We start from the raw sequence: 68,930 nt of genomic DNA, 5'->3' as shown, positions 1-68,930 counted from the left end.
AATTTCTTATTCACAATTAAGCACCACTTTGTGTTGTCCTGCAAGATGAAAACCCGTTAAAGCCCAGTGAAATGTGTGTGATGTGTGTGACATTGTAAGCAACAAACTGTGGAAAGGCTTAAAGAGCAAGAGTGCTTTCCAAGGCACTGGAACAGTAGGAGATGCTTTCCCTACTGCCGATGTGTCGTCTACTTGGAGAATTTAATCTCCCACGCAGGGAAGTTGGAAATGAATTGTGTGCCCAGGCTTTGGGATACTTTTCTGAAGAAAATTGCAGGTGCGACCCAGAAACTGGCGTTTCCTCCAACTAAGGAACCGTCGGGTTTCAGATGCACCGGATTCTGCCCATACCACGACACTTCCTCCACCGTGCTTCAACCCATTGACCAACGTTACTGAGACGGATTACAAAGATCTACTTTCTACAACCATAACCTGACATAAAAACTATATTTTAGGTCATATTTATTTAACACTTTCAACCGCTGCGGTAAAACTGAGTGGGTTAACAGCGAGCGAACGGTTCAGTGACACGGTGTGACTGCGCTAGTTGAAGGTGAAACCATTTGCGCGTTTGTAATTTATCGTTTCCCGTCACTTGGTTTTTTCCGTTTTCCTCCGGCTCACCTCAGTAGCCACGGAACCCACAGTGGCCCCCACCGTGCCCCCGATCGGCCCCCCTACAAACAGGCCCACCAGGGCCCCGAGCAGAGCCTCCCTTCTCACGAGAGTGGGCAGCCAGCTGATCCAGCCCATCAGCTTCTCCCATAAGCCCCAGAGAAGCGACGGAGCGGCGGAGGAAGGAGCGACCCTCGCACCAGAAGGGAAAATGCTATCTACATCAAAGTCTAAACCGCCGACGCTCCTCTCTGCCTCTTCCCTGACTGCCTCCATTTCTTCCTCCGTCACCTCTGGTTCTGCGGTGGAAGACGATGGGTCGTCGCTCAGCTCTTCGCTCCTCCTCCGCCTTACGATCTCCACCTGCCGCCGCCTCACCCTGTCCTCGGCCTCCTGGTAGAGAGGGCAGCTGAAGTGCTCGGCTCTGCTCTCCCTCACCACCTGCTCGACCTTCTCCAGCAGCGCCTCCACAGCTTTCCCCTCCTCCGCTCCTCCGCCGCAGCCCTCCAGCGTATGGTAGCGGTCGCCGCACCTCTCCACCATCTCCTGGAGGTCTTTGCGCCACGTGAGGATGTACTGCTCCAGGGTCTCGTCCTCTCCCAGGTCGTCGGTGCGGGTGAAGAGGACGACGGTGTTCCCGCTGAGCGCGGCGGGGCCAAACAGTTTGGCGAGGGCATCGAGCGCCTTGGCCACATCGTCAGCGGGCTCGTTCAGCGGGACGCAGAGCAGGAAGGCATGCGGTCCGGGGCTGGATAAGGCGACCAAGGAGGAAATAAGGGTCCTCCTCTCCTCTGGGCAGCAGGCCGAGCTGTACCAGGCTGGACTGGAGACCACCGCTACCTACAAGGAGACACAGGCAGACTTACATTTTATCAGGGTTTTAGGAGATTTGCCAACAAAGTAGTTCATCATTGAAAGGTGGAAGGACAAAGATAAAGAGTTAAAATTATTTTACCCAATAAAATTCTGAAATGTGTGGCGTGTATTTATATTTACCCCCTTTGAGTTAATATTTATATATAAAAACACAATTTGCTTTAACTAAAGCTGCAAGTCTTTTGAGGTGTGTCTCTATGGATTTGGACATTTATAAGCTGGAATTTTTGCAACATTTTCTTTGTCAAACAGCTCAAACTAAGTCAGATTGGATGGAGGCATCTGTGAAGATCAGTTTAGCTTTTTCTAAAGCCAGCCCCGGCAGCTGGAGAGGGCATTAGGGGGCCGTGTCCACCTGCAGAGCAAGCTGTGCCCAGCCTGGACTGGAAGCTGTTTTTGTTTTTTTACCTCAGATTGGCTAACTTTCTATTATTCCTATCCTGATTTGTCAATCATACAATTCAACCAATCAAACCAAAGACTGAAGCCAACATGCTAGCTAATTACAACTAGAGAGGGGCGGGTCACTGAGTCGCTGTGGGTAGTGCAGCATGGATATTCTGACTTATTTCCAAACACACACAAGAAATGACAACTGAGCAAACGAGAGCGAGCAGGAAGCATCGCAAATAATTTCTGTTGGAAACGTCAGCAGTAAAGTCAATGCTGGAGTAAACATTCATGCTAGGAGGGTTAGCTACGGCAGCTAGGAGCACCAGGAGCAGAACCGAGCTGAGAAACTCGGTCAAATGAGAGAAACCTGCAGGAAGAAGGGAACACTGCTCTGTTCTGATCCTTCTGTTCCTTAGCTGCTGTAGCTAAACCCTCAGGATGAATGTTTACTTCAATCAGTGTTCAGCCTGACGTCAGTGCTTATGTTCATCACAAGGCTTATGCTTCACTTTTGAGTTAATTGAAAGGACACAGCACTACACTCCGGGGTGACAGATCTGACTGATAGATTCCAGCTCAAATACAATGGAAAACCCGCCCAACTAAAAAACAAAAAACAGCACAAATCTCAGCCTCTCTTTGAACACATAATAAAGAACACGCCATTAGCGCACAACTGCACTGAAGCAAAGCAAAACGTCAAACATACAGGCCCCCCACAAAATGTGCAACTAGGCAACCAAATAAGACACAAACAATACCACTTTAACAATCATGTTATATCAACCAATTTCTTTTTTTTTTTTAATCAATAGCCTTCCAACATGAGTTGTAAATCTAACTTAATGCAAAACTCGTCTATCTCTGTCATCTAACATTTCTCTTTCACACACAGCCATGAAACATCTTTAAGTTGGTCAGTAGAACTCAACCCAACTTGGGGCATTTAAAACACTGACTAATAGTGACACTTGATTAACAAGAGATTATTATTTAGTGATGATGTCAGGTTTGACAGATTCCAAACATTTCAAAAGTAAATTAATAAAATGAGAGAAAATGCAAAGAAATGCATTTTATTAACATGTTGACGTTTTTAGTTTTTGGCCACAAATTGTGGACACAATTACAACTACTTTTATATATTTAGCCAATAATTCTTTCTAAAAACCCGTCAAATGATGTGAAAAGCTTCCCAAATATCTTACAACCCACCCATAAGCTATTTTTTCAGCTCTATGTGTTCAAAAGAAGCCCAACTGGGTGTAAACCTGCCCGATCTGGCAACACTGACTACACTACAGGTGCTGGTCATATAATATAGAATATCATGAAAAAGGTTGGGTTTTTCTCAGTAAGTACATTCAAAATGCTTAATTCATTCATTACACACAGACTGATATATTTCAAGTGTTTATTTCCTTTCATTTCTATGATAACTGAGAACTAATGAAAACCTTAATTTCTGTATCTCAGAAAGTTAGATTACTCAATACCAATACAACAAAAGGATTTCCAGAAATGTTGGCCAGCTGAAAAATATAAACATGAAAAATATTAACATGTACAGCACTCAATACTTAATAGGGCAGTACGATTTTGCCAAAAATCTAAATTGCGATAAATTTCAACCATAATTGCGATTTAATTTTGCATTAACCACATGCAACAAAAATGGCCTGTAGATAAAGACGCTAGTAAACAAGAACTATTTAAGACAAGAAATGTAACTGTTTTTATTAATCAGAATCAAGACAATAGCTTTGTGAGTTGGACATCAATCCTTGTGGAACATAAAGTGCAACCAACAAACAAATCTATGTATTAAACAGTTTGACCGCTACTTAATGCTGTGGTGAGATTCCTAAAAGTTTGTGATAGAAAGTATTGATTATATAAACTCTAAAACGAGTAATAAAACCACATTATTTCACTGCTGTAACTCTCTTCCCCTCCATGTGGAGGCAAACACACTTTAAACATATTACCGACACCTAAAGGACGCGTCTTATCCATTATTGTTACAAAGCCAAACATTGCAGACCTCTGCAATCTAGAAATTCCGTTTTTTTTTTTTTAATTGTGATTTTACTGCAAATGTGATGAATTGTCCAGCCCTACTACTTAGCTGGGGCTCCTTTTCCCTGGATTACTGCAGCAATGCGGCGTGGCATGGAGTCCATCAGTCTGTGGCGCTGCTAAGGTTGCTCTGATAGTGGCCTTCAGCTCTTCTGCATTGTTAAGTCTGGTGTATCACATCTTCCTCTTCACAATGACCCATAGATATTTTCTATGTGGTTAAGGTCAGGCGAGTTTGCTGGCCAACTAAGAACAGCGACACCGTGGTCCTTAAACCAGGTACTGGTAGCTTTGGCTCTGTGTGCAGGTACCAAGTCCTGCTGGAGAATGAAATCTGCATCTCCATAAAGTTGGTCAGCAGCAGGGAGCATGAAGAGCTCTAGAACTTCCTGGTAGACGGCTGTGTTGACCTTTGACCTCAGAAAACACAGTGGACCAACAGCAGCAGATGACATGGCTCCCCAAACCATCACTGACTGGAAACTTTCCACTGGACCTCATGCAGCGTGGATTCTGTGCCTCTCCTCTCTTCCTCCAGACTCTGGGACCTTGATGTCCAAATCAGAGAACAGAACCGTGGAGCACTCAGCAGCTTCCAGTCCTTTTGGTCTTTAGTTTCTGACGCTGTCTCTGGTTCCAGAGTGGCTGGACACCAGGAATGCAGCAGCTGGAACCATGTCTTATACGTCTGACCGTGGTGGTTCTGAAGCTCTGACTGCAGCTGCAGTCCACTCTTTGTGACTCTCCCCACATTTCTGAACAGGTTCTGTTTCACAATCCTCTCCAGGGTGCGGTCATCCCTGTTGCTTGTTCACTTTTTCTACCCCATCTTCTCCTTCCCTTCTCTACTGATGTGCTTGGACACAGAGCTCAGTGAACAGCCAGCCTCTTTAGCAATGACCTTCTGTGTCAATGGTCGTCTTGGACAACTGTCCAGTCAGCAGACTTCCCCATGAGAACTGGACTGAGAGATCATTTAAAGGCCTTTGCAGGTGTTTTGACTTAATGAGCAGATTAGAGTGCAGCACCAGGTGTCTTCAATAATGGACCTTTTCATAATATTCAAATTTTCTGAGATACTGAATTTGAGGCTTTCATTAGTTCAGTTATAATCGTCAAAATTAAAAGAACACGTGAAATATATCAGTCTGTGTAATGAATGAATATAACATACAAGTTTCACTTTTTGAATGAAATTACTGAAAAAAATTAACTCTTTCATGATATTCTATTTATATGACCATCATTTATATTGCTTTGTTCTTTAGATTAGGGGATTTTATTGAGATTAATTTGTTTCTCAGCACTGTAGGAGGGGTCACAGAGTCACTGCTCAGCCTGGAGCATATCGAATGTTTTTTGAAAATGTGTGACCCCCTGAAAAAATTGGAATTTGTTTCTGTAGCCATGTCAGTCCAAACCTTTCCATTGCAACTCAGACAGCATATTTATTGCCACTGCTCTGTTGGAAGGGAAACATCCACCCCAGTCTAACTCTTTTGTTTTTTTTTAACCCCAGGACTGACCCGTGTTTAGCTCCATAGGTTTTCCCATCCCCACAGCACGGTGCTGCCCTCACCAAGTTTCACCATTAAAACTACAAGCTCAGGGTTATGAGCAGTGTTCGTTTTCTGCCAGACATAACGCTTTAAATGTAGGGCAGGCCAAAGATGTTAACCCTGGTCTTATCCGACCAGAGTCCAGACCCGATCCCTGGTCTTTATTATGTTGTTTGTTCTCCAACAAACCAGAGGCCTCCAGCTGGATTTTTCCTGAAGTTAAAATTAGCCTACACACCGATTGACTCTTTACTCATTTCTGGACTGGATTTTATCAAGAGGTAACGGTATAAAAAGGGGTGGAGAAAAGAATCCATAGCTCATTTTTCCTTTGTGTGTCGGTCAGCAACATACTGTTTGTGTTTGTAACGTGGCAAAATGTGAAATTATTTCTGCAAGGCCCAGATCAGCCAGGCAGCACTAAAAGCAAAAGAATAAAGCTCGCCATGATACAAGTTGCTATCTATAAGTTATGAAAACATTCTGAAATACACTTTTAGTGACCTGAGGACTGAGGAGATAGGTCCCCATGCATCCCTACCTGCCTGCCGGCAGCCTCTCCTCTGTGCTTGGTGCACTCCTGAGCATCTGCGCCCCGCTGGCCGCCTTCCAAGCCCAGGATGGAGCAGACTGCGCTTCTATCCTCGGCCTTGGTCGGGCCCAGAACCACCAGCCTCAGCTCTGCGACAACAACAACAAAAGATAATACCTGTGCTTTTATCTTACATTATGTTTTATCTGAAACAGTTCATTGACTGAGTAATGTTTGCCTGACACACTTTCACTGAACATGCGGGCAGATAAAAACGACACCGGGTTGTTTACTGCTCGCTACAGACAGAGCAGCAGGTCTGCGTGTCAACAGCTCCTCTGCTCAGAATCACGTTGAACTTTCCGAGAAGCGGCAGCGCCCCGCACAGCTGCTGCTGCTGCCGCCGTCCTCCTCCCTCGTCGGGAACCGCAAAGACGCCGGAGACGCGCAGCAGAGCGAGCCGCGCCCATGCAGCCGCTCTTCCGCCATGTTCATTACCCTCACTGTTACCTCCACTGCGCCTCGCTGCTGCTGCTCCAGAGTCTGGAACAACGGGGCGCTGCGTCTCCCCGGACCGTGACGCGGATGCTGCCATCTCTGCTCCTGGTCGGCTGTGGTCGGAGCAGACTTCCTAATTCCTGCAGGCTGACTCAGGCTGGTAGGCTGGACTCCAGAGGGGAACACAGACAGCTCCATCTGCTGATGACGCCAGAGCGCTGCTGGAGGCGCATCACAACCTTTTCGGTCCAGGTGGCATCGGGATATTTATGTCATGTTTTAATTTAAGCATTTCTCCTGGCACCGTTCCCCAAGTCTGCAAGACAGCTGCCCCCCGTATACAAATATATTAATAATTAATTGAATCACTTGTAGATGAGTTAAATTTGCAACTTTTTTTTACGTATCAGCATGAACGCCGCTACCACCTTTAGTCAATACGCGACCCGGTTGCTGGTCTATTGGTAGATCTAAATAAATAAATAAAATTAAACTTTTCAAAACATTCACCATTTGCTCTCTATTGGTCTGGAAAAAGTAATTGACCCGAAAGACCACAGTGTGGGACATTTTCTTCTAATTTCTAAAAGTCTTCTAAAGGTGGCCCTCAGTGATTTGTCCATTTAAATCTATAATATTAGGCTACACCTTCTTCTTAAACTCAATCTTTATGGTTACGCTTCTGTTCTTTACTCCGTCTCAGACTGTTTCGATTCCACAATTCAAAATCATCTAACCTAATTCAAAAATAATTCCATATAAAATTTGCTCCACTGCTCAAAAACAGAAAGGTCTTTATCTACACACTTCAGAAAAGTCTGTTATAGATTTACAAATATGTCCTATTCAGTAAGATGAGCGGCTAAATAAATAAATAAAAAGATGGACTCGTGGACATTTTTATTTTAGAACTTATGTTAACAGAACTGGGACACCAGCACACGTCTCACCCACACCCCATGATGCAGTTTCTCCTTCTGCCTAAGATTCATTACTGAAGACAGGTATGGACCGCATCACTGTGTCTTTTATCAGAATATTGATTTTCCTGCTCTCTAAGAAGATATTACTTTTCTTGAATTGGAACTAGATTCCACAAAGCCCACCTCCTCCCTGACCACCAGATTAGTTTTCCAGGAATGTTTATCATTTTACTCCTTCACAACCTGGGCTCACTTTACGAGCTGTTACACGATTCATGCAGAGCACAGATCCCCCTCCTGTCATCAGGCACCTTACAGCTGGATTAACCTGTAACACTTTCAACGCACAGTTGCCTTGCAGCAACAAGGTCCTGGGTTTGAGTTTGAGGGTGGAGTTTTCATGTTCTCCCTGTGCATGCGTGGGTTCTCTCCGGGTACTCCGGCTTCCTCCCACAGTCCAAACAAACATGACTGTTAGGTTAATTGGCCTCTCTAAATTGTCCTTAGGTGTGTGAGAATGGTTGTTTGTCCAGTTTGTCTCTGTGTTGCCCTGCGACAGACAGGCGACCTGTTCAGGGTGAACCCCGCCTCTCGCCCTTTGACAGTTCAGAGTACCCTCTACAAACTTGAATGGAAAGTTGAGTGGAAGGAAAAGGTATTGTAGAAAAAACAGCAGGAACAAGGGTAACTACCACCTTGAGACTATAGCAAAAAGCTTTTTCAAGAGTTGAATGGGCGTTTTATTTCACTTGGAAATTAAGGTTCCCGAGTCTGGAGGACGAATAAATCACTCTATGCATAATGGATTTATATATATATATATATATATATATATATATATATATATATATATATATATATATATATATATATATATATATATATATATATTTATATTAACTTAATTTTTTTGTATAATTTACTTAAATTAATTAGCTTTTTCATGATGTAATTTATAAGGAAGTACCTGTATGTGTAGCATATTTCCATCTGTCGATACTGCCAAGTGTGTGAGATAAAACATAAAACAACACATCCGTTTCACTGAAAGGATTTAATGTTGCCTTCTTGTTCAGTTTTCAACTCAAATTATTGGAAGAGCTCTTCATTTTGATGAAGTCGCACCAATAATTATGTTTGTCCAACATTTCCTAGATGTCTAAATAAAAAAAAAAAACCTAATTGTTGCAAACACTTTAAAATGACATCAGTATAAAACAAGTACTTTAAACATGGCAAATATTCACATGAGAATAAGTTCCTAGATAAGTGAGTAAATAAAACTGTTTGAATTCTAATTAAAATAACTACAATCGTACACAGCATATTTCAGCATACAACCACTCCTAAAACAGACAGCTGTACAGTAACATAGAAACAAAACATGTACAATAGAGGGTTTGATTTAAAATCAGCAATTACAAAGTTTGGAGACATTATCTAAAAAAATACACTTTAAAAAGAACCAGAAAATATCTACAGTATTTTTTGGACTATAAGGCGCATTTAAAATCCTTACATTTTCTGAAAAATCGATGGTGCGGCATATAATTCGGTGCTCCTTAAATATGATTACTGTTGTGCTTACTGACCAATTTTATGTGGTACAATGCGCTCAAAAATCTGTTAAAATGTGTAAATACAACTTTGGTAGGCAACGAAGCCGCTCCGCTCAATGGATATTCAGAGCATTACGGTACACTGTGTCACTACCTGATGGGACCCCTGAGCTGTCTACAAGACTGCCTGACTGTAATGTCTAAACTAGAAGTACATTCATGTAAAGACCCCCACATACTAGGTTTATTGTTGCTAGTGCGTACTCTGGTCGCACTAGCATGAGTAAGTTAATACCAATATAAAAATTTAAGTTTATTTTGGCCTTATGTTAGAAACAGGGCAGCGTAGTCCAACTCCTCTGTCCTGACAGAGGCGCATAGAGAGCTGTGTACGTGAAGGGGCGGAGTGATCTTACACCCTTGGGAAGAATATTTAGTGCGCCTTACATGTGGACAAAGACACACAGACACGTTGATTCACAGTGTGCCTTTATAATCCGGGGCGCCTTATGGTCCGAAAAAATACGGTAGGTCTTCAGATTCCAAGCAGTGGCTTATGTTAAACGTCAACGGTCTCTCCAGCATCAGACCCGTGCAGTCAGTTTAGGTTGCTCTGACGCAACAATTGTCCGTTTCAGGATCCTCACAACCCGGGCATGATGTAGGCGATGTTGTCCAATGTGTTTGACTGACCGAAAGACAAAAAAGAAAACAATCCTTTTAGGAAGCAACAAATGGAGTTGATTTGAACACTTTTAAATGTAGTGCCTTGTAAAAAAAAATAAATAAATAAATAAAAAAAATAAAATAAAAAAAATAATAATAATAATAATAATAATAATTATATATATATATATATATATATATATATATATATATAATTTTATATATATATATATATAATTATATATATATATATATAATATATATATAATTATATATATATATATATATATATATATCCACATGACTAGTCCTTTTTTAACATATGGTCAGATTAAAACCACAAACTTTGAATTTACTGGGATTTTATGTACAAAGTAGTTCAGACATGTGGACTAGAAGCAAAATCAAAAACCTTTTTTTGTTTTAGTAAAAAAACACCCCGAAAAGTGTGATTAGCATTTATATTGCGCCACCTTGGATCTGGTACCCCTAAATAAAATGTATCCCTACCAATTGCTTCAAGACACCATCTGATTATTAAATAAAGTCCACCTCTATGTAATTTAATCCCAGTATAAATACGAGCTCATCTGTGGAGGCCTAAGAACCACAAACCTACCAAAACATGGACATCCGCCTAAACGGACACGTCGGCCAAGGAGAGCATTGACCAAAGCAGCAGTCACGTAAAAAATGAAATTTAAATGCACGCGTTATGAAAACTAACACAGACTCCACCATCCTCACAGTGAAACATGGCAGTGGCGCCATGGTGCATCAGCAGGTGCAGGGCAGCCCACTACCTGGTAGTAAGCACGCAGTCAAAGCCGTATAAATATAATCACTGCAGTTGTAAATCTTTTAAACTGTTAACGTGTTCTCCTCGCTCCCGCCATGGCTGAGGCAAAAGATCTGATATAAAGGTGTAAATATAAACTCTGTTTGCCCCGGGAAACTGCAGCGACGCTCTCCAACACACAGTAAGCAGACAGAGTTCAGACAGGATCTGCTTATTTTATTATTAGATGTGTGATCCGGACATTTATCCCGGTGGATTGAGCATTAAAAATATCCAAGACAATCTTGCATGTATACGTATAGAAACATTAATTCTTTTATTCATGTTTCACTTGTAATGATGTATTTTGACCATTTACCACTGTTTAGCAGATTTCTTTAAAATGTCAACTGGGAACGGGTCTAAGGCGACGCCCAGGAGGCGTGTCCCCCTTCCAGGCCTTTGTAGGCCGGTGGAATCATTACACCGGGCAAAGGTAATCTGTGCGGCGAGCAGGGCGGGCAAAAACACTGGCTAGATCAAACCACATTAATGGGTTAGAATGGCCCAGTCAAAGTCCAGATGTCTAGTTTGACATCTGTGGAACTACTGGAGAAATGCTGTTCAAGACGCATTCTCCATCTATTCTGACAGAGCTTGTGTTATTTTACTAAGAACGGGCCAAAAGGAAATTCTCTGTGCAATGCTGGTAAGTTGCAAAAAAGGTTGCTCCTCAAAGCAACGTGCATTGCACTGCATGTTGCCCAGATATAGCAGAAACATCAACTTAAACAGCCAATTAAATATAGAACATTCATTATTTAAAGAAGATAATCTTTACCAGGACATTTCGAGGACATCCATTTAACTGTGGTATCTGCGCAGTGAGGCACGCCAACGGGCCCAGAGCGCACAGGATGGAGTCCAGAAGAACGGACAAACTCCCGGACACGGCCACCATCCCCTAAAACGACAGCGTTTCAGTCCAAACCCAACCAAAGCTCCGATTTTAACAATCTGGCTCGCAGCGACGCAGGAGCTCACCTCTGTTTCTTGGAGCCGATGGCCAATCAGAGACAGGGACTCTCCTAGCAGCTGCAGGTGGGCCGCCGCGTCGATGGGGTCAACATCTGGCACTCGAGCCGGGGACAGCGACATGGTGCCAGGCGTTCTGGTCGGTGACACCAGCCCCACTGCCGGTCCTGCAACTGATGGCAGAAAGCGGGCTCAGAGAAGCTCAGAAAGCATCTTTACTAGTAGAAATTACACGTTGACTTGAGTACACAGCAGCAAACAGGTATAAGCTTCTGTAGGACAGCCTAAAACGTGATGAAAGAAGGAAAATGAGTGTGGAGTGGTGTGGGGACTGCCACCATGGGTCCCTGAGCCACTCGGTGTGGGGATGGGTTAAACGCAGAGACATATGACCCCTCTGTGGGACGATCAAGACAGATATTTATTCATTTTAAAAAGCTTTTATGGGTCCTTTACGTTAGGGTCTGTGGAGAAATGTACAGGATTTTCTGGCTTCAGAGACCGAGAATTAAAAAGCTGTGAGTACTCAGTTATTAAGAAGGAATTTAAAAGGTTACTTGCTAGACGAAAAGTACATTTGAGGTGTTTTTTAGGTCCGTGTGTTGTTGTTTTTTTTGCCCCATTGAAATGATGTTTGACTAAAAGCGTGTCTACAGGATGTCTTTATGCCTTTATTCATAATGCCTGTTCAAAAGTAGCAGCTCGTTCACAAAAGGCGCCGTTGCGGCAGTTCTTTGCGTCGTTTAAACCTTAAGAGCGCACGGTGTTGGACGGATTCAAACACCGTCCCAGTTACCTTTGCTTTTGCCATCAGTGGAGGACTTCTGCTTCACAGTGGTGGCCTCGGCTTTGTTCTGTTTGTGCTGCAGATACTGGGCCTTCTGTCTCCAAACCTGAGAGGAAGGCAGAAGCGTTTAGTCGTCTGGCAGGTCTCCCAACATGCTTCACGCTAAATTGCCAAACCATTGCAGATTTTCACGCCTCTTTAGCTCATCTTTTTAAATATAAACATCAAGGTTCCCTAGTAATGTATGGCCTATATGTGTCTGGCTGTAAGACATTCAACCACAAACCAACCAAATGTTGAACATTTAGACGACAGAATAGGAAAAAAAAAGTTTTTTTCCACACTTTACCTGAAAAATACCTAATCTAAAGCTGAAATAGGGTTAATGACTTTGAGAAACACAAAAACTTACTAGCTTGTCTTTCTCAGGCATCGCCTTCCACACCTCTGCCAGCTTCTTGCTCAGCTCGCCGAAATCTGCGGATCAGAGCCGCGCAGCGTCGTTATGAGAGCCGTCAGGCAAAACCTGAAGGACAACGTCTGTCCAGGAGCACTTTACCCACCTAGACCTGGCTGCTCAGCGTTTATGTTGACCCTGTACTCCTTACAAAACACCTGGTATGCTGTCGTCGTCGTCTTCTTCTTGGTCTAGATTAGGAACGGCAAACAAAAAAAAACACTCAATAAGAGAGGAGGAGGACCTGGAAAACGTTGGGATTGTTTTTAGCAGGGAATTTAAAAAGAACCTTTTCTTTATCCTTCTCGTGCTTGTCTTTGTCTTTATCCTCTTTCTTCTTCTTCTTCTCGGTCCCGTCGTGGCCCTGGTGGTGGGGGGCGATGGGCTTGCTCATGGCATACATGGGGCCAACGGCGCTATGGCTGACGGTGGGATGGGAGTGGCTGTGGCCTCTTGAAGACTCTGGCCAAAATGACACAAAGGTGTTTGTCAGGTACGCTGCGAAGCAATTTGTGGCGGTTTTTATCAGAGGGATGGAGGCCTGAAGGAAAGACCAGTGTGAGGCTAGAATGGTGGAAATAAAGCAGTAATACATAAGGGATGTACACGCACTTATCCAAACGTTTCACCGCTGTTTTTACTTTTAGACGTGAAAGAAAAAGGGGCATTACACTTCCACCATAGTCACAAGAAAAGATAACTGGCTATTTGCAAATGTTTCTGGTTGAAAAGAAAACCAAGAAAAAAAAAAAAAAAATGACGGTCATGATTTGGAAACAATTCCGGGTGAAATTCCCCCCTTTGCTAATTCCAGTTTCATAGCCACACATTTCCAATTTTATCCGTTTTGTACAGATATTCTAACCACTATATACTTCCATATAACTGAAATTTAAAGAATTAATTATTCAGAAATACCGATTTGCGTCAACATCTATATAAACTGATCCATTTGCCAAACTGACAAACTTAAATGAACCTTTCTTTGATGAAAAGAGATAAAAAAATTCTAAATAAAATGAATAAATGGTATGGTTTATTGTTTTAGGATAAGATTGTTTAATGATAATCAATGTAATAACCATAAAACTTTAACTGATCTTGTCTGGAAGCCTAAAAACTATTGTTGGGAGTTTAACCTTTGGCGTTTAACATGTTTTTCTTTTCCGCAGTTAATTTTAGAGAGAAATATAATATATAATAATAATTCAATTCTAGAAATAGAATTGAAAACATGACTGAGTAAAATGATTAAAATTAGTACAATTGCACTTATATAGCCCATTTGACCGTAGCCAGGTTTCCACTTTAGGCCACTGTATGGATCTCTGAGTGCCTCAGTGACAGATAATGCTAAAAACACTGAGAATAAATTTTAATTATCACATAAAATTATCACTTTAAATATCACAACATATAATTTTAAGTTAATACCACCCATCCCTAATTATAGCCCATCTGAATTTCTTTTGGGTCTTATCCCTGTTTGAGCCAGTTGCCTTATGAAATATAAAGAGATAAATCCAAAATAATGGTTTATAACCTCCTGCTGATAGTTCTTATTTATTGGACCACATACCCACATTTCTACACAGCAGACTATGACTTAATTATTAAGAAAATGACTTCAGGATTAATAAAGCATTTATAAAAATGAAATCATGGTTTTTCAAAGTGGATACTAAACGTCTCTGCCCAGTGGATGTGAGCTGCTATGTGGTGGGTGCCAAACCGCTTGGCAGCTAATTATAATGAGCAACTTTTAATAAAACCATCAGCAGGGTAAAAAGTGACGTGGGCAGAGACAGAAACCTTCAACTCTTTAAAACAGAAGCACATAATGAACCATAAATGATCTATTGCAGCAAATAGGCCTAAAAACACAAGCATTTCCAACATCCAGTCAACTCACCTCCCAAACTTTTGCTGTGCTTCTTGTCCTTCCCACTTTTGTCCTTGTCTCTGTCTTTCTCTTTGTCCTTTTTCTTCTTGCTTTTCTTGCTCTTCTTCTTCTTTTTGGACAAGTGTGTATACGAGTCGTCTATAATCAGCTCCCCGGCCTCCAGCTCCCCCCCGGACGAGGAGCTATCATCCCCCACGCCGCCTCCGTAATGGCCTGTAGAGGAGGCACATCAGCATTCAGAGGAAAACCAAAGCTTACGTATAGAAAGCCCTAGATGCTGCAGGCTGGACGGATCACTTTTTACCTTCTACCTCCACCTCCTTCCCCACCACGGGCAGCGGCTCTCGGCTCAGCGGCAGCTTCTTCTTGGGCGACTTTGACGGCTGCATCCTCTCTCTGTCCTTCTCCTTCTTCCCGCCGGCTTTGGACGAATGCGTCGTCACCGGGAAGCTCTCCGGCTCCTCCTTCTCCGGCGACATGATCAGCTTCATTTTCAGCCCGTCGGCCTCGCGTAGGGTCAGGGGCTCCTCTTTGGGAGCGCCGCCGTGAAACAGAGACGACTTAGTAGAGGAGGAGGAGGAGGAGGAGTGCTTCTTAAAAGACGACGACGACAAAGACACGGGGCGCGAGTGCGATGCCGAGTGGCTCCCTTTGCTCCCGCCTCCGCTGCTTTCACGCTTGCGGTCCTTGGAGGAATGCGACGAGAAAGTGGGGTAGGAGGGTTTCTTGTGCAGGTGAGGGCTGGGGTCCGAGCCGGTGGCCAGGGGAGAGGTGATGGCCTGCAGGAGGCCCATTGCCGTGTCTGTCGGCTGCGACGAAGAGGGTGAAGACAGGGGCGGAGAGCGCTCTACAGACTTATGCTTTTTCTTATGAGGAGGGGGGCCTAAACCATCGTGATCTGACAAGGACAACAGAATACAGGTAAGTGGAAATTCGTAAAACTGAGATATTGGTAAAATAAACTGTACGATCCGTTTGCTGCCTTACAAATGAAAAACTTCCAACGTCATTTTAGACGGATTTCCTGCGATTGACCAACACAAAGTCGTGCGGAATTGCGAAGATTTGGGGAAATGATTCACAGCATTAAATCGTTTCGCCCGGAAGCTTTTTGAAAAAGTGTGTTTTGGCCCTGCGTTCAGGACCCTTTACTCCGATATCCCCGCAGAAGCCACCACCATGGTGATGGCGGCGGCGGCATGCTGTGGGATCTGATGCAAGGAAACAAACTAAAAATAACTCCAACTTAGCGGAGCTTCCCCACAGCTCTGAACATGCGGGCAGAGCTACAATCAAAGGGCAGCGCTCACCTGTTGGGGTGACTCGGTCAAAGCCGAGGCCTAAACCCAATTCTGAAAAACAACGTTCAAATGCTTTCAAAGGTGGAGACGTACCCATTTTTTTTTTTTAAAAACAACGGATCCACTTCATATTGGTGCATGACATTGTTTTGGTCTATCCCATAACATTCCGATAAAACACCTAAAAGGTTTTTCGGTTGTAAAAAAACGTTAAAAAAAAAAAAAATTAAAGATAAATTCACCAGTGGCTCTACAAGACATTGTTTCCCATCATGCATTCAGACCTATGGCCTCTCACCCCGGTAATAGTGGTCCTCGCTGTGTTTCTTCTTCTTCTTGTGCAGGTCACCTCCCAGCATGAAGAGCTCTGAGTCCTGAGTTGAGCAGTAACGACACGTTCATTAACACTGCGACGAGCATTGAGGCAAACGTTTAGGCTACCAAAGACAACCCACTCACCTTTGGACGTTTTTTGGATGACTTGCGTACCTCTGCAGCAATCTCCTCTTCCTCTCGTAACAGATCCTTGTAGGACCTCCTCTTCTCCCTCTGACTGCGGCCGGCAACGAGGCCCCCATCTGCCCCCATCTCTAAAATACGACATTCAATCAATCTGTAATTCGTTTGTCCAACGGTGGTTTAGAAAAGCCTGTATTTACAGTGCCTTGCAAGAGTGTCGATATTCAAAAAGGCTTTCTGACAGAATTGCCCTGGAATTAGAGTCCCATAGATTCTGACCAGCGTCCCGGCCCCTGCTGACGACATCTCCCTGCAGCCTGATGCTGCCATCATCACCTTCAGGATTTGCCCAGGACGAGGTGGAGAGTTAATTTCCTGACGCACAGTGTTTGCGTGTAGGCCAAAAAAAAGTTCAATACTTGTCTAATATGACCAGAGCAAGGTTCTTCCACATGTCTGTCGTAAGAACAGACTCACCAATCTAAGCTGTGCATCTCTGCAGCTCGTCCAGGGTAAAATTTGGGCCTTTTGGCATTTTCTCATGTAGCTGACCTGTCAGTTTATGGGAAGGTCTGCAGTTGTGCCACACCATCTCCATCTCTATAGGGCGGATTGAACAGATCTCTGTGACACCTTCAAAGCTTGGGCTCTTGTTTAATAACCTAATCCTGCTTTGAACTCCTCCACAGCTTTCTCCCTGATCTCTCCGGTCTGCTCCTCGGCTTTCACGATGCTGTTTACTCTGAAATGTTCTCCGGCGACCTTCCGGGGCCATCACACTGTATGTATACTGAGATCAAATCATATTGGCCTTTCTAAGGCATCAGAGTGAAGGGGGACAAATGTAAATGCGTGGCACCTTTTAGATTTCTTTATGTTTTGCATAAAGACATAAAACAAACAGGACAATTATGCGCTGCTCAGTGCAGGTCTATTACATAAAATCAGTGGCTGTCACTTGAGAAAAATGTGGTACGGTTCAGTGGTTATTGAGACTATTGCAAAGCACTGTGGCATTCTGTCTATACACCATTAATTACACAGACGGAGAAATTAATAAAGTGAATAAAGGATAAATTGCATACATCCATACAGAATAACCATAGCAGAAAAACAATGGAGAGTGACAGAAACAATGCCTTCTTTACCCTTTAACTCCTCATATGCCATGGTTTTCTCTCAGTCGACTCCTTTTCGTGTTGCTGGATGCGGACAGTCCTAAAAATTAAGAGCAAGGACCCGTCAAGCAAACACAGAAAGAGGCAAACTAAAGCCCACTTAACCCGGGAGGGCGATTCTGACGGACAAAGCCTCTGCCACTGCCTTGGCTAAGTTCAGATCAAGAAACGAGACTCAAATGCGGATAAACGTGACTTCCCTCGGGAAAAATAATATTAGCGTTGTATAAATGCAAGCAGTGTCTGGCATTTTCAAACCAATACCAAACTGTTAGCTAAACTAATTCCCGCCTACTTTCGTAAAGATACACAAACACACCCCCTTTCCTCCTCGCTAATGTCCAGCACATTCACGTCCTGCGTCCCTCTAGGGGAGTTTGCATTTGGCTGGCCGGTGACGGCGGCTCAGGAAACACCGAGGCTCTGCCGAAAAGCTAGGCCGCGCTCGCTTTAAGTGGACCACACTACGCGGCCAACATGCATTCACCTCATTCATACATTTGTCTCATATTGCTCAGTAACATGTATATTACAAGCGCCAAAATGTGAGCAAATACTCGTTTATTAAATTGTAATACCTCTATGGAGACCTCCAATTTACGCGGGTCCGTTCGCCATCTTTATTATCGGCAGACAACGATTCGCTTGTGGAAAGAGGCGTGGCCTCGGTGACGCAGCCAATCAGCGTGGGAGAAATGCGGAACTTTTAAATATGCATCCACCGATGCTCCTTCTTTTCCACTTATCACGAAGACTCCTGGCTGTGTTTTAATTTATTACCAATGTAATAAAAGATGTAAAAAAAAAAAAACATCACTGAATATCGCTGTCAACGACAGAATGCCACAATCATAGCCAACTTATTGATTTATTGGATCATTTTAAATTCCAACAGCAAAGTTTTCTTTACAACACAGTTCAGAAAAGAGTCACTGTGCACAGTTAAAAAAAAAGGCAAATGACAAAGACACTTTGACAAGAAAACAAGATACACCAGTTAAAACTGTTAAACCATTGTGTTGTGTAATTATCACAGTATATTCAATGAATGGAAGGCAAACAGAAAAAAAGTGAGCACACAACCTTACTCCAGTTACACTACTGTTTCCAGAGGTCGAGTAGATTTTTTATAAGTTTTTTTTTGCCTGTTCTGTTAAATCTGAACCAGTTTTTCCAAGAGTTGCGCCAATTAACGGGGACCAGAATTCGCCGCTTTACACTTGCCCAGCCATCATGACCGAACAAGCGACCGAACAAGCGTCAACTAAAGATCCAACCGTTTTTCCGATTGGTTGCCCCAGTGCCGACAGGGCTTGCTAACGACCCAGAGAAGAAGAGTCAAAGTTGTTCTTTTGAAGAGCGCCGATTCTATGTAACACACTGGATTTGGAAACATTGGGAGTCTCCTGAAAATCCTATTTGAAGTTTTGGTCTATATTATCTAGGAAATAGACAAACAGATTGGTTCAAACAGAACTCCTCAATGAGAGATCACACAAAGACTTTGTAAGGCCCCCGTACATAGTTACAAGAAATGTATGAATAATTTAATACTTTGATAAATCTGGCAGTAAATCAAGGTTTTCCACTGAAACATCATGTTGGAAACAGTGGCTACTTATATTAAGTGCATGTGGGTGAAATATATATAAAATAAAGAACATCTTTCATGGTACACCTCCACACATCACCTAAAGAATATAACTGTATTTTGACAGATGTAGAAAGAGCCGTTTTTTCACTTTTCAATTAACATTTTGTGAGAACGGTTACATTTTCAATTTATCCAAAAATTATAATAAATATAGTACTTAAAGAGAAATTGGAATCGGTAGTTCGGATCTTTAAAAATAAAAATCTCAGTACCACAAAATTCTACATCTCTGGGTTTCTAACAATGTTTTTCAACAGAGTTTTCTTTCTACAATTTGAGTTCAGAATAGCTTAACCATAAAATCAATGGGTTTTGTATCAACGTAAAAACTTGACAATCCCGTTTCTAATAGAAAACTCCTTTGGGAAAACTTCATGAGAGACATTGTTGTTAAATCGTTCTTGCCCTGGTCCAGATCGACAGGCTGAGGGCTTTTGTCCACAGCGGTCCCTTAAATAAACACCGACAGCCATTCCCAGTCTGATGGTTAGACATGTGCCCTTAGGGTTGTACACAGATAATCAGAGGCTTGGCTTATTTAAAAAAGGAGCTGGACGGCTGCTCTGTGTACGGTTAATCTTCTACCTAGCATCCAGGTTCTGTTTCTGTAGACTAAGTGACGTAAAGCTGGCCAGTAAATCAGTCACCTCATCCACCTATGAGAGAACACAGAAAAGCGTTCAAGGGTTGATGAAGCAAAAGCAAATCTATTTAAAGTTTCTTTTCAACAGTTAAAAAAAAAAAAAAGCCACACACGCTGCACTGGAAATATTCTGTTACAGTAAACCCCCCTAGCACCTGGTCACGGTCTAATTCTCACCTGTTGTCTGGTGCGTGTGTGTTGCAGCTGCGTTGAAATGTGCTCCAGCCTCTCTTTAGCTTCACTTTGGCCCATCAGGTTTAGGTACTCCCTTAGCATTTGAATAATCTGCGGGAGAAAATCATTAAACGGAATAGTTGACGCATTCGGAATACACGAGTAGCCGAGACCCCAGGCTGTTGTTTGCATATCCAGCCTTGGCCTTGTGTACCTGGGTGACTTCTCCTCTGAGCGTCTCCAAGCTGCGCGATTCTCCTTCCTGCAGGATGTTAAGCTTAGAGCGCGCTAGATGCAGCGGGGTCCGGCCTGCTCGGTCAAGAGCATCCACGCGAGCTCCTGGGGAGAAACGACATACGTCTGTTTTAGACATGAAAAGAACCTGATCAGTTTACTTTGAAAACCCGCTTCAGTTTTGATTGCGTCGTCGAGTTTTGATTCTCACTGCCGATGACGTAATCAAAATCTGAGTTAGTGGACGGATGGAAGGAGGAACGGATGAACGGATGGATGATGATCAGACAGATTAGATGCTGGCTGGCTGGCTGGCCGGAAGAATGGATGGATGGATGGATGAACGAATGGAGGAAGGAACGGACAGATGGATGGATGATGATCAGACAGACTAGATGGATAGATGCTTGGATGGATGGATTAATAGATGAACAGACGGATGGATGATGATCGGGCTGGCTGGGTGGTTGGCTGATGGATGGATGGATGGATGGATGGATGGATGGATGGATGGATGGATGGATGGACGAACGGTCGGACGGATGATCAAACAGACAGATTAGATGCTGGATGGATGGATGGATTAATAGATGGCTGAATGGATGAAGGCACGAATGGACGATGATCGGACAGATAGATGCCGGCTGGCTGGTTTTTAAGAGTGTGGATCAGGAAATAAAGTAAAAAAAAGATATTTTCCAATTCTAAATTTTCTCTTGATCAAATTAATTTCCCTACTTTCCCATCCAGCTGCTAGACTAGGGCTGGGTATCATCTAGGATGAGCCGATTCGATACCATTCTCGATATAGTCAGCTTGATTTGACTCCAATATCGATATTTATTACTTTCAAATTAATGCTAAGTCATTCAATCAACAAAACCAGCCGAATATTATATTTATGTTGAATTTATTGAACACTGATATATTAACAGAAAAATAAAGTGCATTTGGTTCAATGCATTTAACATATCACAGAAACCAAAACTGTGCTCAAACATCTGATTTTAGGGACGAAAGCGCTTCTATATCCTGCCGGCCATTCCGCAAATTTGTCTTACTGCACTTCCTCTCTGTGAACATTAATGGGGCGCTGTAATAACGCCCCCTAGGGGTTGGGAGGTATGTCGATACTGAAAGGCAGAATCAGTATTAAATCGTTTTTAAAAACATCTATATCAATCTTGGTATCGATTTTAATGCACAGCCCTATTCTAGACTGACCCTGAAACAACGCAGATGGCCCTTCACAGCCAACTGCAGGAACGTTCTCCATCAGACACCTTTGGGTTTTAGGGTCAGTAGCAGAATCAAGGTGCTACGGTAGCCATTCGTTTAAGCTAGAAAATAAATCCGCTTGCGATCATTTCATTCAACCAAGTCAAAACTCAAGCAGTCAAGTCTTCTATGAAGGTCTCACCTCCTTTCAGCAACGTGGTGATTACAGGCACGTGGTTGGTACAGGCCGCTGCGGGAACACAGCATGAAAAGAGCTCAAGTTTTAAAGACACTTCAAAAAAAACTGCTCTAAATACATAGGCAAGCAAATTTCATTCATATAGCACCTTTCTCAGGCAGCAAAGTGCCTCACAGTAAAATGCAAGAAAAAATACTTAAAAGAGAATTTAAATAACGAAAAAAAGAGGTTTAAAACAATATTACTGAAGCATTCAATCTGCAAAAGTTGACCTTTAAGAAGAGCGGCGCCGAGCAGTCAAACATTACTGAGCACAGTAACTAGAGCTTTTACAGGTGAGGAGGGCTGCCTTACCCAGGTGCAGAGGGGTATTTCCCAGGCTGTCTCTCTGGTTGGGGTCGGCACCGTAGCTCAGCAGCAGCTGCACTAAAGCAAGAGAAGAACAGCACCAAAACAAACCCGTCACGTTTGCGCCTCTTATTGCAGGTTTAATTAACTCAGTAGCAGCCAACGTCGTTTAGTGAAAACATCTCCTCAGACACTGCGTGATGGAAACCGGGGCCACGCTCGAGGGATGAATTCAGGAGGCTGCACGCTTAAAAGAGGCCGCGGCCCCCAGCCGTCACCAGCCCTACCGATGCCGTCGTTGCCGTTGCAGGAGGAGAAGTGGAGGGCTGTCCTGCCCTTGTCATCGGCAGCACAGGGGTCGATGTCATCCTCGAGGAATTTTCGCACTTAAGAGAAATAACAAACAGGCAGAAATTTATTTTACCTCTTTTATTTTATTTTTTTACACTGCTTCCAAGAAATGTAACTGGATCTCCACATGGCTCGTACCTGTGTCTATATCATTGCTGTTGGCAGCTTCCCTCAGTCTTTTAGCAGCTGTGGGAAAAGATGGAAATGATGATGTCGTGAAAGGCACACTGAATAATAACCGCAGAGATATAAACAAGAATCATGTATGGAATAATAACAGATACTTCTATAAACGTAACAACTTTTTAATACTGGGATTTGTTTTTCCTTTTATACCCCGCCTAAATGTTCCTTTCTCCTAGAACTGTATTTTGCACACGTATATACAATACAGTGCGTTTTCCTGTGATTTCTATTATTTTGCTCCTTCAAGATTAGTGTCCAGTGTCAGTTTTTGATATCAGCAATATGGCTCTCTTAATAATTCAAAATAATGAAAATGACTAAAAATTATATTCCAGTTTGCCGTCTGGCAGAGCTGATTTTTACATCCGGGAATATGTCCAGTCTTGATCTTATGCATCTTTGTGATGAATTAAAGGGCTATTTTGGTGTTTTTACACAAGTCTTGAATGCATTTTAAACACCTTCGATCCTAAATCCATATTTAGACTGGCTAGACCTAAAATAAATACTTTAACACTATACAAATATTCTGTAAAATAATTTTGGGGATTAAGGAAAGCTTTATTCTAATTGGAACGACACAAAACAAGCATTTTTAAAGCATTTTTTTCCAAAAAAGGACCACATTTGTTGATTTCTATTTCACTTTACTACATTATCATTATTATTATTAAACATTCTGTCCTTTTTTGATTAAACACGTTCTTTCCAGGCATTCTCGCCGTTAGCAAACGAAGAATTTCATTGGACAAGACAAACCCAATGAATAATCACTGTTTTTTAGGTTAAGACAACTGTGAAAAGACTGGGCACCATGGCCGGACTTATTTTCCGTTGAAGATGGACATTCTTAGACGTTTTGTTTGGAATCAATGTATTCATCCATGCAATTAGTATCGGATCAATCCCTGCTGGTTTGACAAGGGTCATATACCCGAAATGGTTTTAGTTTCTCCAATACAGCATGTGGGGGGAAAGCGTTGCCTTTATCATCTGCCTGCAAGCCGAACGCTGCCAGTGCCAAGCAGAGCCGTCAATAGGGGCCCTGCTGAAAAGCCTGAGCATCCAAATCGAAGCAGCCACATCTGTATGCCAACTCTGGGCCAATAGGTTTACGTGGGGTAAAACGAGTGGGCCCACCATCTGCCCATACACATGTAGGACAAACTGAGCAGCATGAGCCGACCGTCTGTAGCTGAGCTACATGTCCTGCCAGAACAACGGCACACACGTTAGGTCAGGAAAGCGGATATACGGAAGAAATATAGTCTCATTAGAATCAGATTGTTTTTTAGACATTTAATTTGTAACAGAATTTTATATAAGTTAGATAAGGTGAGTATTTTTTCTCCTGTAAAAAGAAAAACACACTAATTGAACTTGGTTCCTTGCATATCAGTTTCAGAAGACCAATAAAAACAAACTATAGTTGATCTCTGATGTCATGAGAGCAATCAGAGCGCATCCTGTCCTAGAGTTGTGCTTAATGACAGTTTATAATAAAATTGTGCTTGTTTTCATCCACCTGTACAATGAAAGTATGTAAATAATTTGTGATATTTACCATTTTCTGGATTTTTAGCTCCCAAATAAACCAAAATACTGAGTGCCCCTACATTAATTTTGCTAAATGACGACTGAAGGATTGAATTTATCCAGGCTGTATTAAATTAAACAGTCTCCGAGTTTCTCCGGGAGTTGACTGGCTTCTTTCCCCCCTGCATGATTTATTATTTCATTTTGTGGAACTGATTTTTTTTTAATTTGCAGGACCGTTTTAGACCACGCAGTTTTTATTGCCCTAAATGAGGCAGACCTGATTGAGACATAGTTTAAATGAAGTCTGCGTTTGGCCTTCATGATGAAATCAGGTCCTCGTTGCTCAGTGGGGACCTGCCCCCCTTACCGTAAATGTCTTTCCCAATAGGACCGAGATTCCGCACGGCTCGCTGGTGTCTCCTGGCCCTGCTCCCCGCTATCTTCCCCAGGCCGCTCGACACACCACCCGGGCCGAGCTCGCCTCGCCCCGGCTCCCACAAAAGGTGCAGGTACCTGAGCTCTTTGTCATCTTTGGAGCCGACTCGACCCAAAACCATTTTGCCTTCGCCTATCCCGCTGATGCCAAACCCCACGGACGCTGCTGCTGCTGCTGCTGCTGTATCTGCGCCCACGTCCTCCATCCTCTCCGCGGCGTTCCGCGGCTCTTCGTCCGCCGCTTCTCGGGTCTCACCTGCAGGTCCGTGTCCTAGCATGTACTCCCCTTCGGAGATCGATCGGTCATTTTCCGGAACAACGACTGAGCTCCATCCGTCCATGTTTTACTGTTACATGGGTGGCTCAGTTTCTGACAGACTATCCTTACAAGTACTGCCAGCGCTCGGAGTGAGCGCAGCTCTCAGGAGAATGTGGAGGCCGCCATCAGAGTGCCGCCGTCACTCTATGGACCCATTGCACGAAGGGTAATGAAGTCTCCTAGTGAAGCCGAGCCATGCTAGATATCTTGAACAGATAAAACGACACAAAACCTTCGCCCTCCCGACACCAAGATGTCAGCTATTTTACAATTTGCATTACGTTGTGTCAAACTAGTAAATAAGACAGCTATTGGACCTTGATCGGTTTCAGGTCACTAACAACCAATCAGACTTCGCGACATTTGTCTGTTACTCTCCAATAGCGGCAACCCACTAAAGCAGCCAATCAGAAGGTTCCAGTGCTGGACCAATCAGCGTTCAATAATTTTTGTGAGCATGGCAGCAAGTCCGTACGTCGTATTCGTCGCCATATTGTGAGTGGCAATTATTGTTGAAATACGTAGAAATAAAAAATATACACGTATATACATATACTATATCATATAGTATATGTTATACACACATTTAGTCTATATGTGTGTACCTTTACACACGTGTATATTCAGTCACAGCCCTTAATATTCTACAATGCATACACAATATCAATGACATTGTGTGTTTTTTCCAAAGGTAGTTTTAGTCTTATTTTGAATAGCATAATTTTGTTAAATTTTGTCTCACAGATAAAAACTACTAGCGCTAGACAGAACATATATTATTGTATGTCAAAACAGTCATTTTAAATTAGCCGCATCTATATTCAGCTACTAGTTGACTAGTTGAACTTTATATTTTTATGTATTGTATGCATGTTACATACATATATGTATATACGGTCAACATCCTAACACTAAAACATTAGTGTTTTACTAACACTAAAAAATGCTGGAAATGAATTATAAATAAAAGAGAGAGACATGTTATATACCCACTTTTATGGATGTAAAACCTCAAGTAAAAACACTGAATGAAGCATAATTTGTGAAATGAAATAAACAAGCTCTCGAGGAACATATGGTTTCCAGTGATCAACAATAACTTGCAACCTTGCAGGCTATGAAATCAGGTAAAAAACATGAGATAAATCAAGGGTGAGATGGAAAACTCCACCTTTATCTAAGGCTTAAACCCTCTAAAAATGAAGAAGAACATCTTTGGTTTAAATAATCTGACAGATTTACAAGATGATAGCAGCTGATCTAAATATCTCAACTAGAAGAATAGGACCAAAACAGCATTTAACGGGCAAAACAATCAGAGGTCAAGTTTCAGTCCGGAGGAGACGGATGCTCCAGCTGGTGCCAGGTAGTTTGGAAACGCAGGGCTTGCTCCCGTCGACGTTCCAGCAGAGACTTGCTCAGCCGGCACCAGTCCAGCCTCATAAACACCCCGCGTCAGCTGACCGTAGCGTTGGACGCCTCGCTGATTCAAATATCCCTGCTGACAAGACAGCGGGGACCTACGGTGCGTTAGGGCTGAGCGGAAACATGTTTCTGAAATGCAAAAGGAAACAGCAATTTAGAGAGAGATTTAAAAAGGAGAAAAGAAGAAAAAAAACGCCCCCACAAGGAGGATTTTCATGATTGAGGGTGTGGTTCAGAAATGTAAACTGAACATTTGCACCACACCAGGAAATGTGCTATCATCCTGTGTGATGGAACGTTTTGAAAGGATGAAATTTAGCTATTAGATACACGCTTCTTCAGGAGCAGAGTTTGCTGCAGCGTCTATGAATTGATGCAATCAGCTCAGCATCATTAGATAAAACACTTTTTACGAGCTGGCATCAACAACAGCTTTTGACTGCACTGTATTATAACTATAACCATATTGGAAGTCAAATATTTGCCTGTGAACTGATTGATGGGGTAATGCGTATATAAATTTGATCTGTCATCTAAAGCTTTCACCATTCTGCTTCTGCTCTCCACCCCCACAGGCGCTTTTCTCCTCTGCTCCCTGCTTGCTTTTCTCTACCTTTAACTTTAATCACCTTACCAAAACTGCAGAAAAAATGGACCAAGCTATTTTAGACTCAAGGATTTACATATTTTATTTAAATTTTTTCCTGTTTGGACTTTGAGAAAAACCAGCCGATGCCAACTAATCAGCACAAGATGACCCTCTTCACCTCAGAGAACTTTGATAAGCTTGTAAAAGAAATTGCTGTTATGGAAACAAAAATTCATCAACTTGAAGTAAATCTGGAGGTAAACGAATTTGGAAATGACACGACTCTGCACATGATTGCGAACAGTGACAACCAGCCCAGCAACTCCAACTTACAGATCACAGATGGAAATGGGATTAAGCCCACCTGCAGCCCACCTTGTAACACCCTGGGCGCAAGGCCAAACAATCAAGAATGAACCCTACAACTAGACACAGACAACTGGCCGTTGTCCCAGGGGAAAAGGAAACAACGCACCGTTATCAGGAGTGAACCGGCAGGAAAGTTTGGAATTCCACTCCATAACAGATTTGTGCCTCTTGCACCTTGCATCCAGGAAAATAATCCTTCTCCTGACAACAATCAAAAGTATGACAACAATCCTTGTTCTAAACGGTCAGCTCCAAAGCCTCCAGAGAAAAAGCGCCTGATTTCCAACTTGTTTTTCCTCTGTGAACCATGCACCATCATCAGCTCTGTCCTCCGACAAAGTACAACCAGTGCATAAACAGACAATGAGCCCTGTGCAGCCCGCAACAGCCAAGATAAAGATGGCCAAGAAGACGACGCACGAAGTGACTTCAGCAGAAAAGAAAATTGGTTTGGAGGTGTTAACCGTTTTTCTATTAAAAAACAAAATTATGGTCGGTAATGAAGTCATTGATTAAAAAAAAAATGTTAAGAAAAACATTTTTAATCAATGACTTCATTACCGACCATAATCTTGTTTTTTAATAGAAAAACGGTTAACACCTCCAAACCAATATTCTTTTCTGAGAGCAGACAGCAAAGGAAAGGTGGAGGAGTGGCAACATTATTTAGTGATTCATTAAGGCGTAAAAAGGGTGTTTCTGGGAAAATTCAACTCTTTTGAATAATCGGCTCTCCAGGTAAAGAGTCCGGTATCAATGAATGTCTTAGCATCTAAATACATCACAGACTTGTTATCAGTGTATCAACCCTCCAGACCATTAATGTCCTCTGGCTCCAGCCTACTCTGCTTACCCAGAACCAGAACCAAACATGGAGAAGCAGCATTTAGCTTTTATGCTCCACTTATCTGGAACAAACCCCCAGAGGACTGTAAAAATGCTAAAACCCTGAGTTCCTATAAATCAAGCTTAAAAACACATTTGTCTAGTGTTGTCTTTGAATGTTAACATTGTTAGGATATCAACAAGGTCAAGTGGAACGAGCTGTTTATCCCAGAACTGCATGGCACACTTAGATGGCACTGACCCAAAAGATTGGCACATATCTATCAGATACCACCCTGGAGGTGACGCAGCTTCCCTGCTGATGTCACAGTTTGGATGTGTACCGCCCTTGTATGGGTGTGTCCCGAGATCCCTTTATAATGTTTGCGTGATGAGCACTCGAGGCCTCCTGCCGATCAGGGGCCCATCAGCGCTGGTGTGACTGTAACTATTTCTCTGTCTTTACGTAGATAAAATTTAACTAAAAGCATACTTGTCTGTTTTATGCGTCCTACATTCAAGGTAATAAGTAAGTGGGGGTCGCCTGACTGGGTAAAACGAACTGGGTCCACCGAGGGTGCTTCACCGTAGTCACGGCACGGTGAAACAGTAACAAATTGGTGTTTCCGCCCGGACCCAAAAGGCGGCGTACCACCTTCCGTTTTCCGGCCAGGACGTCATTCCGGAAGAAAAACACACAGCGTGCGGCCGCAAAAAAGGTAAGGAGATTTCATTCATCTCCTAGTGTCTTTTTCTTCCTGGAGGGCCGACTTTTTGTATTTCTAAAGGCAGAGAAAGGTTTGAGGATAATTGTTTGCAAACGTGTCGATGAGAATTTGGGATTTGCGTGCGGTCACAGAGGTGAGAGTCCGGGAATCCTTGGCCAGGGTTCCGAAAATACTGTGCACCTTGAGAATTTAGGGTTTAAAAGGTCCCCTTGTTAGGCACAGAGGAAAATACGTGTTCCTCTGTGTGTAACATAAAAGCGGCCATTCTGACAGACACGCCTGTACGCGTGGCTTCTAAAACATCGTGTAGCCTAGAAAATGTGGGTTTAGATGCCCCCTTATTTTCCGCGAGGACGAACATAAAAGTCGTTTTTGCGGTAATATAAAAGCAGCCTTTTTCGAAAAACGAGCGCGTACGACCTGGCTAATACACAATAGTGTGAATGCGGTGGTTTGACGTTTTGTTAAAACCCCGATTACAGACGAATATAGAAAGAGAAAAAGCCAGTGGACGCACACACAACCAGCAGGACCGGAGGTACGTACTGAGTTAACTAAAGATTGGCCAGAGAGTGTGAGTGTGTATGTGTGTGTGTGTGTGTGTGAGACACGTTATTGTCATTGAGCCGTGGAAGTGAAGTGAAGGGTAAGGGCCTTCTCATCCTGAGTACACTGGCTCATTGAAACTGCCGTGTAAAAACACAATAATAAGGCATATAGGAACATAATAAGTTTTGGTGTCTGAGAGATAAAAAATAAGCTCTCATTGGACCGGGGTCAGGACGCTGTCCCAGCAGGTTGGCCAAAACGTGTGAGTGCTGGAATGACTGAGAATCAGGCAGAAAATGAGCTCCAGGGGGGTTCTTTAGGAACACTGCTGGAGACAGGAAAAAGGAGCATAATGGCAAACTTCCCACACAAAGATGCTGAAAACCATTTAAAACAATTTGAGGAGTGGTGTGAAAAAATGAGGAGAGACGGGGTTTTTGGTGATACAGAAGGGTCACCACCAGAGGCCAAAATGTGCACTTACTATTTGCAGATGTTAAAAAATAGATTAGCCCTAGCACAAGTAGAAACGGGTGATGCAGGTGAGTTTGCTCGAGAAAAATACCAAAAAGAGGAAATCAAAATAGCAGGCTTGATAAAACTAACTGAACTGTATTTCAGCATGTGCTTCTCAGGCCTCGACAAACAACAAGAGAGTGAAAATCTGCAGGGGGTAAGGGAATCATCTTCTTTCAAACAAGAAGGTAAGTACACAACTATGCAAAACAATCTGCATGGTGATAAGGGAGAACTGTTATCCAAGGCCAGGAGTGTGGTGACTTCATCAGACCCTTCGGTGCAGGTGCCTGGTATGGTGTTATGTGGGGGACAGATAAGCTGTGACGTAAGACCCAGATGTAACCTGCATTCTAGCGAAACTGATCTTTCTTTACCTGCAACAAAACAAAGTGTGCAACTGCCATTGTTTCAGACTCACAGTGCTACAGGACAGGTGAATGCAGCTGTTTACAGCCCTCTTTTATGTGCTGACAACGTTTATCTGAGGCACATGTTCCCCGATCCCAGAAAAGGGGCGCACCTTTGGATCAAAGCATTCGTTAAGACTTTAAGCGGGTATGTATTGGCTATTGGTGATGTGAGGACTGGCTTATCAGCATACCTGGAACCACAAGAGGTACATGCGGTTGAAGTCTCTGCTGGAACTGACGTACTAGGAACAGCTGCTCCTTTGGCCCCAGTGGCACGGCAACTTTGGAGCACATTGAGGACATTTTTATCCAGTAAGTACGGATTCTGGCCTTTTTAAATGACACTACACGTTGGGCAGGGGAGACGGCTTCAGCATATGTGAACAGAATGTTGAAAGTTTGCGCGCAAGCTGTCTGTCTGATATTGTTGCCTTCGTCATGTCTTGTACAATATATTGTGTCTGTTGAAATGAGATTATTGAGTCAGAGTGAGTGGGGGAGAGACTGCTTGGATCCGCGGATATTGAGTGTGTCTGTGTGTGTGTGTGCAAATGGGTCTTTGTGTGTAAGTGAGGTTACAGATAAATGTATTTGTGTTTTGTTTTGTTTTGGGGGTTTTTGGCGCAGGGGGGTGTTCAAAGTGCAACCAGTTGGTCGGGGCAGTTGGATTAATAAGAAAAAGAAAAGCGAAAGTTTTTAATAAAATAAAAAATAAAAAGGAAACGGAAACGGAACTAAAAGGGCGTTGCACCGGGGAAGCGTTTACGTGGGGACCGACTGGGACTTCCGTTGTGGATAAAATTGTTCGTAACTATTAAATGCAACGTATAACTTTCAAAAAGGGGTAAGCGTCCAGGTGTCTGCGAGACACAGAGTTGTATCCTTGCGGGGCTGAAGAGTAAAACCGTGTTTGGACGAAACATTCGGGGGTCGTAGCCAGCGCAAGCTCTCCACTTTTAAACTAAGCGGGAACTTAACACGTTGAAAATACATCTTTCGGCGTTGCTATAGACGTTTAAAAACTATGAAAAACATAGAACTATTTAAGACAGTCAGAAAAAGCAGGCCTGCACGTGTTTGTCTGTCTGAATGTCATCTTTGTATGTAAATGTATGTATTTGTGTATCGTATGTAACTAAACGTTCGTCTGTGTGATGTTCATGGTTTCAGAATGTTCATTTGTTTTGGGAGAACTGCAGCTCCGTAATTCAAATGACGTTTTAATCATGAACTACGTTAACTAAAAGCTGAAGAAAGGTAAAGAGAGATTTCAATAACAGTTTGTTTTCTTCCCACATTAAACATCCGGCCAAATTAAATTGTTACACTGAGAGATGCTAACGTGTCTTAAACAGAAAATATCCCAGGGCTGTAGGAAATACTTGGGACTGGGATAAAGTTTTTTTTGGAGCTTAATTATGCAATACAGCAACCAGAGGCGTTGGTGTGTATTCAGTTATGCTATTAGATTGCGTTTGGCTTGTGTTTGTCAATGAATTCATGACAGCTGAAATAATAACAGAGTAAAAGCTTTTATATTGTAATTTTAGAACATTAATAAAATGGCAAACAGCATATGGGGAGCATATGGGAGAATGTTTGGGAGAAAAGGATTTTACAGCTGCCTAAAAAGAAGAATTTAAGAGCACTAAGATATACATGATTTTTGATTTAAATAGATGAGACAAACTGTGCTTTAAACAAACTGTAGGGGACTAAATATGGTTGCTTTTCTAAGGGTTCTGTATTAATTTATTTTATTTCTTTTTACTGGGGATTTGAATGCAGCTAATGAGAAATTTTGAGAAGTGTTAAGATATCACAAGGCCACATTAAGCATGTCATCGGTTACAAAAGCATCTGATGTTATTAGTTATGCTGAGCTGAGGCAAGCCTCAGAGGGTCAGTTTAACCTGAAGCAGGACAAAAGATATGATAAACAAATCTGACCATGATGTAAACATCTGAATGTTATGGCAAGGCTGGGTCTGTGTGTTCTAGCCTGGGGGCACGAAAACTATGTCAGAGGGAAAGAATGAAATAAAGCCAGCTTGTGAAGAGTTAGATTCTACTTCTAATCTCTTTGTTTTTGGGTAGCTTTCTCAATGTGCTGAATTACGGGGAAAACTCTTATCATGTATAGAAAAACACTAGAGGCTCAAAAGCCTGAAAGAGAAAATGGTTGCTTTAAAGTTTCACCCTTGACCATTTAAGATTGAAAACCATTAATAACTAAGTTTGCATGATCGAAAGAGCTAGAAAGAAATCAAAAGAATGCTATAAGATATTGGAACACACATAATGCACGCTTTGGGAGACTTTTTACTTTCGGGTTTTTATTGTTTTGTGTATTTTGATTATTTCTTTGTTAAATGATTCCTTTGCTTTAATTTTTGCATCACCAGCGGCAAAAAAGTGACAACATTTGAGGTTGCTCGGCAGATAGTTTAAGAAAATGAGAAGTTTTAATACAAAACGCTGAAAGAAAAGGAACGAGAGATTCCTACCTCCCCTGGACCAACCAAGAACTTAGACACATCACATTAAGAACCAAGACACTAAAAAGACCGAGACACTAAAAAGACCAGGTTTTCTTTTGTCACCTAATACACTAACAGAATTGTTTTTCTCTGAGTTACTTCTTTCAGATGATGTGAGATGAAACTGTAAAGCCACTTTGTTCCGACAGAAGACTCTGGAAAGTGAGCTCTTTCAGGCCGTATGGTAAGAAGTCATGATCTAAAATGGACGTGCAGGGATTGACAAAAGTGACTAAATTATGCTAAGTTTAACAAACTTATGACAGGTAATATTGAGACCTTCTTGGCAAGGCAAGGCAAATTTAGTTATAAAGTACAATTCAGTATTCAGTATCCTTCTAGCGGTAAGAAGGTGGCTTTGGAAATTGTTCATGTACCTCTTCCAACTGTTCCACTCTCCACTGACTCACATTAACATTTCTATCCTGTTCTCTGCTTTTTCTTGCAAGGAAACCTGGTCATATATAATTGGAATGTGCTAACGGAGAGATTTTAGTCTCTTTTTAGGCATTCTCAGAGAAAAGTTAGTACCAAGCGGTGCCACAGTGGTCCAGAGGACGGAGAAAAAGGTGATGTACTTGACTCCTGCCTAATCCAGTTTTTAATCAAATTTAGAGAAAAAAAAAAAAAAAATCAGTAATTTTTGCAGAAGCTGCATAGAGGTTTAATGTGGAATGTGATGCTACAAAGTTAAGAGAAATGTTTTTATCAATGAACTTATACAAAGAGGTTGAACTGTCTGTAAAATATTTTGCTTGGATAAATTTTTAAGGGATCAAGATCTGGGGTAAAGGTGAAGAACTTCAAGAATAAGTTTGTTTTAGAGGGAACGATGTGGTTGATTTTGTTTTGAGACAGTTTTCTTGTAATTTTTGTTTTGATTTTTTCTTTTCAACTTATTTACACTACACTACGGATGAAGATAGACAATTCTTTTATTAGACAATTTGATTTTGGACAAAATCCATATTGGCAAAATGCTGGCAGAATTCCTTGTGGTTTCAGACACAACGGTTGGAGAAAGAAGATTCATGGACAATGCTCGTCCTGGAACGATGTTGTGGTACTGAACTGAGACATGAGGACTGAAAATGGACAACTAATTGCGGGGGCAAAGACAGAGGCATCGGAAAACCTTCAATGGACCGCAACACGAAAAAAAAGATGAGTTGGCAGACACCCCTTCTGCATTTCACATCAGATTTTCCTGCACATAATTAAAACACAAAACACACATTTGAAACATACACATTGGCGGATGCGCTTAGAAGAAAACTTTCAGATTAAAAGCAATCAAGATTATTATTAAACCCCTAGGATGTTAATTGTTTTAAGTCAGAGCTGTTATTAGCGAGCGATAAGAGGGTCAAACGCATTCGGACAAGTGGTACTGGTCTGGAAACAAAGCTGGTAGAGATTTTGGGCCGCTGATAAGAAGGATTTTCTTTTACTTGTCTAACAAGGTTTTTATTTAAATCATTTAAAATACATATAAATATGTTTTGGAATTTTATTAACCCCACAAGGGGTTTTGAAGTAGATTCAAAGAGGCACCTTTAAGATACAATAAGCTTCATAAAATACATCATGCATGAGAGGAAATAGGGGGGAACCGCTAAAAGACATCCATTTTGCACCAAAATATTAAGTTACGGGATGAGAGCATAGAGCAGCTTAAGTAATTATGCTAAACCTAAAAGGTTTGACAACTTATATTGGGGATTACAGTAAGGGGATTACATAGAGGGGCCGTTTAAACGTAAAAGGAAAGTGGATAAGAACATTGTATGCAATTACATCAATGAGCGATAATTATGATCATGAAAAAACTAGTGGGCGAAAAAGTTAAAGTAGGCATTACAGCAACAGTTAATAGCATAAACGAATAAACTAACGAGTGAGCAAGCTAATATTTCAATATAAGCAGAATAAACTCTAAACCTTTTAACCTTGTTCAAGCGAAGGAGAAATTGTGAGCACAACATTTACTGGGTATCTTAAAGTAAGCAGAGGCGCAACTAAGAAATTAATTATTAGGATGTAAAGCAACACAAAGGTTAAGGACTTAAATGGATAAAACTGCAAGTTTAGAATAATGCCTTATTCTAATAAATAACTTGGGTAAATTAGGATTGAAGCACCAGTGTAAATAGTTTGGAATTGTACGCAGTTACCTAAAAGGTGTGAGGAGACTTAACAACTACCTGTTTGAACACAAAATAGCACAATAATTGTTCTTTAACTAAATGTTAAAACATCCAGAAGAAATAAACCCACATAAATATAGTTTAGCCATCTATTAACCTAGTGGTCTTTTAGACCAGGATAATCTAACGATCGTCCTCTTGTACATGCAGAAAAGTAATGAGATCAATTAGATTAGTTGGACGTTTGGTATCTGGTCAGGACAGCAGAAGCACTCCTGGACACAAGATGAGGATAACAGCTCCAACATGATATCAATGCATGAAGGTTGGCTCTGAGGAACATCAGAGCTGCAATGGCATCAGACAGTGACACTCCTGCTGTGATAAAGAAAATCTTGAAAAGAACTATGCATGACTGCTTTGCTTCACAGGTGATGGAATTCAACTACAAGGTTTCACGAACATGACATGGAGAGGTTGGCGTTCAGGAAACGCACCTAAAACACACTCTTGGACTCTTTGGGGTAAATGGGCTCTAAAGGGGGACACTTAACAGGAGAGAAACTGAAAGCCTGGGCTTACGACGAGAGACATTTCAGACAGGGGGTGTGGACACCCAGGAATTGCTGCTGTGGTTTGAAAATGTCAGAGATTTGTCGCAGGTGGTGGAGTGTTTCGATGACCCAGGCGCTTGAAACCAGGTTGAACAGAGGAGACGACGTCGTGTTCCCACAGGGATTACCTGTAACCCAACACTGACTGTGAACAATTTTATGTTTGGGTTTGCTGGGGTTGCCAAAAGGAGCATCGGAGATGACTTTCTCTATCCTGACCAGGTTCACACTTAAAATGCAAAGAAAAAACAAAATTATAGAGGCCAAAACAAATACGGACACAGAGAAGTGTTTATACAAAGAATTCCACTATTCGTCAATTTAAGGTGCAGATACTAAGGCTAAACAAAGAATTAGAAGAAGGGCAAAACTTAAAGCTGATCATTTACCAATGGGTGGTCAATATTTAAGGGGTTTTAAAGGAACTGCACAATTTCTTCAATGATCACAACAGACAGTGATTGATGAAACAAACAAGCAAATTCTAGAATGGGAATTTTTAATCTGCTGGGACAAGACGGTGCAAACATAAAATAAGGATTTATAGATCACTGGGTGATATAAGATCACAAAGGTAATAATAATAAATGTATGAGAATGTAAGAAAATCACTCGGAGTAATGTCTGCTTAAAGTTTTTCAAGGATAAACTAAACACATGAGAACAAGAACTAGATACTTGTTAAAGGGTTGATTTACTTGGGGATATAATTATGCTTGGATGTATTATCAATTAAACTAATGTTGAATGACTGAAAAAGGTTTAAAGACCTAGAGCAGTATGGAGCTTCTTACATGGTCAGGGGGCGATGTGTCTAATAAGCAACAATGACTTACTGCTCACAGCATACTACGGTTTAAAGGTTTGTTTCAAACAAGATTCAAACAGGGGGACATAAGATAAAAACCAGGGTCGCTTACGAAAGCTGTCTGTTAAAACAGAAGCACGGTTGGTTTGATGTACGTCAAGCTGAAACTGATTCACAGAACTACTTCCTGTCTCCGCCCTGGGCTACACCCACTTCCTGAATAGCAACCAATCACAACTCCGTGTGGGCGAGGGGCATGCACACACTTCCTTTCTCTTAGCTGAGTTTTTCAAAATAAGACAAGAAGTACATAGGGCTGCTTCTTATTAACATCACAACATTATTCTGCAAATATATATAGTGGAGCTTTCTTTTACAAACTTAAGGGTTTTTCTGTTGGACTTTTTAGAAAAATGTGAAGTATTTTGCAGCTGGTTCAGTAAGAAGTTTCTGAAAGGTTTTAATACAATTCCTTGTGTGCTAGATAAATTGAGATGAACCGTGTCACAGTAGCCATGAAACATATGATGATAAATTTCTATTGCAGAGATCTTTTCAACTGTTGGACAATTGTAAGGTGAGACACACATGGGAAAGAATTATAGAGAAATGCTGCTGCAGATAACGTTGAACTTTCAGATTTTTCTTTTATATAAGAGTAATGCAAGATCTAATGATTACAGTAAAGGAGGTAAAGCTAAGAGCATAATAATTGTGAACGGAAATATCTGGATGTGAAAGTGTTTGAAGAAGGTAAATGTAAAAAGGATTGGGAGTCTTGATAAGAACACTAATTACACCTTGTTTCTGTTATCCAACAGTAAACAAGGCCTGGTGTCTGCCAACCATCCCAACAGAGCATTTTCCTGGGGATAAAATGCTTATTGCCTGAAAAAGGACAGGACACTCATTACCATCCAACTAAATCGTTTTTGTCCATGCTGAGGAATAAGAAGAGGACTTAAGAAGTTTGGGAGTACATGCCAGAGACCTATGATTTTTTATGTTTTTTCTTTCTGTTTGCCATGAAGGAGCAGTTGCCTAAGAACACTGAGCTGACCACTTATGCGCGAATAGATTCATGTCTGCCACGTGCTCAGACTGGCCTGACGTTTTTTACTTGCGTTATTGACGTACGGACACTTTTTATATCACAAAACTGATTTTTTCCTTTCTCTTCTCCACTGACTTCCATCACCATGTTTGATCTTATGTGTTATGATGTTTATACTGTGATGTTGCATTATGATGATCGCTATGGCTTTATGACTAAGAATGGAAACTCTCTGTTACAGACACACACACCAAGACCTACAGTTCTTGCAATCTTTTTGCTTTGTTATATAGAGAACCAGGATCTGATGGCTATCACAGATCCATAAGTTACTCGGTAAGGCTAATTTCTAGATTCAATACAGGGTGTCTTCTCGCTCAGATTGGCCCAGAGTGGGAGTGCCCTTGACTGGGGCTCCATCACTTTTTTGCCATTTCTTAGAGATGGTTTTTTGTGATGAAGACTCAGCCTGCCCTCTGATGCCCCCTACTGGTACTCTTGGATTTGTGAGGCGTGAAGGTGATGGATCGTTGTCCATAGGAATGGAGAGTGGAGGACCGAGTAGGAGGTTTCTTGGGGTGGGGGTAGAGTAGACGAATTTGGCCTTGATTAAGGTACATCTTTAGCTTATCTAGTCTAAAGTAAACTTAAAATAATGTGCGCATAGGAACCTAAAACAGGCCTAGCTCAAATAGTTGAACCCTAAATTGTAGTTAAAATGCTTGGACTGTGGTGTTGAGTAAAAAATGATTCATGCTGATTGATGCTAAGATGTTTCCATTGTGGTTTGTCCGGCCCATTCCTTGGAACTGTTTTCGTTGTGATGTGCCTTTGGGGCACACCAACAGGGGGGGCTAACGGACAACTGGACTGTTTTTACAAAGTGCTTTTCAGTCACACCAGCAGAGACTGTGTGACCCCAGAGACTGAACCGCACTATCGACTGCCATGGAGATCACAGATGGATGGACTCTGGAAGCCGGAAGCTGACGTGATTGGATTGCTTGGACTGGACGGAATGACCGACTGTTCTGGGAGAGGGACAGACTGAGAGCTGTCGTTCCACTGGTTGATCATCTTTGGTGATGTGCCATAATGACACATCATCAGGGGGACTGTTAGGATATCAACAAGGTCAAGTGGAACGAGCTGTTTATCCCAGAACTGCATGGCACACTTAGATGGCACTGACCCAAAAGATTGGCACATATCTATCAGATACCACCCTGGAGGTGACGCAGCTTCCCTGCTGATGTCACAGTTTGGATGTGTACCGCCCTTGTATGGGTGTGTCCCGAGATCCCTTTATAATGTTTGCGTGATGAGCACTCGAGGCCTCCTGCCGATCAGGGGCCCATCAGCGCTGGTGTGACTGTAACTATTTCTCTGTCTTTACGTAGATAAAATTTAACTAAAAGCATACTTGTCTGTTTTATGCGTCCTACATTCAAGGTAATAAGTAAGTGGGGGTCGCCTGACTGGGTAAAACGAACTGGGTCCACCGAGGGTGCTTCACCGTAGTCACGGCACGGTGAAACAGTAACAACATTGAGGTTTGTGGTCCAACTTGGCTTATACTGTATCAGACGTGCTGCTGCTGATTCAATGCAATGTGTTGCTTCTGCAATGTTTTTCCTTTCTCTGTAATGCTTCCTTTCCTCTGTTTGTTTTTTGTCTTGTTCATGTTCAGCACTTTGAATTGTCTTATTTCTGCAAAGTGCTTTATAAATAAACTTGCCTTGCCTTAAAGTGTAATTTTTTTGTGAATCAAACTAGTGCTGCAACTAATGATCAATTAAACTGTGGATTATTTTTTCAATTAATTGTTGAATCGGACAAAATAAACATTTTTAATTTTCCCCTTTCATTTAAAACAGAACATTTGGATTCACAAAGCAAAGAAGCGCACAAAAACATGTTGCTACTTAGGTGTTCTGTTACAATAACATTAAATAATACTTAATCGGGGCATGCTGGTGGCGCAGCTAGTAGCGTGACCCATGTACAGAGGCCTTTGTCGTCGACCCGGGTTCGACTCCAACCCGCGGTCCTTTGCCCCATGTCTCTCCCCCTCTTCAACCCCCTTCCTGTCTGCCTACTGTAATAAAAAGCGAGCCATAACAATGCAACCAGAGCAAAAAAAGAAAACCCTGCGGACAGTCTCTTTATGTAGATACTACACGCTACATTTTCTTCTACATATTTTTCTTCCACGGACATTTATATCCTCAATAAGTGTTTCTAATTTTAATTCGAAGAGTCAAAAAAGTGATTTGATGTTTAATACTTTATTTTTCTTCTGAGGGTTATACATTGTTGGGAGTGTCCTTATTTTTTTGTTGTTTGTTTTTTCTATAATTTGGGTCTGCCTCTACCCATCCTGAGTGTCTCACTAGAATGTCATAACGGTTACATAATAACAATAAAGACTGATATAAGACTGATTCTTGCAAAGTTAGAGCCCTGTTCCCCTCTCCCACACAGTGCCTTCACCCAGACTGTCAGCAAATTAAAACTTCAAACTTAATCAACAAAACATTATCATCAATCAGTCGGAATGAAAGTTTACTCTAAGAGGGCTGGTTTACGCCAACTAACTTGTTCTATCATCAGGCGCCTGCAGATTGTGCAAACTGCTGCAGCACGACTTAACTGGAACAAAAAAGTCTGAGCAGAAAAAGACGTATTTTTGCGCTGTTTTCAATGTTGCATTTGTTTGATGCAAACCCCCCAAAAAAAGCATCAAAAAGGTCTGACTCTCCAGATGACGTTGATCTAGATGATCATGACAAGTTTAGTTTTCCTAAGAAACATTCATGAGTAGGAATTTATCAAAACCAAAAATCCTCAGTCTGCCATACTTCTACATATTATTCTAGATTCACAGACTTTAACACTGCTGTTAAGGGTAAATCATTTTTCATTTAAGAAGGATGTAAACGGCTAAACATGGGATCATTTCTCATGCCTTGTTGCTTCTGCATTCTAATTTTTCATTTGCTCAAACTTTAGTCTTGCTTCAGTAGTTAATACCTATACGTGAAAACATGCTTTGCTACATTATGCTATTATCTACAACAGTAAAAAAAAAAAAACTCCATAGGTTTTCTAGATTCCTTCTGTTTCTCTCCCTGTCAGTCGCTACTGAGGGCGCCGCTGCTCACAGCCGCTCTCAGGGCAACGATTAGGGGAAACAAGAAGACAGGACAGAGTGGAGATGTTTTTCATTTGCTCAAAGAAGTCTAGTGTTGTTTCAGTGGTGAATACATTAACTGCATGTGAAACGGTGCTTTGCTGGGTCAAGTAGGAGAGGTGAAGAGGATGTGAGACAGAGAGGAGCAGTCTCTCTGATTCTTTAAGAAACGGGATAAACCGCTGAAAAAAAATAAAAATAAATAGGGTTCAAAGTACAGCGCAGAGGAGGTCCAAAAAGTAAGGATGTGTGCTGATCTTGCATGAAAAACATTAACAGTCATTTTCCATTCATTAACTCATGACTTTGTTTGGTGCCCCCCTGATCCCCTGGGCGGAGCTCTGACACTATATAATACCTGTTATTTTGTTTTGTGAAGCATGCAGTGCTCCCTATCTTTCAAGGGCTTAGTTTGAACAATTTTCTCTGTCATTTGCAGAATTTACTAAATTTCTTTGGACAATACCGCCTGCCCTCTGGCTCCACCTCGCTCCGTTCAGGTGGCTCTGCAGCCACAATGAACCGATAATGAAATTTGTAGCCAATGCTATTAATTATCCATTTTTATCCATTTGTTGTTGCAGCCCTAAATCAAACCCCAGATAAATAAAAAGAATTAAACTGAATATACCACATAAAGAGACGCTGATGATTTTTTTTTTATTCAGCATTTTAAGGGAATACTCGTTTTAAAAGTAAAAATACATTGTTATTTTCCACTGGAGAGCTTCTACCACGACGTGTTGTGATTTGTGTTGTCATTTAATTAAACGGCAATAATGATGGATTCGGTTATACTACAGAACTCTGAGTAGTCAACTGTTCATAAGTTGTGTTTAAGGAACAGACCAGTTACCTGCGCTGAATGCCCTCAGGTCAGTCTGAATACAGTGCTCCAGGAAGCGCCGCAGTGGCTGGATGTGAGACAGGGGACCATCCCATTCAGTGAGGAAGTCCTCAACCATGTGATGAATCGCCTTCGGCCTCGGTAAAGGCCAGCCATGGGGACGCATCTTCATGTCTTGCTCTGTAAAAACAGCGAAAGTAAAGCCGAATTCCCGAAGGTGACTGAAAACCTTCACAACTGCAATGATCCTTAATGTTGGCGGCAATCCTACCTGTAGGGAGCGAGTCATAGTAGTATAAAACAGGGTGGAGAAAGTTGGATTTCCAAGCTTTAGTCCAGTCTGTTTCTGCCCGGCCCCGCCCGAGATAGTCTATCTTCTTCTTCCCATACTGCATGACCACCACTATGAGTCCGTGACTGGACACCTCGTGGCCAGAAAGAGAGGCGAACCGGGGCAAAGCTTGGAGCAGAAACTCTTCGATGTACTCACAGTGAGAGCTAAAAGGCAAGGAAACAATGATCACAGACAAGGTTCACCAGAAATGTGTCTGTTGTTAGTATCCAGAACTTTTTCACATTTGTCCCTTTATAGTCAGACAGTTGAAAGCATTTAATCGGGATTGTTTTGTGATGGACCATCATAAAGTGGAGCATGATTGTGAAGTGGACGATGTGGGCTATGTCTCTGCCTGCTATTCACATCCACAGATTGAAATGTATGCCCTTTCTTCTTTGCAAAGTCAAGCTCAGTCCTATTGAGAGGAGGGTGTCTGAGATCGTCTTTTTACACGACCGTTAAAAATTCTAGTTCATTTTTAACGTTTTCTGATTTCCTTTCCCGTCGTTGTAAAAGTAAAGAGTGCAAAGATACTTCTGCAAAAAAAAAAAGCCTGCTGCTTAAAAAAAACAACTAATGGTTTTTCACAATATTTAGAAGTGAAGAGAAAAGCTAGAAAAAAAAAAAGCACACAGCTGCTCAGGGTGTCAGAAAATCATCCGCTCACCCTTGAAGAAGTATAACATCCCCGAGCACCTCAAACATCTGGTACGGTCCAGAGGCCTCGCCGACCCGCTTCAGGATCCAGGACGTCAGCTGCGTGGTCATGAGTCTGGTCGATGGCCACGGGTTGCCGTGGTAACGGTGCTCGAGTAAACGATGTACGGCTCGGGCTGAGGCAGAGCAACGGTGCAGGTTATACCCCGGGAACTGGAATGCTACTCATCACTGCGCTAGTTCGTTACAAACTAGGGGAAACGTTCCAAGCATCAGAAAAGAGAAAAATATTCTTACCTGTGTAACGGAATCCATGCACGAAGCCTCCAGCAGAGCCTCGGTAGTCTCTAGAGTGAGAGGCGGTCCCCAAAAGGAACAAACCGGGGGTGTTCTTCCCCTCGTACCACGCCGTCACACCTGGCAGTCTACCCTTTGCATTGTGGCTGTGTGGTGGCCGCGCAGAGCTGAGGAGGTTTCCACAAACACGGCTTGAATGGGTTGCCGTGACAGACGAGACGTTTTGCAGTGACGACTCGATGGAGTTATCGCGATCTGTACCTGTCAAAAATGCTGAAGTTGAACCTGAATCCAAGGCATCGGATCACCCGGTCGTAGGGTCTCCGCAGGGGAAAGTTGTCGATGTGGTGTCCTGGAAGCTCCTCTGGTGACACATCAGAAGCGTTCCTCTCATCGCCGGCCTGCCTGAACTTCTGCAAACCCAGATAGAGCTTCGCCCTCGTCTCGCCCTTCTTCCCTCCCGATCTCCTCCTGCCGCGCTCCTCCTGTTTGGCGATGACTATGTCCTCCAGGTGGGCCTCCACCAACCCGTCGAGGGACTTCAGCTGGTATGTGTCCAGCAGCTCGTTATTGACAGCTCTGGAAAGCATACGCAAAGCAGCGGGGCATTTGTTTTCCCTCTCCTCATCTTACGTGTGTGAATAACCTTTCCTGTCTTTTTTAACACCTTGCTTTACCTGAGATCTCCAACGTAATGCGTCTGCCAGGCCAGCCGAACGGGGCTGGAGCTGAGCATGTGCACCCGGCTCGCTCTTCCCAAGATGCTCTGGGTGGTCTCGAAAGCAGAGTTCCCTTTGCCCAGGATCAGCACCGCCTGGCCTTTGTAGTCGTCGGGGTTAGTGGAGATGGACTCGTAGCCCTCCACCAGGTCGGACCCCGCAAACTCTACCTCCTGGGGAACCCACAGACCCGTGGCTACTAGAAGGACGCTGGCAGAGGGAGAAACGAAAGTGTGATGCTTCGCAAAAAGCGTTCATGCCGTGTAAACTTGGTCACATTTCAACACGTTACAACCACCAACTTCAAGGTGTTTTATTTGGGATTTTATATGAAAGACAAACACAAAGCGGTACATGATGCTGAAGTGAAATGAAAGATGCACACCACACTTTTCAGATTTTTATGCGGAAAGAAATTCACCCCAGCGTCACTATCTCGAAAAAATACATTGACGTCTGTGGCTGTAGTGTGAAAAAAAAAAACGTTTCTTTCGAGTCACCTGCACGAGTAGTCTGCTGCGTGTTGATCGGTGAGGACGTAGCTCCTCCCTGCGGCTGACTGCACGGACCTGACCCGTCCGACGTCTACGCCGTACTGCACCTTCAGCCCGAGCTCCCTGACGAACGTGGACAGGTAGAGAGGGAAGGCGTCGGCCGGCGGGTAGAACTCGCCGCTGACCTTTCTGAACAGCAGGTCTGGGTTGTCGCTCAGCAGAGAGTTCCAGTCGTGCCGCAGGTTGAACTCTCGATTCCACCGTCCTGTGTGGATTTTGTTGATGCTGATCAGCTTCCTGTGCCGGGGATATCTTTGAAAGCCCAAAGCGAGCGAGAAAACAAACAAAAAAAGAAAAGATATGTTTTAAAATGTGACGTTTTCACAGGCCATTTCAAAATTTAGAGTTCTGGTGAAGTTGCTCACTTGTTAAAAAAGCTGCCCGGTCCAGAGTTCCTCTCCAAGATGATGTAGTCCCTGTTTGCTTTGGAGAGAAAGAACCCCATCTGCAGACCAGCGGGTCCAGCTCCCAGGACACAGTAATTGTAGTGGCGGGTACCATTGTGGAGGTGCTGATTGAAGGAGGTTAGGGCAAAGCCAAACAGGGTAGAAAGGATGAAACACAGAAGGTTCGGCTCCATAACCTGAACGGACAGGAAGCATAATAGCACTGGAATAAAAATGCTTGACGGTGTGGTGTCATACAGAATAAGTATTAAAAAGATTACGCTTTTATTCCCTTGATGTAACATTCTAGTCGTAAATGTCAGCGTTGTCATTGGCTGTAACCGGAAAATAATAAAGGCTTGAAAACATCGTTCTATGTGTAATTAATCTACGTATTTATTGAGTATGACTGTTTATGCTAATAGTATACTTCATGTATGATTTACCATGTTGACAAATGCTGAAAGACATATTTTTTGGGTGATTATAGAAACTCAGCTGTTAAGATGCATTCCCAAAAACGCGAACAAGGTAAAAAATTTTGCGTTGGTCGCCTGACGTTCCGCCTCTCTCTCACAGACAATCCGCGCGGACATCGCGGCGAAATTTTTGGCCCAGCTTGCTTCACCGCGTCATGAAATAGGAGTAGCGTCTAGGAGGCCAGGGCAGACCTCTGAGCTTTATGTAATGTGGAAAGGTGAACAACAGCGTCTGCATCCATGGATCCACCAGAGACACACCCGGTTCAGAGAGCACCACCACCACCTGCTCCCGGCGTCTGGAGGATGATCGCCTCCAGCGGTGCTTCCATCTGTTCAGGATCCACTATGAGGACCTACTGCCCCACATCAAGGGAACGGATCTCCCTCCGGGACACGGACTACAGACACGCTATCCCCGCTGCAGGGCGCCTTTTCATCCGTCTTCAGTCAGTAAATGAAGTCCCAGTCTCTCATTGGGTAATGCGACGCGAATTGACAAAAAAGTTGAACTCCAGCAAAATCTCGCTTCGCTCTAGTCGTGTATCAACTGAGCTTATTCACAGCTTCGCTTCGCTCTATTCGCCCAATTAACACTGTTGGCATCGCTCAAAACGGGTCGTTCACACCGCCAACCGTTAATTCGCTCCTGAACGCACCTTTACACAGGGATAACATGTAAATCGGGCGACTGTGGCTTGATGGGTTGAGTAGTCGTCTGGCAATCAGAAGGTTGTGGGTTCGATTCCAGCTTCCCCTTGCTACATGTCAATGTACCCCTGGGCAAGGCACTTAACCCAAAATTGCCTATTGAGCTGTGTCTTGGTGTATGGGGAGTGTTGGCCTGAGAGAAGGATGCAAGTACCCGGTTCAATCCCCAGTGCCTGCACTCTGGATCCCTGAGCATAGCCCTTAACCCCTGATTGCTCCCTGGGCGCTGGACATGGCAACCCACTGCTTCCCAAGGGAATGGGTTAAAAGCAGAGAACAAATTTCGTTGTAATGTATGTTTCAATGAAACTAAAGATTATATTACTATAAATCACTCGCTCCATTCGCCTTGTTCGCGTTTTCAATTGAACGCACCTTTCCAGCTTATATTTGCAACGCTGTCTTATGGGAACATTTTAGTGCTCTTGGGAGCCATCTGCTGGTGTGGAGTGTCCCTAAGCCACTGCTTAACTGCAGTGTTGCCAAGTCCGCTTATTACAAGCAACTTTAGGTATGTTTTTTTTTCTAAAGTTGCTTATAAATTTCGTGAGTCACAGGTTGCGTTTTTTTGGGCTTATTTTTTTTAACATGAAGTCGCTTGTTTGGACTTGTCTTTTTTCAACAGAACCCCGATTCCTTGTTACCACGCTGTGCACCAAGAGCTACTAGACCTGCTGGCTCTGCTGCTGCTTTACAGACAACGTGGCCCAGCTAAAATAAATACAGACATTTCTACACTGCAGAAACGGGATCTGTACCACAGGGTGGTGGGTTGCTTGTTGGGCTCATTTTGGCTTGTTTTCACAGAGCTTGTTTCTCTTGCAAGATCTGGCAACACTCCTTGATTTGCCTATACCTGAAACCCATGGTAATTATCAGCTGCTGTCATTGGTACAAAATGGTTTAACAGGACTATTTGGCAAAATCTTGCACCCTATTACCTTCTATGTAAAGAAGATGTCTCAAAGTATCCTGTCATATGCAACAACGTTCTTCATCCGCAGCCTGCGTGTGTTCTATAATTTAACTGAGGCTTTTGGGTTAACAGCGTCCCGAAGTAGCTGCATAGCTGTGCATATTTAGGCTACATTCAGCTCCAAAACTGAAGAACACCTTTATGGCGTAAACACACTGCACTTTAGCGTGACAGGACTCCTGAAACCCCCTCGGCGCTCCGTGAACCGAACGCCCTGGCCCGTGTTATGTCACCCTGGCCGGGGATGCGGAGGCTGCCGTCGCGTCGCGGGGGCCAGATGTGAGGACGGATTCGTACCAATCAAAGATGGAGGATTTAAAAAAAACAAAAACAAGGTTACCTTCTACAGGAGTCGGCGCCTCTCTCGCCACATCTGGGGTTGTGGAGCTATTGGAACGGCAGCGTGTTTGCTATCATCGGGCATTTTAAACCGCGTTGAGTGTGTGGAGTCCTCAGTGAATCTCTGCCCACTTTCCCCCCCCCCCCCCCCAGGCTATGGAAACCAATGGAGAGCTGCCTGCCTGCATAAGGGGGCGTGGTCAGAGAAATACCATAGGAAACGGAGAGCGCGAGTCATATTTCAAATCCACTTAAAGAGGCCCTTAATACCAGCTACCTGACACGTAATAAACAAGTTGGACCAAAAGAAAATGACTGCAACTGTTCCAACCCGTATTCCATCAACATGACTTCAATAAAACGACAGTTTGAGGCACCAACTTTTTCCTGTTATGTTTCAGTTCCCTCTGGTGGCTGGCAAACAGCGTGGTGGGTCCGGGTCCCGTACAGGGTCTGGAGAGATTTGCCCCACAGAGGTTGTCGGATGATTTTGTGTCCTTGTGCTGTTGAACCATGTTGCCTTGATTTGCTGTACCGATTAGCGACACCACTATCAAAATTGCTGGGAAAAAGTATAAAAAGAGTAGCCTAAACATCAATTACTAAGTGGTTCTCACATACACTCACCGGCCACTTTATTAGGTACCCCATGCTAGTAACGGGTTGGACCCCCTTTTGCCTTCAGAACTGCCTCAATTCTTCGTGGCATAGATTCAACAAGGTGCTGGAAGCATTCCTCAGGGAGTTTGGTCCATATTGACATGATGGCATCACACAGTTGCCGCAGATTTGTCGGCTGCACATCCATGATGCGAGTCTCCCGTTCCACCACATCCCAAAGATGCTCTATTGGATTGAGATCTGGTGACTGTGGAGGCCATTTGAGTACAGCGAACTCATTGTCATGTTCAAGAAACCAGTCTGAAATGATTCCAGCTTTATGACACAGCGCATTATCCTGCTGAAAGTAGCCATCAGAAGTTGGGTACATTGTGGTCATAAAGGGATGGACATGGTCAGCAACAATACTCAGGTAGGCTGTGGCGTTGCAACGATGCTCAATTGGTACCAAGGGGCCCAAAGAGTGCCAAGAAAATATTCCCCACACCATGACACCACCACCACCACCAGCCTGAACCGTTGATACAAGGCAGGATGGATCCATGCTTTCATGTTGTAGACGCCAAATTCTGACCCTACCATCCGACTGTCGCAGCAGAAATCGAGACTCATCAGACCAGGCAACGTTTTTCCAATCTTCTATTGTCCAATTTCGATGAGCTTGTGCAAATTGTAGCCTCAGTTTCCTGTTCTTAGCTGAAAGGAGTGGCACCCGATGTGGTCTTCTGCTGCTTTAGCCCATCTGCCTCAAAGTTCGACGTACTGTGCGTTCAGAGATGCTCTTCTGCCCACCTTGGTTGTAACGGGTGGTTATTTGAGTCACTGTTGCCCTTCTATCAGCTCGAACCAGTCTGGCCATTCTCCTCTGACCTCTGGCATCAACAAGGCATTTCCGCCCACAGAACTGCCGCTCACTGGATGTTTTTTCTTTTTCGGACCATTCTCTGTAAACCCTAGAGATGGTTGTGTGTGGAAATCCCAGTAGATTAGCAGTTTCTGAAATACTCAGACCAGCCCTTCTGGTACCAACAATCATGCCACGTTCAAAGTCACTCAAATCACCTTTCTTCCCCATACTGATGCTCGGTTTGAACTGCAGGAGATTCTCTTGACCATGTCTACATGCCTAAATGCACTGAGTTGCCGCCATGTGATTGGCTGCTTAGAAATTAAGTGTTAACAAGCAGTTGGACAGGTGTACTTAATAAAGTGGCCGGTGAGTGTATGTTCACGCATTAAAATCTCTCCAATTTTTGATTTTCAGAGCTCCCTTCCCATTTATAGGTTTATTTGAGCTTATCTTCCATGCAGACCTAAATACACATGTTTCCATTGTAAGGGAAGACAGCCAGGTATGTGGATGTTCTTCAACGTTCGGCTTCCGTGTGACTTCAGGACGGTCTCTGATTGGTTAATTAAAGATTCTCATCAAGACACAGCTCTCTAGGACCGTGGCCAACTAGCGCCATTTGTGGCATCTGATTCATTCACTAAACCTGTCGAAATATGAAAACAGGATTTGGGGCAATATTTCGTTGAAAACTGTATTTAGCTAATTTTAATAAATGGTTTAAAAAAAACAGCTTTTAATGCAAAAAGTTTACATACAGATGTAGTCATATTTACTATAAAATTAAATAGAATGTAAAAAGTCTGGTTATTAAAAGATGAATACATTGTGTTGTACCCAACGTTTTCAGCTGTAAGATCAGGGGCGGTTCTAGACAGGGGCCAACAGGGGCCTGTGCCCCTGTAGAACTGTTCCTGGCCCCTGTTGTGACCCCTGTACTAAAGACATGATATTACATTTCTCAGGATGATAAATGCTGACAAAGATACCGTGACTGACTGGTCATTTGGATCAGTTGTATTTTTTACATTTATGGTTTTACCCAATAATAGATTAACAAAACAATTAAAAAATAAATATACAAAAATAACAATTTAAAAATTAGGCTGTTTCACGTTAAGCTCCCGCCGTATTAAGGAAAGATCAGGGGTCTGCAACCTGCAGTTCCAGAGCCACAATTGGCTCTTTGGCTTACTTAATATATTAAACGATGAAATGTTGACCTGTTAAGTTTTTCCCCCCAATCTTTTGTTTTGTGCCCCTGTGAAAAAACACTGGCCCCACCCTGGCCCCCCTGCTGAATTTGGTCTAGAACCACCACTGTGTAAGATCTTATCCTGATAAAAACAAAACCCTTCTATCTCCATCAGCCAAATCTTTCCTGTGGGCCAAAATCACACAAAATCAGTCTAGGGCCCAGGCCGCAATTTGGATATGCCTTACTAGGGTAAGGGACATTTTTTTATTTCCCTAAAGGGAAAGAGGGGTACAGTTAAGAAATCATTTTAGCTGATGTAGCACTTCATTTCAAAGGGGTTCTTGTAGTGAAGTTGGCCGTTTTCACTGTCGAATCTGGTTAGATAACCTTTGTCAGTTATCAAACCCGGGCATCCATCCATTATGTTGCACACCCTTATAGAGGGGCAATAAAGGTGTGGTTTGAGTAACAAACAATTCTCTCCCCAAACCCCCAACCCCCCCTCCCCATTCCCGAGATAGCCTGGGCCTCCTGGTGCGCCCTCAAATTAAAAGGCCTGGCCCCACCAGTGCTCTTTTAATTTTGCCTTGTCATGTTTTACGATTTCTGCCACTTTTGGTTAAGGGCTGCTTGGTCATGTCAAGCTGCTGCCGGGTCAGAAACATGACACAGCAGTTGCGCTTCCCGTTTGACACAGCAGCTACAACATCCGTGGCGTTATAAAAGAGACGGCAGAGAACCAAGAGGCCACAGTAGAGCCATCACGAAGAAGAACCAAGGTCTGCGTACAGACAGGACTGAGGATAACAGATTACTGAATGTAAGTACAATCTGTTTAAGTGATTTTTATGGCTCTGGAGGCGCTTTGAAGGCGGCTTATTAAAGAGATCAATGTTATCCGCATAGATGGAGAACTTGAAAAGTGCGAGGAAAGGCGGCTCGGCTGAAGTTGGCAGGTATAGCCCCTTCTGTTCACTGCTTAATAAAATAATTTAAAATGGTAGAATTTGGTGAAGCAGATGATTAATTGTGATTTGTAATCTGCCCGTCTTCAGCGACTTATCTGAGCAGATCAAAGCCGCCACTAAGGAATCCCATGTCCGAGCTGAAAACACACATCTGATGCTCAGTTACCAGAAGGGACAGATTACCCTGCCACAATACAAGGTAAGGTGATCAGTCATACCTAAACATTACACGCTCTGTTTTGTTCCCTTTTTTCCCCCACATTGTCTTAAAAACAGTATTTCCCTCTAGGTCCTGCTGTGTTCCCTCTATGAGATCTACAAAGCTCTAGAAGAAGAGCTGGACAGGAATTATTCTCATCCAGCCGTGGCGCCCATTTACTTCCCCCAGGAACTTGCTCGCTTGGAATCGCTGGAAAGAGATCTGGAGTATTTTTTCGGGCCGGACTGGAAGAAGCGAGTGATTGTCCCCGCGGCGACACACACATACGAACAGAGACTGAGAAAGGTGGGTAGTAATGTTCTGCTTTGCTATCCCCAAAGCCCTACTTAAGCTCCCTTCTTATTCCTTTTTACAAACAAGATAAACGTTATACCAATCATGAACTTTGTTGTAAGGAACTTTTAATTAGTGGATGTTAATTCAGATCTCTCTAGTGTATAACTTGTGGTTTTCTAATGTGATTAGTGTAAAGTTCCTAAAAGGTGAGCTAGCCCTTTAAGAATCTGCTAATAGGATTCTTGATACAGACACCTCAGCATCTTTAGTGAGGTGTGGCGTCTTGCCATAGTTTCTGAAAGTGCTTAAATGACCCCAGGGGGCACCCATCCCTATGGACTGAATATACAAATAGTCAATACAAACATGTTCAGGGTGCAAACGATGAACCCTTAGGGTGATTGGGCGGCCAGGACAAGAAGCCATTTTTCAAAAATCAAAACCCGCTACTAGCTAATCAAAACTGCCAGCTTTGGCATCACGAGTTAGCCATCATCATTTTTTTAAAATAGGCAACAACAAAAGCTCATGCACAGAGCCACTTAAAGGTTCTATTGTTTTAGGTTTCATTTTGCTCTGTGGTGCTCCCTTTGGTTGTGCCGCCCTGGGCAGAGAGCCACATGGCTCATATTGAAAGGTTAAAAGCCTTCATTTTGGTTTCCTTTTTTTTTTTTTTTAAGATTGGCCAAGAGAACCCCGAGCTGCTCGTTGCCCACGCCTACACCCGCTACCTTGGCGATCTGTCAGGGGGACAGGTGTTGGGCAAAATCACCCAGAAGTCTTTGGGGCTGAGCAGCAAAGAGGGGCTGTCGTTCTTCTCCTTCCCCGGCGTGAGCAGCCCCAACCGCTTCAAGCAGCTGTACAGGAGCCGCATGAACAGCGTGGAGCTGACGGAGGGCGAGAAGGCGGCCATGCTGGAGGAGGCCGTGGCGGCGTTCGAGCTGAACATCCAGGTGAGGAGATAGGAATCAAACGGATTCCCAGTCAGAGGTCAGCGATGGGTCTCCAGGTCACATCGGATCAAGAAGAAACAGGAAGTGAAAGTCTCAATATGCAGTGCCTGCATGTTGCAGCTTGCTGACTTTCTTTTTTTTTTTTCCTCCCCCTGTTAGGTTTTTGATGATTTGCAGAAAATGCTCAGCATTACAACCGAAACGGACCAATCAAAAAGCAACGCGGCAGCCACCAGGTTCCCAGCGTCACCCATCCTGCAAATCACCATAGGACTGTGTGTTGCCCTGGCAACTATTGGGGCCGGCGTGTATGCCCTGTAGAAATGTGTTTTTATACTCAGCATGCATGTAGAGCACTTTACACACTCAACATTAAATCAAGACTGAACTCTACTTTATCTGTACAACACAACTGTAACTTGACAATGGTAGTCGATGTCTTTCAGTTCATCTTTTTTTTAAATTTCATGTGATTCATAGACAGAATAGCACATCTGCTTGAAATGTTGAAGAAAATTATGCATGGAATTGAAACTAGCTACAAATAAAAATCTGAAAATTGAGTCTTGCACTTGTTTTCAGTCAATACTTTGTAGAACTTGTGCTGATTTTGTACAGCCCCCCCCCTCCCCCTCCCCCCCAACCAACTGCATTTCAAGAAAGATTTGACCAACCAGCTGGTGCAGATGAAAAACTATTTTTAATTAGGGGGAAATTATTGAAGGCAAGTTGTTCGGTTCAACATAAAAGATTTGTCTTTTAATAACGACACAGTGTCTTTAATTTCATAGTAAATAGTGCATCTATCCAGCAACCTTTACTAAAATACAAACTTTTGTGCCCCAGAATTTGTTTTTAAAGTATTTCTTAAAATTGTCTCAATACAGCAAGCATTTTTAAAGAAAGACTCAAATCCAGTTCTTATTGGTGAAAATACTATTTCTATTGAGCCCAAATAAATTTGCAAACCAGATAATGAAAAAATAAGTAAAAAACATCCTTCATCTTTATCAAGTTTTAACAACCAACTACATAACCCATATCTAGATTTTATATCCATTAAGTAATTTCATGTCTCAAATTAATGTAACCAAAAAATAAAAGATAATGAAAATAATCAAAAATTACCAAAAAAAGACAGCATATATAGATTTTTTTGTAGACCCTTCAAAAGTTTCAAAGTTGTGTGGTGTGTTTTATACTACACTGTTGTGTGCAGTACAAGCAGCATTATGCGAATAACATGAAATGACTCAATCCTTGAGGAGAAAAATCAATAGAGATACACGGAACTCTTTAAAAGCAACTGAGATGAGAGTGGAAAGTGAAAAAGGTTAAAACTGTTGTGTGTTTATCCTGAAACAGCATCCAGAACTAGAGGCTGGGTGGGGTGTGGTGCAGGGGTCTTTCTCACACACACACACAGGTCACTTGTGTGGAAGTCTGTTAAGCGCTGTGGGGACGGGAGGACCTGTTGGGTCTGGTCCGATACAGAAACGCTTCCACGGCAGGGCAGAAAAGCATTCTGCGGTCAACAGAACTAATAAATGCTGTACTGATGTTTCTTTTTGTAGTTATAAACTATCTCACAAGATTACACGCTACTATAAAGCGGCAATCCTGTTTAGCGAGGCGGACCTCTGAAGTCAGTTGATCCTTTAAGGATACCAGAGTAAAAGGGGCTGGATACAGATGTATGCCACATTTCACATTTTTACTTGTAATAAAAAATAAAAATAAAAAAAATCTTCCAGGACAGGAATATTAGATTTCTTTATCTCTGCCTCTCACATAAAATCCAGTTACTGGAAAATCAGCTGTAGTTTCTGGCCCAATGAGAAATTGGGGAAACATTTTAAGGAGCATTTATTAATTCACAGCTCCACACTCTCTGGAGACTTCATTACTCTCGACTCTTTGGTAATTGCGCCACAATAAAGCAAATCTGCAGTCAATTGTTTATAGGATTTATTTATTTTTATTCATTCAAAACAGCATCTGAACACCTGAACAGTGACATCTTTATTCCACCAACTCAGCACTAAATGGTGTTAAATGCATTTTTTTTAAAGAATACATCAAATATCCAACAAGCAGAACAACAGTCCAAAAAAAACTATTTACATAAACGACGCGGCCTAAAGTGTGGCTGAGCGCACAGCTTGCTCTACTTGACCCGGTAGAGGACCTTCCTCTGCACGCGGTGCTGCAGCTCCCCCCTCCTCAACATCAGGTGGAGGACTTTGTAGATGGCGTGCTCTGGATACTTCTGGAAAAGCGGGAGAAAAGAACATGATGAGGATTTGCCCTCAGCTTGGTGCCTTTTCGGTATTTCTACGCGGTAAATAAAGTCCTCCTTTGATGTCAGAGTAAAAGGTGCAGATGAATTCAGGAAACACAGAAACACTCCCAGGTTAAACCATTTTGAACAAATTCAGCAGTATCTAGTGGAACGTCTCCTTTCCGTACGTTGAACGGTCCCTTTCAGCCAATAGGAGAGCGCTCCTAAAATTTGGAGCCGGCAGAGAGAGCTCCTCTTAAGCAGGAGCTCTCTGGAGTCCTGGAGGATTTAGGTCTGGAGGGTGAGGCGACTTTACAAAAGGTTCGGTTTATGTCTGATTCCACATCAATTTGGCCACAGGTTCTGCTGAAGCAACCAATCGCAGCCAATTATCAGTCTCCATCCCGATGCTCTCTGCCGAAGCTTTAGGAGAGAGACGGGCCCACAGCTTCACAGATCCTCCACCACACAAAATAGGGACCTTTCCCACCCGGTGTCACTCCAAAACGACCGACCAGCATAAATACGGTCTCTAATGGTTGTCATGGAGACCCCAAGATGCTGCGCTTTGCTACAGCCCCCCGGCTGTGAGTTTAGAAAATCAGCTAAAAGCATAAAGTACCTAGACTTAATCCTCAGCCACTAAATCAGCTAAAATTAACAAAAGTTAAGCCTTTTCTAAATTTCTCCAGAATGAGACAACCCTTCCCTTAAATACACCCCCCCCCCCCCCCCACAGCGCTCCAGGCTCCAGCTGACCTGCTTGGTGAAGTCCTGCACGATGCTCTGCTCGGACACCTGCGAGCCGATGGCGAAACGTCTCTTCAGCTGCTTCTCGATGCGGGAGAGCATCTCCTGGTCCTCCTGGGAGGTGAAGCCCTCCGCCCCTGGTTGAAGAGCACAGAAATGGTTCAAACGAAGGAGCGGTCGGAGCGCGGCGAGCGACGGCGCGAGAGCAAGAACGGCGGGGAGCCTCACCGGAGAGGCTGCCGGACAGCGCGGCGTCCAGCGTGGACACCTGGAAGAGCCGCATGGCCTCGTCCACCTCCTCCTCTCCGGCCACAGCCTGCAGCTTCATCTTAGCCAGGGACTCTGCGATGCGGATGATGGCCTCCAGCTGCCTGTCAACATAACGGAGAACAGAGGGCCGCGGGACGTCAGGTCCAGAGCCAGCGCCCCGGACACACCCGGCAGCGGTAAAGAGACGTACCTGACGGTGATGGGGATGGAGGGCCGCTTGTCCGCCTCCCTCTCGTGCTCCCTGGCGCCGCTCCTCATCACCACGTAGCGGTTCTTCAGCTTCTCGGCAGCCGCCGCCGACAGCCGGGGGCCACACTTACTGCGGGTAGATGGCCAGAGCGGTACTTTACACCGGAGCCCGCGGGCTAACGGGGGGGCCGAGGACACGAGCCACGGCGTGCACTCACCTTCGGGCGTAGGCGATGTACTTCTTGAAGGTGGCCAGTGTGATCTCGCCCTCCACGCCTTCGGTCTGCGTCTGAGCGCGCAGGTGGACGTTCATGACGTGGCGGGCCAGAGTCTGCAATCAAGACACGGTTCTGACGTCAGAGTCACGCGTCATTAGTGGAATACCGCCACTTAACCCTGACCCAACGGGAGCATGTGTCCGGATTTACTGTGGGTTTTCTTTAATCCATAAAAAAAATAAAAATGTAGGGTTGGATAAATGCTTCCCAGCATCCTCGCACTGCCCTGGTTGCATATCTGACCACTGTAATCGGAAACGACGGCGTTACTGAAACGTGTTTCCTGGGACGGACTCAGCTGTTCACAACACATAAGGCTGAGGACGAGATCTACAGCGCCTAGATGTTGCTCTGGAGCGATAGCTCCGCCCACTTTGTGCGGTGCAGCAGTGGGCTGGCAGCAACGCCGTGCCTCATCATGATGCTGCCACTGCCGTGCAGTCGGTGCAGCATTCTCAGGTTTAAAAGCCTCCCCTCCAGTCCTCCAAACCGAACTCTGGTCACCCCAGAGATCCCTCTTTTTCTCCTTCTGGCTGTAAAACTCTAACCTGACTCATGCCAGACGTATGTTGCTCCGCCTAGCTCCACTCACATACATCTGGGACATCGCCCATTGAAAGTGATTTCTCCAACCAATTTTATGGTCTGACCAATCAGGACGCAGGGCTGGAGTTTCATAGATGTGACGTAGTGGAGAAGCGACCGTGACGTGAGACTGTTTTGATTCAGACAACAATGGCGGCTCGCATCGAGGAAGCAAGCGTTAGCATTGATGCTGCTATTTCTTCTGTGTTGTCCAATCTACCTAATATTGTTTCATTAAAAGAACATCAGAGAACGGCTCTGAAGGCTTTTGTTGGTGGAAACCATGTTTTCGCCCTTCTCCCGACCGGATTTGGCAAGTTTTGTTTTCCGGGGTGCGCCCGCGGCGGAGCGGTTAGCGCGAACCATATAAGGAGGCCTATTAGTCCTCAACGCGGTCGGCCCGGGATCGACTCCGACCCGCGGCGCTTTGCCGCCTGTCTTCCCCCCTCTTCCTGTCAGCTCACTGTCAATAAAACGCGTGCCACTAGAGCCGCAAACACATTAATTTTTTTTTTTTTCCTGCGTCGCTCTCACAGCGTCACGGGTTAGCTTCGGTGTGAGTGGTTGAAATAGCACGTCGATAAAGATGACAGACAAGTGGCTTATCCAATCATATGCAAGAATTTTTGATAAGGCCCAGCCTTCAAAAAAGACAATTCCTATGGCCGTGTCCCAGATGTATGTGAGTGGAGCTAGGCGGAGCGACATACAGCTGGCTTTTGTCAGGTTAGTAAAAACCATCTCCAGAAGATTTCAGGCTGGTTCAGGAGAGACACGGTCGAGTTTAAAAAAAAAAAAAAAAAAAAAAAAAAAAAAAAAAAAAAAAAAAAAAAAAAAGGAAAACTTGGAACATAACTGGGTGCTCCAACAGAACGATGTCCAGGAATGCATCAAAACAGTTTGGAATGGATAAAGCAGGCCGCCATTAAGCTTCTGGCCCCGCCCACATTAAAAATCTACCAACAACCCTTTTAAAAATGGCTCCCTTCCAGGGAAGCTGGCAGCTCTACCATGTCAGATAAGACTAATGGTCAGATTTCAGGTTTTAAATATCCCTGAAGGTGTTGAATAATCCCCACACCCAGTCTATGAAATAAAAAAAAGAGCTGAGAAGAAAGAACATGAGAGGAGAAGGACACAACATCCTTCTGCTGACAGCGAGTGGCCGCGGAGCAGGAACCCCCCCCCCCCAGCGGCCCTCACCATGTCTCTCTGGTGGTCGTGGCAGTCCTTGATGATGAAGATCATGTCGAAGCGGGACAGGATGGTGGGCATGAAGTCGATGTTGTCCTCCCCCTTGGTGTCGTCCCAGCGGCCGAACACGGAGTTGGCGGCGGCGAGCACCGAGCAGCGCGAGTTGAGGGTGGTGGTGATGCCCGCCTGGGAGGAGCGCAGATGTGAGGTTACCACGCCGACCAACAGCTGTCTGCCCCCCCCCCCCCCCAAACCTTCCTAGAAATACCTTAGCGATGGAGATGGTCTGCTGCTCCATGGCCTCGTGGATGGCCACCCTGTCGTCTTCTCTCATCTGGACATAAAACCTTCACTTAGATTCTGGAGCGGCGAGGAGAACTGACCGAGCGACTCCGACCCGTGGGGCCCCGTCTTACCTTGTCGAACTCGTCGATGCAGACGACGCCCCCGTCGGCCAGCACCATGGCCCCGCCCTCCATGATGAAGCCGCGGGTGGCGGGGTCCCTCATCACCGAGGCGGTCAGCCCGGCGGCGCTGCTGCCTTTGCCCGACGTGTAGACCTGAAGGCCACAGAGACACGGCTCAGTAACACGGCCCTTAGCTCCGCCCCCCCCCAGCCCAGAGAGCACACGTACCCCGATCGGCGCGCATCTCTCCACGAACTTCAGCAGCTGGGACTTGGCCGTTCCCGGGTCTCCGAGCATCAGCAGGTTGATGTCGCCCCTGCGAGTCAGGCCGTCAGGCAGCCTGGAGAACACACACACGTCCGAAAGGGTTAGCCCTGAGCCGGAAATCAGGAGCCCACGGCGGTGGCGGGGCGGGACAGAATTCGGCCGCTCACCTCTTCCTGGAGCCCCCGAACAGCAGACAGGTGATGGCCTTCTTCAGGTCGTCGCTGCCGTAGATGGAGGGAGCCAGGGAGCTGGCCAGAGAGTTGTAGATGTTGGGAGAAGCAGCGAGCGCTCTGAGCTCCTCCTCCTCCTGCGGAGACACCGACCCAGTGGCGCCGCGACCTGCAGCGCACAGAACGGGGGCGGGAGGAAACAAACCAACAATCAAACAGGACTCTTGAAAAAAAAAAAAAAAAAAAAAAGAGAAGAAAGATGTGGCACGTCTCCCTCCACGTGTCGTAAAAACCTCCAACTTTTACTAGAAGGTTTCAGTCTGTCTTATCGGGAGTTAATGTGAGAGCAACACAAAGACAGTGTCTGCGTTTGTACGAAGCCCCATTTCTAAACTTTCCTTAGGAAGAAAAATAAATAAATAAATGATCCCGAGCTTGGAACGTCCCCAGAGTGACAGCCGGTGGGTGGGGGGCGGCGTCATGCTGCAGGACTGACTCCTCCTCAGGCGACGCGGACGCTGGCTTGATGTGAACTTTTATGGTTTCCTTAATATCAAGCGACCCAGACGCAGGTGGTGTGCACTACTTTAACATGACTACACCCTGCTGGAAAACCAAACCTCCGCCCAGCCTCAGGTCTTCTCCCTCCAGGAAGCAGATCCACCAACGTCCCCATCCCGGACGCAGGGAAGCGTCCCCACAGCACGACGCCGCCAACCGTCTGCACGTCTCCTGCCACCCCACAACACTTCGCCCTACTTTCTGCCGTTATGTCGCGTAAAGAACCAACAATACACATGAGGTCTGCGCTGTGGAACCTGCCTGCTCCCTCCGTGTCCATCTGGATGCCGATCACCCGCAGGTAGGAGGAGCGGATCCCTATGCCGGCCCCCTTGTCTTTGCCCCCTCTGGGCTTGGAGGCAGCCACCTTTTTGATGGAGTAGATGCCCATGATGGTCACCCTGTTGCCGGGCACCACACGGTCGCACAGATACCTGGGAGAAGATGGAGGGGGGGGGGGGTGAGACGTGCGTTAGGAGAAAAACGCCGTCTTGGACTTGACGGCTTCGGGGCGCGGCCCTTCCTACCTGTCGCAGTACAGCTGGAGGTGGCGGGGCATCTCTCCGTGGGGCACGGCGTCCGGGGACTCCTGCAGGCGCAGCGTCTGGAAGTCGATGCAAGCGCAGCGGTCCGGGATGATGAAGTACGGGTCCACGGGACAATTCGCCCTGCCCACGTTCTCGCTGCGGGGGGGGGGCGCACACAGGTCGGACACGTCAGTGGGGCGGCGGCGGCGGCTAACGACGACCAGCTGGAAATCGCCGGCGCTCACGACTCACCTGTTGCACTTGCGCGGCAGAGTGTAGCCCTGCAGGCCCGGGGGCAGCGGGATGTCGTTGAGGACGGCGCGGCAGCCGCGGCACTGCAGGCACACCTTGGTGGCTTTGGCCTTGACGGCGGTGGCCGAGATGATGATGCCGTGCACCTTGACCAGACGGGACACCTGCTCCGACTGGCACAGGAGCATTCAAAGATTAAAGAGCGAAGGAATTTTAACTACAAAGACTCACAGAGGAGTGAAGGTTTTGTCTCTTTTTCTGTCTTAAGAAGTTTTAAATAACTTTTATCCCACCCCCCTGACAAAAAGTAGGTACCTTGAGGTTGCGAATGGAAGTGTGATGGGCGTCGCTCTTCAGCATGACCTGGATGTCCTGCACGACCTCCTCGCCCACGGGCCGGGGGCGGGTCACCTCGTCGGCCACCTCCTTAGCGGCTTCCTCCAGCTGCAGGTTAAACGGAGGGAAAGGTGAGAGGAAAGCAGTAGATCGGCTGTGGGAGGGGGGGGGGGGAAGCAGGGACCTCACCATGGGAAGGTTCTCTGTGGGCAGCTTGTAAAGGCAGTCGGACAGATCCTCATCGAAGCTGGCGAGATCCTCCATCTCCACCTCCACCCAGTACTCGCCCATGGTGTAGTGCCGCTTCAGCTCATCTCTGGTCGGGAGGACGAGAGCAAAACGTTAACGCGCACGACTTCGGTTTCCAAGCAGAAGGTCTGCATGTTCCCTCCCCCGTGCAGAAGCAATCCCCCCAGCATGATACCGCTTCCTTTTACTGTCAGCCGCTCTGGTTTCCCCACTGCGGCTCTGCCTTTTAAGGCCAGAGAGTTCCAGTTTGGTCTCATCTGACAGGACTAAACAGGACTTTTTCTTAAAATTGACAAAAGCGTGCTCCTCGCTCCACCTTTCGTGAAGCACAGATACACTGCGATGGTGGTGGATCCTGAATGAAAAGCAGACAGGGAGCAGAGACACTAGCAGCCTGTGCCACATCGCGCCCTGGGTCATGCTTCTCCACCGTAACACCGCAGAGTGCCCAACTTTGTAAGTTACAAAAAATATATTTAAAATCATCAATTTTAGAACAGTTTGCTACAGGATTATATCGCCTCGTTTATTTATTTACTACAAGAAAGTTCCTCTCTATGCATGCGACCTGCTGAGTTCTCCTACTGTTCTCCAATCTGCATTGTTTGTCGTCATTTCAGCTTTTAACTTTTTGTTCTCTCGTTTTTAGTCTTCATAGTAGGTACACCTGGTCTGGCGTTCTGTTAACTGTGACGTCATCCAGGGGAGACAGATCACCTGCCATTACCATCTAACATAGAAAGGATTCCTGGATCAATGTGGGCTTTTTGTGTCTCTGCTCTGTCTTTAACTCCTAGTCACACTGAGCCTGGTTCTGCTGGAGGTTCTCCTCCCTGCTAAAGGGGAGTTTTCCTCTCCACTGTCGCCTCATGCTTGCTCAGTATGAGGGATTGCTGCAAAGCCATGGACAATTAAGACAACTGTCCCTGTAGCTCTACGCTCTTTCAGGGGGAGTGAATGCTGCTTGTCAAGACTTGATGGAATCTGATGGGTTTCCTTACATAGGATACTTTTTGACCAATCTGAATGATTTGATTGAATTTGACTTTTTAAATTGCCTTGAGAGGACATGCATCATGAATTGGGGCTATATAAATGAAATTAAATTGGATTTACCTGTATTTATATGTAAAGCCGGTGCGGTCCGTCCCCACTCGGAACTGGCGCAGAAACTCGCGGAACCTCTTCTTGATCTGGCTGCGCTTCTGTCCGCCTTCGTCTCCGCCGGGAGCCTCTCCGCCTCCGAAGCTGTCGCTGTAGTACACGCCGGGGTCGTCAAAGCCGGACATGGTGCGGGGAGCTCGGTGAACGCAGCCGTGCAAATGTGGGAGAAAATAAACCCCGGAGAGAGGGAGCTGGTTCGGCTTTGAACAAAGAAAACACCGCAGCGGACCAAGATGCAAGGACGGCGAGTTTCGCGGGGGGAAAGAGAACCGGAAACCTTCCTGTGTGCTTTCCCGCGAAAGGCTTTCAGTGACGTAGCCCTGCTGGCTGCCGATTGGCGGAAATAGACAACGGCTCTTTCTATTGGTCCAAAAAGGCGCGTCGTTTGCAGGGAGGCGGAGCTTGATAGACGGATGGCGCGAAACAGACAACGGTGGGAGGAGCTAAAGACCAACATGTGCTGAAGAAAAAAATGAAGTTTTAAGGGGGGAGGGTTTTACTGCGCAACACACGTCTGAACGGATCATCTGGATTTAGGCTGACATGGACAGAGGTGGGACAAACAGCAGCTATTTGGGTTAGGATATTATAATTCAGGGAACAATCATTTCAAGATAAGATGTTGAGCCGATTATTTGAGATTGGACGGATCCCTTGAGCCGGTGCCAGAGCCAGGTCTTGGTTGTCTAGGGTCAGTTTCTCCTCTCATAAAAAAGAAATGCTTCTTCAGTTTTGAACATAGTTGGAAGTGATAGGCTCATAGGGTTTAGAATCGGACCATCCACTGGAACATAAGCTCCCTGTCTCCAGAAGTCTGTGGCAGTGGGGCGTACAGGTTCCCAAGAGAACAGAATCAAATGACAAAGAACACAAGCACATCTTTCTCTTTCCCCCTTTCTCCCTTTTAGCATTTTGTCTCATCTGTTTCTCTCCCTTTTCCCACTTCTACCTTCCTGTGTCTGTATCCAATGAAGATGAAATAGTCCAAGCATAGAATCTAATAAAGCTTCTTGCATATATAAATCAACCTGAGCACCACGGCAAAAGCAGTAAGGCTCCACTTGTGAAAGTAAAATCTGTTGGGCTACTTTTGCATTTCCAGAGAGGACACACACACAAAAAGAACACGAGCGCATCAAGAAAGCACTTCAGAACAATTGATTCCCTAACTGGACTAGGGACTGGGATCCCAACAGGACTGGACTCTTGCTGCTTTTCCCAGCTCTACTCTAATCTACTCCTGTGGGTTTTCCACAGACCCAGTAAAGCCACTCAATTCTTAATGAAACTCAATCAGGCTTTTGAGAAATAGACACATCACAAATATTATACAAATTTGGTGTATTATTATTGGCGTATCTTAGGTTTTCATAAGGCATTTGATACAATGAAACACGATTTTATAACCCAGATGTCTTAGTGTCCTCATGTATGCAGAGCATGCAGTGAAAACCTGCTGGTGTACTGGGTGAGCATCACTACTGAAAATGTGGAAAAACTCAAGTCTCCGAGATCCGAATCATACCATATCTGTCATCCCATTACTTGCTTCAATCAGTCCGTCATGTATCACATTTGTCAATTTTATTTTCATTTGTCAACTCAGAAGGAACTCATCAATTAAGGCTTCAGTAAAGCGTTTGACAAGCCACCAAAAGGATGCAAAATGAAGTAATAATAATGCCATTACAACAAGTATACTAGGATATTTAAGTTTCTTAGGAAAGGCAGGGCAAATTTATTTGTATAGCACATTTCAGTACAGAGACAATGCAAAGTGCTTTACATGATTAAAATATAGGAAACAGAATAAAAGCAAGTAAGAATAAAATGTAGAAATAAAATAGAACATGGGAGAATAGAAACTAAAAGCAAACATTAAGAAAACAGTTGGACTACAACAATTTCTCACTTATTTCTGAACTTTTATGGTTTAAATTTAAGTATTTTTTTTTACAAAGTAATCTTTTGCAAGCTATACTGATGTCAGTTCTCAGCTAATCATTGTAACCTTTTAAGTATGCGCTATGCTGTAAGGATGCTCATGCCACACTATGCAAAGGAATCAGGGCTGTATTTCGTATTACACTGAGATGACTTCTGTATGTCATCCTTTGCTTTAGCCTGTGGCTCTCAGCTCATCTCAGACCTCACAGAAGACTCAGGAGACCCTGTTACTGGACTGTTCCCAGCTTCCCCAAGAGGCCAACATCCGATTTGGGCCCAATGGTGTACCTGCACCATCTGATCAGAGCTACCACTTGCTCACACCAGTTTGGAGGTGTGCAGGGATAGACTCAGCGGAAAGTTGCCGACCTCTTCGCACCATGCGCTTCAGCATTCACTGACTGTCAGTATAGGTGGCTAACCATTTCGTGGCTGGGCTGCCGCCGTCCCCAAACACTTCCATTTTCTTATGATACAGCTGACAGTTTACTGTGAAATATTTAGGAGAGAGGAAATTTCACGAGTGGATTTATTACACAGGTGGCATCCTATCACTGTTCCATGCAGGAATTCACTGAGCTCCTGAGAGAAACCCTTTCTTTAACAAATGTTTGTAAAAACAGTCTGCATGCCTAGGCACTTGATTTTATACAGCTGTGGCCATGGAAGTGACTGGAACCCCTGATTCCAATAATTTGGATAGGTGAGCCAATATGGCAATGTGTGTATATATATATATATATATATATATTTATTTTAAGTTTTCTCAGAAATGTTGGTTTCTTTCCCATTACCACAATATTGTGTATTTTCTGGTTGTTTCTGAATTCTTGGTTAAACCCTTTTTGTTCCAGTGTGTTCTACAGAGAGTATCATTACCACTCAGCTGCTGCAGTACAGAAATACATGAAATTTCTGAAGGAAAAAAAAAGTGAGACCTAAATGAAGCTTTAGATAAAATTATTTCACTCCAGTCCTTTGGAGTCCTATCCAAGCACTTCTAGCAGAATGTCCATCTATCCATGATGCTCTTCTTGGAGACAAGGTGATCTTCCTGCCTCCAGTATTCCAAGGTCTCCATCTCACTGGGAAAGCAAAATACTGCGTGCTGCCATTTCTTAGCTAATTCTGTACCGGTGGCATCTCTTTACCTAAACATTTTCCAAAGCAACCTAGACTTAATGCAGGTTTAGAGTCAAGCTCAACAAGTTGGTTCCTAGTTGTACATGTCTAATTTGGTGAGTAGTCTCATACAGACGTGTTGAATCAAGACTGAATGGTCAGTTTTACTCTACTTCAAAGAACGCAATTTTTTCTATGCAAAAGATCAGTTTATTGTTTTGGCATGAAACAATTTAATAAATCATTATTACATTAGTTGAGGCAACACTAAAAAAAAAAAAAAAAAAAAAAAAAAAAAAGGTCAAAATCACCAACAGTCATTCAAAATCACATTCATGGATTCAAGAGAAACATTATTTCCCTCGTAAGACGTAGTGCAGGAGCAATTTAATTCTTAGCCCTTTTTGTCTATAAATGCAAACAGCTACACTCCAGCAAAGGCATTTTACTCATCTAGGAAAACACTAAGATATCATCTTTGATTGACCCACTACTGTAACGAGGTTTCCATATTTGTCTGCCATCAGTAACATGAGCTATAAAGCAGAGCGGCTTGCCATGGCCTCCCATTTCCTGCCGCTCGTCCCCGTCTCAGGAGATGACTCCGTGCTTCCTGCCCGTCTGGATGAAGGCGTCCACGCAGCGGTCGATGTCGTCGTCGGTGTGGGCTGCGGAAATCTGAACCCGGATTCTGGCTTTGCCCTTCGGCACGACTGGGTAGGAGAACCCAATCACGTAGATCCCTGCGGGAGGAGGAAGACGGGTCGTCAGCATAGATTCTGCGCGACACACGACGCCCCGCGGTGTCACCTCGGGCATCTCACCGTGCTTCAGCATGTCGTCGGCCATTAGAGAGGCCAGGCGCGCGTCGCCGAGCATCACGGGGCAAATGGGATGGGACGAGCCCGAGATGGTGAAGCCGGCCTGCGTCATCTTGTTCCGGAACCTGATTGGACGATGTTCAGAGGAGATGTAGAGCGGCAGTTACGTTTGTTACAATTGCAATGTGTGTTTTCTACGAATGCAACAATAAAACAATTGCCAAGCAGTCCTTAGGGAAAAACGAACCTCATGGTTTTGGCCGTCATGCTCTGTGCGATCTCATTGGAGGCGAGCAGCAGCTCCACGGCCCGCGTGGCACAGCCCACCACAGGAGGCGGCAGGGCGTTGGAGAAGAGGTAAGGCCGCGAGCGCTGCCTGAGCAAGTCAATGAGAGGCTTTGGACCAACTGTGTAGCCACCTAGGAGAGAAGGCAGAGAGAGACTGCTTCAGTTTGAGGCGGTGGGTCTGCAGAACAGGAAGGGACGACTGGGACTGAATCAGATAAACATAAGCAGGTTCACACTGACATCCTCCAAAGCACTAAGATGTAAAAAACCATGTCATTACACTGTATGTTTATAGATTTCTCAGCTAATAAGTAGAACTGCTACAATGCACTTTTTGAAACTTTTCTGCTCCCACCGTCTACTGTTAGAAGTGCATTCATAAGTCGGACAAACGCCCTACGGCTGATGTGGTAGACACAGCGCCTTGAACAGTTTCTACACATTTGAACACCTCAGTGTATTTCACTGCGATTTTATGTAATAGAGCGACACAGAGGGGTGGATGCTCGGGAATTAGTAGAACAATGTGTTTAAAAATAAAAATCTGCAGTGCGAGTGCATTCAGGGGTCCGAGTAGCAACTTGGCCCCCTTAGCCCTTTTTATTGTAGTTCTGACTGTAGGATTCGGTTTGTATCCCACTGGAAGGTGAACATCTGGCCTTGGTATTAGATCCATCCATCTTCCCATCAGCTCTGACCGGCCTCCCCGTCCCCTATGACACGTGTTTACAGTGTTCCCATAAACTGAAAATGGGAATTCTAATGGTTTTCTTTCAAAACTGGTGTTCTTCCACTAAGGCCCAATTTGTAGAGTCGTGTTACCAATTTCTACCACCTGAGCAGTAAATCTCTGCAGCTCCTCCAGAGTTACCATTAGGTATTTTTGCTCTGCTTGTCAAGCGTGTCAGGTGGAAGGCCAGGTTTGCAGCTTCAGCAAACTCTTTCCATTTTTTTGGACGGGGTAGTGAACATATTTAAACAAGATCTCTCTCTTCTTTTATTGGAGCATCAAAGAAACGGGGAGAGCGACGGCTCTCGTGCTGGAGTGGACGTACCTGCTGCTCCTCCCAGGGCTTTTCCCAGAGTAGAGTTCACAATCTGAACTCTGTCCATCACTCCCAGGAGCTCATCTGTCCCCCTGCACATCGGAAGACACGGAGGTTCAGTCACCCTTCAGCGAGAGCTTCTCTAATCAAAATCTGATTTCCCATTTTCTCTGCTTTCAAAAAGAGTAATTCATGACTCCAAATAGCCTCATCTTAAATTTTTTCAAATCTTTAGGATATAGGACAGAGTTGCGCCATCACAATTGAAAAAAAAGCTCTTGCTGCATTTGCCTTGTATTGAAAGCAACTTCTTCCTCACCTCCCTCGAGGCCCCAGGAAGCCGGTGGCGTGACATTCATCTATGAACACCATGGCTCCGTACTGTTCGGCAAGGTCACAGATTCCTCGTAGGGGAGCCACGTCTCCGTCCATGGAGAAGACTCCATCGGTCACCACCAGGCGCATTCGAGAAGACTGAGGGAGGAAAAACCCACACGAGAGGGGCTCACATCTGTTAGTCGCCAGAAATACCAGGAATATCTGCATCAACGTCTCATTTAGCTTATCAAGCAAATCCTGAAAAGGAAGAAATGCTTTGAAAGGTCCCTTTTGCACACACCTGAGCCTCCTTGAGCTTAACCTCCAGGTCACCGAGGTCCATGTGTTTGTAGCGCAGCCTCTTTGCCCGGCACAGGCGGATCCCGTCGATGATGGAGGCGTGGTTGAGCTCATCTGACAGCACGGCGTCATCGGGGCCCAGCAGGACCTGTGAAAGGTGATTTCCTGCTTTAATGACGACAACGGGCGGCCCTTTTCTCTAGTATTGGGGCAATGGAGAGTAAATGCAGACGGTACTTCAAACAACCCGGCGTTGGCGTCAAAACAGCTGGCGTAGAGGATGCAGTCCTCTCTCTCATGGAACTCTGCCAGCTTCTGCTCCAGAGTTTTGTGCAGATCCTTAAAAGAGATAAAAAAACAAAAACAATTCATTACATATATAAAACCCTTCCAGTCTTAAAGTGACCACCTGCCTTCAGCTTTTTCCCATAACCAACTAGGGCTGGGTATCATCTAGGATGAGCCAATTGGACACGATTCTCGATATAGATCAGCTTGAGTTGATTTGACTCCTATATCGATATTTATTACTTTCAAATGAATGCTCAAAGTCATTCAAATAAACAAAATCAGCCAAATGTTATATTTATGTTCAATTTATTATTTGGTTCAATGCATTTAACATATCACAAAAACCAAAAATGTGCCCAAACGTCTGATTTTAGGGACAAAGGCGCTTCTAAAATCTTGTCGGCCATTCGTCTCACTTGCACTTCTTCGCTGTGAACAATAATGGACCGCTGTAATACCGCCCCCTAGGTGTTGGGAGGTATATTGAAAGCCAGAATTCTGATATCAAATCGTTTTTAAAAACATCAATATCAATCTTTGTATGGATTTTTATGCACAGCCCTATAACCAACCATAGACTTTAAAGTGGGATTTGTTTCATAGATCAATAAATACATTTAAAAATGCATATAATCATTAGGTGGAGTTTTTCTTTAAACGCATAAAATCTGTAGTGAGGCATGTGTTTGCAACCCCCCTGTTTAGTCTGATACCCCAACATAGATGTGTGTGTGTGTGTCAAAAAACACAGTAAAACATGGTGGAGGTAGAATCATGCTGTGGGGAATCTTTTCTATAACAGGGACACTGGTTGGCATTTGTGTGAAGATTGATGGAGCTAAACAAGGCAAATATTATGCTCTTTTCAGATTTTCATGAGCAAACCCATGCCGCATTTTTCTCCCACTTCACAATCCTGCACGCTTTTAAGTTTGTCTATCCACAAATCCCAATAAAATACATTGACGTTTAGGGATATGAACGACTTTGCAAGGCTCTACATGCATTTTCCGCCTTACCTGCGTCCCACAGATGAATCTGACAGAGCTCAGTCCGGCGCCGTGCGTCTTAAGGGCGTCGATCCCCGCCTGCACCACCTCCGGGTGACTGGACAGGCCCAGGTAGTTGTTGGCGCAGAAATTCAGGATGCCTGAAACGCAGCATTTTTCAATCAAGAAGGAAATACTTCTAAAAGGTAGATCATAAATTAAAGAATAAACTACTTTCGCACACAGCTAGACAATGAGCACTACGAGCG

The 68,930-nt window shown here is 44.1% G+C and overlaps 7 protein-coding genes across 7 annotated transcripts in view; 1 reads left to right on the top strand and 6 right to left on the bottom strand.

The window, feature by feature from the left end:
• The window catches only part of si:dkeyp-69e1.8 (uncharacterized protein LOC100001340 homolog), a 7,833-nt gene extending 1,049 nt beyond the window's left edge, over positions 1-6,784 (bottom strand). Inside the window, exons 1-3 of the mRNA XM_012867830.3 lie at positions 6,568-6,784; positions 6,067-6,206; positions 1-1,458 (exon numbers count right to left, since the gene is read on the bottom strand). The exon at positions 1-1,458 is cut by the window's left edge and continues 1,049 nt beyond it. Of these exons, the coding sequence (XP_012723284.2) occupies positions 595-1,458; positions 6,067-6,206; positions 6,568-6,652 (1,089 nt within the window). The 5' untranslated portion in view covers positions 6,653-6,784 and the 3' untranslated portion in view covers positions 1-594. The remainder of the gene's footprint in view (positions 1,459-6,066; positions 6,207-6,567) is intronic.
• A 1,733-nt stretch (positions 6,785-8,517) lies between these two features.
• On the bottom strand, positions 8,518-18,284 carry hmgxb4a (HMG box domain containing 4a). The gene is made up of 13 exons (XM_012867863.3): positions 18,180-18,284; positions 17,572-17,641; positions 16,424-16,554; positions 16,263-16,338; positions 14,968-15,561; positions 14,673-14,876; positions 13,050-13,222; positions 12,867-12,951; positions 12,716-12,780; positions 12,313-12,409; positions 11,526-11,689; positions 11,323-11,445; positions 8,518-9,725 (listed from the first exon to the last, which is right to left on the bottom strand). Exons 2-13 carry the CDS (start codon positions 17,591-17,593, stop codon positions 9,681-9,683), a joined length of 1,779 nt encoding a protein of 592 aa, XP_012723317.2. The 5' UTR covers positions 17,594-17,641; positions 18,180-18,284; the 3' UTR covers positions 8,518-9,680.
• A 166-nt stretch (positions 18,285-18,450) lies between these two features.
• Positions 18,451-25,193, bottom strand: ankrd54 (ankyrin repeat domain 54). Its single transcript, XM_012867882.3, has 8 exons — positions 24,515-25,193; positions 22,561-22,608; positions 22,359-22,457; positions 22,078-22,149; positions 21,727-21,774; positions 20,287-20,411; positions 20,076-20,183; positions 18,451-19,911 (listed from the first exon to the last, which is right to left on the bottom strand). The coding sequence occupies exons 1-8, from the start codon at positions 24,921-24,923 to the stop codon at positions 19,837-19,839; spliced, it is 984 nt and encodes a 327-aa protein (XP_012723336.2). The 5' UTR covers positions 24,924-25,193; the 3' UTR covers positions 18,451-19,836.
• A 685-nt stretch (positions 25,194-25,878) lies between these two features.
• On the bottom strand, positions 25,879-47,110 carry foxred2 (FAD-dependent oxidoreductase domain containing 2). The gene is made up of 10 exons (XM_012867859.3): positions 46,975-47,110; positions 44,448-44,665; positions 44,029-44,334; positions 43,487-43,738; positions 43,071-43,388; positions 42,810-42,976; positions 42,523-42,688; positions 41,790-42,016; positions 41,528-41,698; positions 25,879-26,455 (listed from the first exon to the last, which is right to left on the bottom strand). The coding sequence occupies exons 2-10, from the start codon at positions 44,660-44,662 to the stop codon at positions 26,217-26,219; spliced, it is 2,061 nt and encodes a 686-aa protein (XP_012723313.2). The 5' UTR covers positions 44,663-44,665; positions 46,975-47,110; the 3' UTR covers positions 25,879-26,216.
• Positions 47,111-50,209: 3,099 nt separating this feature from the next.
• hmox1a (heme oxygenase 1a) lies at positions 50,210-52,497 on the top strand. The gene is made up of 6 exons (XM_012867888.3): positions 50,210-50,462; positions 50,549-50,598; positions 50,698-50,809; positions 50,900-51,115; positions 51,787-52,059; positions 52,219-52,497. The coding sequence occupies exons 2-6, from the start codon at positions 50,549-50,551 to the stop codon at positions 52,378-52,380; spliced, it is 813 nt and encodes a 270-aa protein (XP_012723342.2). The 5' UTR covers positions 50,210-50,462; the 3' UTR covers positions 52,381-52,497.
• Positions 52,498-54,040: 1,543 nt separating this feature from the next.
• Positions 54,041-61,822, bottom strand: mcm5 (minichromosome maintenance complex component 5). The gene is made up of 16 exons (XM_036148400.1): positions 61,492-61,822; positions 60,316-60,442; positions 60,106-60,234; positions 59,791-59,963; positions 59,539-59,694; positions 59,273-59,445; positions 58,448-58,619; positions 58,242-58,353; positions 58,023-58,166; positions 57,875-57,940; positions 57,616-57,792; positions 55,768-55,880; positions 55,551-55,679; positions 55,319-55,461; positions 55,100-55,227; positions 54,041-54,328 (listed from the first exon to the last, which is right to left on the bottom strand). The coding sequence occupies exons 1-16, from the start codon at positions 61,662-61,664 to the stop codon at positions 54,227-54,229; spliced, it is 2,217 nt and encodes a 738-aa protein (XP_036004293.1). The 5' UTR covers positions 61,665-61,822; the 3' UTR covers positions 54,041-54,226.
• A 3,062-nt stretch (positions 61,823-64,884) lies between these two features.
• Positions 64,885-68,930, bottom strand: part of gcat (glycine C-acetyltransferase) — a 6,231-nt gene continuing 2,185 nt past the window's right edge. The window contains exons 2-9 of the mRNA XM_012867875.3: positions 68,692-68,822; positions 67,619-67,720; positions 67,383-67,529; positions 67,083-67,237; positions 66,773-66,855; positions 65,677-65,848; positions 65,433-65,554; positions 64,885-65,351 (exon numbers count right to left, since the gene is read on the bottom strand). Of these exons, the coding sequence (XP_012723329.2) occupies positions 65,200-65,351; positions 65,433-65,554; positions 65,677-65,848; positions 66,773-66,855; positions 67,083-67,237; positions 67,383-67,529; positions 67,619-67,720; positions 68,692-68,822 (1,064 nt within the window). The 3' untranslated portion in view covers positions 64,885-65,199. The remainder of the gene's footprint in view (positions 65,352-65,432; positions 65,555-65,676; positions 65,849-66,772; positions 66,856-67,082; positions 67,238-67,382; positions 67,530-67,618; positions 67,721-68,691; positions 68,823-68,930) is intronic.

Source organism: Fundulus heteroclitus, chromosome 16 (genome assembly GCF_011125445.2).
Source record: "Fundulus heteroclitus isolate FHET01 chromosome 16, MU-UCD_Fhet_4.1, whole genome shotgun sequence".
NCBI classification, from domain to species: domain Eukaryota; kingdom Metazoa; phylum Chordata; class Actinopteri; order Cyprinodontiformes; family Fundulidae; genus Fundulus; species Fundulus heteroclitus.
The sequence above is the reverse complement of the archived record's forward strand: the minus strand, read 5'-3'. Positions and strand labels throughout refer to the sequence as shown.

Excerpts from the sequence above, each read along its gene's own strand:
- hmgxb4a (XM_012867863.3), bottom strand. The coding sequence starts at position 17,593 with ATGGCATATGAGGAGTTAAAGG. Across the intron at positions 12,952-13,049 it reads ACGAGAAGGATAAAGAAAAG|ACCAAGAAGAAGACGACGAC; the intron begins GTTCTTTTTAAA and ends TTCCTAATCTAG. Across the intron at positions 9,726-11,322 it reads GATGTCCTCGAAATGTCCTG|TCAAACACATTGGACAACAT; the intron begins GTAAAGATTATC and ends TCTTTCGGTCAG.
- ankrd54 (XM_012867882.3), bottom strand. The coding sequence starts at position 24,923 with ATGGACGGATGGAGCTCAGTCGTTGTTCCGGAAAATGACCGATCGATC. Across the intron at positions 22,458-22,560 it reads CAGCAATGATATAGACACAG|TGCGAAAATTCCTCGAGGAT; the intron begins GTACGAGCCATG and ends ATTTCTCTTAAG. Across the intron at positions 20,412-21,726 it reads CACCACGTTGCTGAAAGGAG|GAGCTCGCGTGGATGCTCTT; the intron begins GTGAGACCTTCA and ends GTTTCTCCCCAG.
- foxred2 (XM_012867859.3), bottom strand. The coding sequence starts at position 44,662 with ATGGAGCCGAACCTTCTGTGTTTCATCCTTTCTACCCTGTTTGGCTTT. Across the intron at positions 42,017-42,522 it reads GATGTTATACTTCTTCAAGG|CTCTCACTGTGAGTACATCG; the intron begins GTGAGCGGATGA and ends CTTGCCTTTTAG. Across the intron at positions 26,456-41,527 it reads CCTGAGGGCATTCAGCGCAG|AAACATGTTTCCGCTCAGCC; the intron begins GTAACTGGTCTG and ends TTTGCATTTCAG.
- hmox1a (XM_012867888.3), top strand. The coding sequence starts at position 50,549 with ATGGAGAACTTGAAAAGTGCGAGGAAAGGCGGCTCGGCTGAAGTTGGC. Across the intron at positions 50,599-50,697 it reads GGCTCGGCTGAAGTTGGCAG|CGACTTATCTGAGCAGATCA; the intron begins GTATAGCCCCTT and ends GCCCGTCTTCAG. Across the intron at positions 52,060-52,218 it reads CGTTCGAGCTGAACATCCAG|GTTTTTGATGATTTGCAGAA; the intron begins GTGAGGAGATAG and ends TCCCCCTGTTAG.
- mcm5 (XM_036148400.1), bottom strand. The coding sequence starts at position 61,664 with ATGTCCGGCTTTGACGACCCCGGCGTGTACTACAGCGACAGCTTCGGA. Across the intron at positions 60,235-60,315 it reads CCACAGAGAACCTTCCCATG|CTGGAGGAAGCCGCTAAGGA; the intron begins GTGAGGTCCCTG and ends TTTAACCTGCAG. Across the intron at positions 58,620-59,272 it reads GATGGACACGGAGGGAGCAG|GTCGCGGCGCCACTGGGTCG; the intron begins GCAGGTTCCACA and ends TGTGCGCTGCAG.